Consider the following 72089-nt stretch of genomic DNA (forward strand, 5'->3'; position numbering starts at 1 on the left):
TTGGTCTAACAACTCGCGTTGAGGCTCACTCGTGTAATGTTTATTAAGCGCATATGTAAAATTTAGATAAAATGATTTCTTTTTCTCTCATTCTTCTTTGTAGTATAGATGTTGTTCTGCTTATTGTTGATGTGGTTTGTGATGATGAAATCACATTTTTTAAAAGTTTAAGTTGGTTATATTTCTAATATATTTTTTTATGCAAAATTATTTTTAGGTTTTTATAAATTTTTACATAATTTTTTTTGTTTTTAGTTTATGCTTTTTAAGGTTTAATCAAGATTAAATTCTAAATTTCTTATTCATAAAATTTTTGATACTATATCATAAATTTAAAAAAAAAAAACTGAAGTTAATATAAAGAAGTATATAAATAATTATATATTTAATATGATTGTCATCGTTTAGTTTTCTTTACTAATAGCCCCACAAATTTTCATTTTGTTTTATTTTTGTAATCCTTTGCTGGCTCCCCCCCCCCCCGGTCCCTCCATTTTTTTTTTGTACGTGGTTTTCGTGTTATTTGTTTTTCTTTATAAGTAATTTTATTTAATCGGCTTTCATATTATAGAAATATTTAAATATATTTTTAAAGATGCATAATATGTCCTATATAATCTACAACTCCCTTGGTGCATAGCTCTTCTTTGTGTAGGTCTTCACTTGAAAAGTACTAAACAATATAATAATACGTAAACTACTAAAATAAACCTCACTTTTGATAAGGATACAAATATTTTTAAAATATTATAAAATACGACAAAAATAATATTATTATTTTATAAGTGTTAAACCATTTTTAATTTTGACAAATTATTTATGTATTTGATATAAAATTTTGTAAAAATATTATTTAAAAAATACATAAAAAAATGGGAATAAAAATTCAACCTCTAGAATTTTTTATTTTTTAAAAAACTTTTGGTCATTAATAAAAAATCACAAAAAAATTAGTTAGCATAAACTCACCAAATTTTAAAAATAAAACGGTTTCACTTTTCTAATCAAGTTTGCAACTTTAAGAATATATATGTAACGTTGTATGCTTTATTATATTTTAAAATATTTTGCAAAAATTTTTATCGTTAATAAAAATGAAAGATATTTTTGTCAACATTTTAAAAAATTAAGACGATTTTGATAGTTTACCCATAATGGATAAAATAATTTTGGAAAGAAAAAGAAAAAAAAATAGTTCACAAATTGTTAGTTAATTTCTGATAAGTTAAGAACTAATCCATTGCGAAACTGAATTCTATTTAAGAGTCTGCCGTTATTGGCCAATGAGAGAGAGCAAGATAATGGAAGAAATAATAGAAAAAAAAAAAAAAAGATAAGTCAAGCTAAGTTAACATATTCTTTCAAACAATGCTAAATGCACCCTTAGGAACCAAAGACAAAAGAATGAGAAAAAATTCTATATTCTTCATTAGTCTAAAAATAACTCCTTAAAATTTGTCTCTTTCCAACACACTTTAAGCTTCATGTGTGCGATCTGCTTTGATTTTGAATTTTTTTCGATGACTAACAACTCACTAGTTCCTGAAAAGGAAGTGAGATACAACCGAATCAACAAAAATAACACACCCAAAAATAAGACAAACAACCCAAAATAAAAACACAAAAACTAAAACACGCACTACAATTACATCAACAATAAAAAATACATAACACCTGTCTCTACCAATCTACGTTCATCCCATTCCTTAAGCCACTTCTCTTTATAACGGTCAATCTAACTTTTCAATATCTCCACATTTAAGACATTTTTATTAAACACTGTCTCGTTTGTTATTGTCCACACACTCCATAGCATGGCAAAGAACAAGACTATCCACCTCACTTTTAATTTTTTTGGCACATAATATGTTGACCATAAATCAAATCAGTCCCTGTAATCTTCTGGTCACACCCAAGACAACCCTTCTACAATCACATATGACATTACTCTGAAAATAGCTCTTGACTCCTGAATAGGGGACAAGAGCGTAATTACTAATTAGCGTTAACCCCAAAAAAAATGGAGTGGATGTAGTAGCCCCGCAGAAAAAATAGCCTTGCAGGATGAGTCAAGTGAGGAAATCTCGGATAGGATTCTCGAGCGACAGAGAACAGATGTTCAAAAAACTACCCCAAGCTTTCCAAGATATTTTACAAGATGGAATTTGAATATTTAATTAAGTAAGTTAATTACTCAACCAAGCCAAGTGGATTTTCCTCAAATTGAATCTAATATAGCTTTTTCTACTAGCAGAAACCACGGGCAATTTTACAAATCCGAATGCAAGCAACCAAAAAACAAAGATCCAAACTTTACTTAATCATGAAAATGGGCTAATTATATATATGAGTCCATATATCACTTTTCAAGTTCCATTAGGCCTGATTTCCTAACCCAAATCCAAATCTATTGTTAATAAATATAACCACAAAGCAAGTGTCCGGGATTCGAATCCCGCCTTATGCATGTAGCAATTCATTGGTCAAACTCTTAAATGAAACTTAGATTCGTGACATATTAGTCCTTGACCTATCGGATTGAGGGATATCCTCCGCAACCAAATATATATATATATATATAACCAGAAAGGAAAATTGCATAAATAAAATGAAAGGGAAAGGTGGGTGGATCTAGGTCTAGGCACTACATGCTCACTTTTCAACTGAGTCCCATTAATGTTAGTATTATAGTGGCTGGCCACAAAAGGTATTGTGCCACTTTTCCACTAAAACGAAGCAAGAAGAAACAAGTTCTTGTTTTTCTTTAGTAGCTGTTTACCGAAAAAAGAAGCAAGAAGAAACAAAAATGTGCGTAAAGGTTCTTCTACATGTGTAGGTGATTAAGGAAAGAATACAACCACTTGTCCATAATTTTATATCATCTATGATTGATTCTCAGCCCTATACCATTATATTAATTTCACTGCATTTTGGTTGCATCAGTCCTACCACTTTTACACAAAACGCAATCAGATCTCTATTATTATTATTATTATTATTATTATTATTATTATTATTATTGGTGATTTATAATTTTTTTAATTATTATGCTACTGCAAAAATTTTGATTACATGTTTATCGTAGGTTTGAATATTCTATTATAGCAGGTTTGAATATTTTGGTGGCTGGTTATCTAATTAGAAATATATATGATTCAATATGCATAAATATATATAAATAAATAATAAATGATTTGATAATTGATTTTTAATGTTTATATAATATTTTTATATTTTATTTTACTTTTTTTTGTAACAATCATTTTCTGTTACGAAATTTTATGGATCAGTTTTATATTATTAAGTTGCACATATATTCTATCTCTGAAATAGAAATATAAAATTGTAAAAAATATAATTTATGAATACCAAAAATAGAAGAGGTTTTTTTTTTTTTTTTTTACCAAAGATAGAAGACTCGAACTCGCAACCTCTTAATTGAGTATGGAGAGACTATGCCATTTGAAAATTTTTTTTGGTTACCTACAATATTTCTAACCCAATAAGTTAAAATCTAATCTGCCTCTAATCTGAGCTCCGTTTAAGAGTGTATCTCTTCTAATCCAAATTAGTTACCTTTAAAAATATATTATATAGCTAAATTTAATACTCAAAATGACATTTGAAATATTACAATTTAGTCAATTTAATCTCAAAAGATTCAACGTCTAATACTTATTCGTGATGCTCTTTAGATGAAATCAAGTTGTCAAAGAGAAAAGATAACAAAAGAACTCATGTGAATTATATAAAGATCATATTAATTAAACTGTTTTTTCAAAAACTATATCAATCATTAATGCAATCTAGTTTGTTAAGCGCTCTTCATATTACAAAGTTACATTTTAATTTCACCCCTATAATATATACAAACTGAATCCTTACATTATTAAATAGTGAAAATTATAGAGATATATATCAAATTAAAAGATAATTAATTTTATTAACATTATTAAATACATTTAAAAAAGTAATTGATTAATTCCGAGTTCTGTTTATAGCTAGCAAGTGGATCTTTCAAGAGAAAGAAAATCTGAAAGAGACTTGGATCAGTTGGCATGTGCAACATGACATCATTCCAAAATTCAAATATGTATTATTAAGTGTTAGTTCACTTTCACATGAATTTCTCCAAAAATGTCCTCTATTCATGGGACATCACTTCTTAATCAAGATTAATATTCCAAAATGAAGAAGTGTTCAAATCTTCTATCATTTCCCAATTATCTTATTGGTTAGTAGCTTCTCCTTTAACACCATTTTTAAGGCAATAGGGTAACCAAGAAAATTATGACTTGAAGAGATGGGAGGTCTTTCTCCATAATGTTTGCCACTATTGGGAGATATCAATAAGGTGGCTGATATCTTTCAAAATAAACTTCAACGAGCTTAATAATTGATCAAATGAAATATTTCATTTATATTATTATTATTGTTATTGTTATTTGATCTGTTTGAAGCTTGACCCTTTATGGAAAGAAGTACACAGAGACACGACAACTCAACAAAGTATCCGTGCTTCATGAACACTTACACTATGTTAAGAAAAACAAGAGTTTGTACTATTGTAGTTTCAATCTAGTCCTTACTATCATCACCGGGATATTATACTAAGCAACCTCATTGTCCCTTTGACTTAAGCATGGGCCAAAAGAGAATTGATTATATAACACCATATACAGTTAATCACCAATCAATTACATCATCAGTTAATCACTACTATTTTCTTTATAATCTTTAAATTTCAATTGCCACTATTCAATCCAAATATACTTTCGTAGGTGTAAGTGTAAAATGAAATGACAGATATACGGTCAAAAAATCATTTAGAAAACAAACTTATTTACGAAAAACTTTAGGAAAATTTATGTACGAACTAATTTACCTGTATAATAATAGGAAAAAAAAGATAAATTCTTTTGATATCCGCAAAAACTTGATGTGAAAGAGAAATCCACTCGTACAAATCTGAAAAATACCTTTTTTTTGGGAGATTTGTTCTCCAAATCAAACTTTTAGAAGATAATTTTTTGTTCTTTTATAGATAATTCCATCCGGATATAATCTATTTTTATGGGTATATTTGTCATTTCACACTCTAAGATGAACCAAAAAGATACAATAGGATCGATCATAAGACACTAGCACCAAGTACAAAGTCACTTCAGTGGTGCCAAAGGTTGTTATCTGCTGAAGTTCAATGATTAATGTTGCCTTTCCTAAGAAATTTCTTCAACCAGAACTAGACCTGTAACTATAGTTATTTCGGAATAAATTTATACTTTTTATATTGAAATAATTTATACTTGACTTGAGACAAGATGATATCTCTGATGGCTAAATATGAAAGGTAGGGAACCACTTAATCCTTGCAATTTCAACAAGTATAAAATAAGATTAAAAGTATGGCCTAATCTTCACTCAACAGCCTAATTTGACTTGAATAGTCATCAAATAATTCTTTCATAAAAAATAAGATACCCAAAATTTTTTCATTTCTATGGATTCTAAGTTGCGGTTTTAAAAGATACAATTTACTAAAATAACAGAGACGGAACAATAACAACTGAATCACATCTCTTTTATCATGTTCTAAGTTCTAAACCGAACCACACATCATTCGAGTCTTTTTACCAATAATTTGACTAACTTGGCCTAACTAAGATTCCACGAAATGGTAGCTATCCATAAACATTACCAAGAGTCAAAATCGAGGTTTCTAGTTCGGCCGAGACTCACATGAAATTATGCAGTTGTCTTCGTGTAAAATTGACGGCTGAGAACAATTAGATATAATTTAGTCAAACGGTATTCAACTATTAATTTCACACGAAAACAACTGTGCTTTAGTTTTCACTCTCTAGTTAAAGATTAGAGTATTTGCAAATAACTAATTTCAGGTTGGTTCAGAATCAAGTATATAGAAACAATAAATAGCTCAATCTTGGTGACCAACACAACAACTAGCTTCTAAGTTTTGGAATTAATGAATCAACAAGATCATATACCAAGATAATTAAGCATATTTAGCACTTAATACATTTCAGTAACATTGTCAAAGTTTCCAACTTTTCTAATTCTAATCTAGTTCCCTACTCTATACCTTCCCAAAAAGGGAAAAAAAAGAACAAAAGCGAGAGAGAGAGAGAGAGAGAGATTAAGTCACTTTACCAAATGAACACCAACCTTCCATGATTTTGGACAACCCCAATCTACGAATCTTCATGATCAAACCCCAAAAATCACCAAATTGGAAGCCCCAAAATATCAATCAACAGCAGCAGAGGGTTGTCCATCATAATTATTCCTCCTAACCAAAGCAAAATACCCCAAAACAGCACAAACAGCAGCAACAAGATTCCCTTCCTTCAAAAGAATCTTAACCACAAACCCAAAAATCTCCCTTGTAATCTTCCTACCTTCAACAACCAAAGTTCTTTTCGGCTTACCGAAGAAAGCAAGGAGCACCACTATGGTTATCCATGTCACAAGAATCGCAGGTACCATCACAACCAAAGCTGCAACCATTGAAAGGATCCCGAAAACTGTGCCAAGAATCACTGAGGTGTAGATTGCTGGCCACCCAGATGAGGAAGAAGAAGATGATGATGAAGATTGAGCTTGGAGATTGTACCAAGAGAGCATGGATTTGAGAAAGTTCCATGAAGATGTTAAGAGGGTGCCATAAACAAGCAAGAAGAGACATGCCCATGTTCTTCTTTTGCTCATGATGTTGAGGAGGAAGATGTACGAGGAAGGTGGCTCCATGGATGAAGAATTTGGGGGTTGTTGTTGTTGTTCATCTTCTACTTTTGCCATAGACAAAACTCAGAGAAAGAACAGAACCAAACAGACAACTTTTCTTTTTCTTTTTTCTTTTTTTTTTTTTAAATAAAAAACCCCTTTTCCTTTCGTTATTCTTCTGTGGTTCTTTTCTGTGTCGCAATCTGGTCACTGCGCATGTCTGAATCTCCGGTTACCTTATACGTGTGTACTAAGATATTTTTAAGATTTAAGATTATCTATATATACACACATAGAATAGAATACAATAATAATATATCGATCCACACAAGAGTAAGTTTTATTTTTTGTTTTTACTATATTGTACCTTCGGCTTTTTTACCCAAATAAATTACAAAAGAAACCAATTTTACATGATTTCTCTTAACAAAAATCAAATACAAAAAATCCTTTCATTATATATATCGTTCTAAGGTAACTTTGTATCAAAGAATAAATACTACAAGAAAAATATTGAGTACTATTTAATTTATCATCAAATTAATCAAATAAATTTACTAGTAATTAGTTTATTATTAGATTTATTGTCGTCCTAGAATTGACAGTATTATTAGTGCCGAAAACTATATACCGGTAGATTTTTCATCGATATTTTCAATGAATTTAATGAGACTGAGTTAATGATTAATTCAACGGTAACTTGGACACCATTTCACGTGTTTAGACGTCAAATTACCGTTGGATTAATCAGACGGTAAATTCGACGGTAGTATTTTTAAATATTTTTTTGGCACAGTTAAACCACAAATAGTAGTTGAATTAGAACTCTTGTTAACAAAATTATTTGCAGAAATCTATTAGTAGAAATCAACAAATTATTTTATTAAAAATAAATGGTCTGAATACAATAAAATGTTACAGAAATAGAATATAACGAAGTAGACAAACAAAAAAAAAATTAAAACCCTAACCGTTACAGATCCCGATAATCGTCGTCGTCGTCGTCGCCCTGCTGAGGCGGCAGTGAAGGTGTTGACATAGGAGCCCCAGCAACAGCGTTACCGCTGGAACTAGCAATGCCGCTGCCTCCAGAGTGCATTTGCTGGTTGTACTGCTCCATTTGCTCTCATAACCGATCGAGCTGCTCCAGCTTCTCATCAGGTCCAAATTGATGGCAACGGCTCCTTCCATGCGTGCAAGAAGGTCGTTGTACCTTTGCTCAGACTACTCCGCTTGCTAGTGAAGCTCTTGCGTCAGCTTCTGCACCTCCTCCCTTAAGTCGACAACTTTATGGGGATCGGCAGGGCTGGTGGAAGAGGCAGAGGCAGAGAAAGCCACCAATGCGGAGGAGCGGAGGCCATTGGCGAAGAACGATCCCAACCCGAAGTGGTGATTCTTATGGGTTTCAGCGGCAGTCTCACGCCAAACCCTATCAGGATCTACCACTGAGGTCTCGGAGTCAGCTTCGTCGTCCCAACTAGGCGGCTGATTGCTAGGTCGCGGCCTCCAACCTCTGAGTGTACTCCTCTTGTGTAACACACGTCGTGCTTAGGATAACAGTTAAATAAATGACTTAAAACCAAATAAATTTGAAACTTAGGATTAATTTAAACTCACATAATAGGCCGTTGACCGCTCGTCAGCAAATTCCTCCTTGTTGGCCTTCAAAGTATGGATATACTTGAAGGTCTCCGCTAGTGTCGTCTCACGGTCCAATGACTTAGACTACAAATTAATATATCAACCAATAAAATAAATGAACAAATTAAACAACTAATTCAAGTAACTACTAAAATATTAAACAATGACAAAAAATCTACGAGTCTGCTCTTCGTCTTCATGAAGGTCGCCAACTCACCCGTATACTTCGACGACCTGGGCGAAGCCCTATTAATGACGTTCTTTAGACGGCGATGCTTGAACCCCTCATAATTAGCAAAATAAGTCTCCAGTTCCTTCTTGATGGTTGAACGGATCCACGATGTTAGGTGGTCGCACCCCCGACGAACGTCGCTCATCATCTGTTGAAGTCGTTTGTTTGCCCAGTGGTCGTATATCTTCCGAATCATGAGATAATGCTCCGCATCCTATATGAATCATGTGACCCACTTGACCTACCTCCTCTACCTATCGTCATGTCTGCACAGCGAATATATTACTAACAGTAATCGGGATATATTATTATTAACACAAATTCAAATCAATCTCAATCCATAGCATCAGTCAATACACAATTAAACAATTGATTCAAAGTTCACTAAAAAACTTATAAAAATTTTGATAGAGTCTCCCATAAAATTCGGATTTCTCCATCCTTCAAGGGTTCCATCACAATCAAATATCTATTAACCTTTCTCAACCATACCCACCATAATCCATTGAAAAACGAATGAGAGTCCTTTACTAAGATGATGAGACCCACATAGGTAAATACTTTCACGTTCCAAATGATTGTCTATTATCACCAAACAAATAGAAAACAGGTAAGTAGACAACACATGTATCACACCACAAGAAAGCATAATAGCAGATTAATGGTATGAGAACTCTATTAACAATAATAAACTACAAACTAAGACACACTAATTCCAAAAACTCTGGCCCATCTTACACTCTTCTTTCAAATTAGCACACCTTTACAACAATCCAAATCATAGTCCCCTCAAGAGGAGTATGCTTCCATGTATCTAAAGCTAATTACATTGATAGAATTATAAAGCATACACTACAAGACCAATAGCATCAAGAGTAGACATAAAATGTCCAAGAAATCTTTGCACTTCATATATTCTATGATTCTTTTCCTTTAAGTTTTCCAAATTGGCATTGCACAGCAATTACTGCTATTGCATGAAACTGAAGATACAATGCAACAGATACACATTCAAAATAGCAATTTTGTGGCCAGATTCCACATGTCAACATACATTGGAAGCAAAAATCACTCACAAATGTGATGAAGATGGAAAATTGTATGCAAAATTAATACAAAATTGATGCACTCAATTAGGAATTAACAAGCGACAATTTCAAAACAAGGATTAATCAAGTTATGTCCAGTCACAACAAGTAACAACGAAGCATAATATAGACAAGTCCAACAGCAAATTTTCAGCAAAAACGACCTTAACGCAGTGAATGAACGCAATCAAAATTATCCAAATAATTCTAATATCAAAATTCAACAAAATCAACAGTAAAATAGCGACTCATCAATACAGTCAAGAAATTTCCAAACAATTCAGGATGGTGAATCATCAAATAGCTCAATAATTCAACACTTTCCAGCAATCTTAGAGCCTAATCTAACCTATCCTAACCACCTAAGTCCACTAAATCAAAAAATTAAACTAGCTAAACTCTACTAACTAATTAATTAACTTGAAGTAACAGAATTTGAAAGAAACACAGTTCAAACAAAAAACCTTGAATGCATACCAAGTGAAAAATAGAGAACAGAGGTGGAGTTGCAGTGGTGGCAGAAGCGGAAGCGGCAGGGGTTTGCAGCAGCAGCGGCAGTGGCGTTTGTAGGAACGGCGGTGGCGGAGGTTGGCAGAGATGAGATATGAGAAGTGATGCGGAATTGCTTGATCCACAAACTAACAGACAAGTGCACTGGGTTGTACTAAGTAATACCTCAGGTGAGTGAGGGTCGATTCCGCGAGGATTGATGGACTGAGCAACAATAGTTGAATGATTCACTTAGTCAGGCAAGCAGAAAGTTGTATTTGAGAGTTATAAATCGCATTAAACAATGATTCAGAGAATAAAAAAACAAACAGTGGATTTGGTGTAGAATATATTAGAGAAGGCAGTTATGGTTTCAGAGTTATTTACTTTTCCGAATTAAGTTTTCTTACCAACTATTTTAATCATACAAGATTTATTTAATGGCAAATAGTCAGTGACTAAACCCTAATGTCTTAATGATTTAGTCTCCTCTAACCCAGTTAATCGCCAATGTCTTGGTCACTTAATTTCAATTAGAGGGTTAGGTTCAATTCTAGTTTATTGGCCACAAAAACCCTAATTACCCAGATATAAGATGATTATATGTCACATATCCCCTTAAGTCTCAGTAATTAGCAATTTAGGAGGAATTTACTTTCAAGCTAGTGCTCAAGCGAGATAACTCTGTCACGAATCACAAGAACGCATATAGAATAAGGGTTATTCTTTCGATCTACCCAGATTTATAAGACGAAGAACGAAAGTAATCCTTGAAACTTAATCAATACATTAATTAAAATAGAATAATAATAGTCTTAATCCATGAAAATAAATAGAGCTCCTAACCTTAATCAAGGATGTTTAGTGGCTCATGCTTTCGAGAGAAAACTAGGGTTCAGAAAATGTGAAAGTGTAGAAGAGAGAAGATCCCCCGATGGAGGAATCTTTTCTCTTTTATATGTAACCTAATTTGATTTCAAACTAAAATAAAATAATAAATTCTAAACCTAAAAGATTTTATTTGTAATTAAAAATAACTAAAATAAAATAAAATAGAACAATTAAAAGTTAAATCCAATTAAAGATGATCCATTAGTGAGAATGTGATCCGGATTGCTGGCGCTAAACGCCAGTTGCAGCGTTTAATGCCCTTGTGGGCAGGAAGCTCCCTTTCAATTCTGAGTTCCTAGAGCTAAATGCGGACAGCTTCCAATTCTTTTCTTTTCTTGCTCACAAACTCTGCGAAATTGATCCGAACTTCACCTGAAATAATTAAAACACCAAAACAACTCAAAGTAGCATCCAAAGAGGATTTTAACACTAAAATAGAATTAAACTCCATAAATTCTAACTTACAATAAACAGAAAATTGGGGAAAGATGCTCACGCATCACAACACCAAACTTGAACTATTGCTTGTCCTCAAGCAACTAAAAATAGTATAGGACTGAGAAGAGAAAATGCTTATGACTTGAGTGTTCATTTAAGCTCTTGTCCAATTACTGAGTGGGGTTGATGGCACTGTGATTCTGAATAGGTTTGGCATCTCACTATCCTTTGAAGCTCAGAAATATTGATATCCTTCAGAACTAGAACTCGGATGATATTATGGATTCTTTTCTTTCTTAAGCTCTAATTGATCCTTGAACACAGCTTTTTCTTTCTTTTCTTTTGGTGCTTTGCACCTTGAGCCTAGCCGTGACTCTAAGTATTTTTGTTTCAAGCTTAGCTTGAGACAAAAAATCACAAGCGCTTAACTAGAGAGCTCTTTGAAGTCTAATTTTTCTTTTAATTTCTTCCAGTCAGTGGTGCTCAGAGCCTTTGGCATACTCTATAATTGCACTTGGTCTCGACTCTTAGTGCTCTATCTTAAGAGTTACTTGACACATTCACACCACAAGCATATAGTTAGAAAAACAGCTCTTTGAGCTTTTAATCATGTTTGACTTTCCTAACCATTGATGTTCAGAGCCTTGGACCTTGCTTTTTATTTTTCTTTTTGCTGTTTGTTTTGCTTCAAGGACCAATGTCTTACTCAAGTTAGTGAATCCATAATACTTCTCTAACTTCCTGTACCTCAGGAATCAATATTTTTTTAACTTCAATATCAAATATGCACTGTTCAGTTCATACATTCAGAATCATAGATAATACCACCACATTAAGGTAACCAGAATAATTCATAATATATAACTCAAGTCTCATACATTTTACTACTTCTTTTCTTTTTTCTTTTAATTTTTCAAGTTCAGTGAGCAATACATGAGACATTTTTCAAAATAAACATAAAATATCAAAATAAATCACTAAACTAGAAAGCAATAAAATACTACTAATGATCATGCAAAAGCTTTAAAGAGAAAAACAGAAAATAAATAAAATAGCAGAAAATAAAACTCAACCACCTCAGTCCTGGTGGGTGCTACTCCCTCCTGGGAATCCTCTCCAGTGCTTCAGCTCATCCAAGTCTCTCTCCTGACTCTTCTACTCCTCCACTAGCTGAGTGGTCTTGATGCTCCAGCCTCAACTGATCAACAGAAGATATCAGCTCCCCAATAGATGTAGTCAGTTGATCCCAGCAATCACGAGGAGGAAAATAAAATTCCTGAGGCATATTAGGCTGCTTCTGCTGAGGAGGGAGAACTTGCTCTTGAAGTGGTGCTCACCCAAGGTCCTTGGTGTACTCCATACCCGTCTTAGTAATCGGTCAATCAACATCAATAGGGGTATATCCATCAATGCGGACTTGGGCGACCTCACACAGGCAGAAGATGAGGTGGGGGAAGGCCAATCTAGCAGAGGTGGAGGCCTTCGTTGCTATGCTGTATAACTCTTGAGGGATCACCCGATGCACCTCCACCTCATTACTGAGCATGATGCAGTGAATCATCACGACTCATTCAAGAATAACCTCGGACCAGTTACTCGTAGGAATGATGGAGCGCTGAATGAACTCCAACCATCCTCGAGCAACTGGCCTCAGATCGTGCCTGTCTAGCTGGTATGGCTAACCTCTAGCGTCCCTCCTCCATTGTGCTCCGGAGAGGCATATGTCAGTGAGAACCTGGTCTAGTCTCTGGTCAGTATTGACCCTCTGAGTGTAAAAGTGAGAGTCATCTCCGGATGGTGGTAGCTGTAGTATCTCTCTCACCCTCTCTGGACCAAACTCCATAATCTTTTCTCAGATCATAGTGTGCCAGTTCTTCGGGTCTGGGTTCACACCCTTGACATGCTTGTAAGTCACCTAAGCATTGGTGTAGAATTCTCTGACCATAAGCACACTCACATCAGTCACGGGGTTGCATAGAACTTGCCAACCCCTCCTTAGAATCTGTTCCCGGATCTCCGGGTATTCATCCGGCTGCAGATCAAAGCAGTCCTCCGGGATCACTTTCTTTTTTATCACAATTTCATTGAAGTGATCCTCGTGGGGCTTGGAAAAAAAACCGGATAAAATCTTATGGACCGGATGCAGGAGCCTTTTCCTTTTTCTTCCTTGAAGAGGATTTACCGATTTTGGGTGCCATGTATAGGATGATAGAAATCAAGAAACGGAGTGCCCCAACACTAAACTTAAATTTTTGCTTGTCTACGAGCAAAGTGAAATAGAAATAATGGAGCGAAAGAAGTAGTGGAAATGTAGAATGAAAGCAGATGTATGAAGGGAAAAGAAAGAGGAAGAGAGAAAGGGAGGGGGTTCGGTTTAAGAAGGGAGGCTTCGGTTTGAGGTAAAATAAGAAATTTATATAAGAAGAGAGGGGTGTAGCTTCGGTTAAGAAAGGGACTAGAAGAAAGGGGGAAGTTGAATATGTTGTGGTGAAAATGGAAGGAGGAAGGAAGTAAGTGAAAATGGTATGTGTGTGGTGAGGTAAAAGGATGAAAGAGTGGGGTTTATAAAGATGGGAATGGGGAGGGTCTATGATCACAATGGGTAAATAAGGAAGAGTTAGTGAATTGAAATTAAATAGGGGAGTGGGGAAGAGTGATTGACTGTTGGGGAATGGAAGGAGCGAGAGAGATAATGGGATTGATGGGATATGATAGGATGATGGGAGGTGTGGTTGGTGAATGTGGGATGGAATGGGGATGAAAATGTGGGTAGCAGGAGAGAGGGAGTGGGGGAGTGTGAATGGAACGATCAAATAGGGTGGGACCTATTGATTTTACCGTTCTCCACGTTTAACTCTATTTCTTCAAATTCAGCACTACATTGCTGGTGCTAAACGCCAGCTCCAGCGTTTAGTGCCCCAACGCTTGAATGCTCATGCCATTTTGGGCATTAAACGCCACCTCTGGTATTTAACGCTAGAATTGGCTTCTCTTCTTTTTTTTTTATCTTGAGGATGAGCCTTGGCGCTAAATGTCCAGTTGGAATTTAGCGCCTTATGAGGCATAGGTTGCCTTGAGAATTGTGCCCTCGTGGGTGTTAAACGCTCTCTCTGACATTTAACGCCAGCCTCTTCTTGCCAACCCAGAAGCTAAATGCCTAGCCTGGCGTTTAGTGCCCCAAACGACGCCAAACTCCCTTGTTTTGCGTGCTCCTCAGCGCTAAATACCTAGCCTGGCATTTAGCGCCAGAGCACCTGAATGGAAATCCCCTCTAGGGTGTTCTATTCTTCTTCCAGATTCTCTTGTTCCTATTCTAAACACTTTGCATGACCACAAACATCATAAAACCCAGGAAAAATATGAATAAAAATCATAAATAAATAAATAAAAATCAAGCTAAAATAAAAACCAAAGGATACTCAAGGTTGGGTTGCCTCCCAACAAGCGCTTCTTTACCGTCACTAGCTTGACAGTCAGCTCTGCTAAAGAGAGGGATGGTCATAGAGACTTAGCTCTTCACCTCTCATTGTGAATCGTTTTTCTGTGCTCTCATGGATTAACTTTATATGCTCAAGAAAGAGGATCATGTTCACTGTATGAGGCAAAATTGGACTTTTAGTGAATACCACCTTCATTCCTGGTGAGAAATCATCAATGGAGATCTTCTTGTTCTTCCAATCGTTGGGTACATTCTTCTTGGGACCTCTTCCCTCCTTGGTGGATGATACACACCCAATACCAAACTTAGGTTTGATGTCAGGGGGAATTGTATTGGTTCTCACCAAAGAAAGTTTGAGATGTGAACTCTGCTTTGCTTCAATCAAGGACCCTTGGAGACTTGGATTACTGGGCTCACTCCTCATGCAAGTACTTCTTTCACTAAAGTGATGTAAAGGTTTAAAAACCTTGAACACCAAGTAATCTTCATGCATCCTTAGAACCAATTCACCTTTTTTTACATCAATCAAAGCTCTCCCAGTGGCCAGGAATGGTCTTCCTACGATTATAGAGTCACTTTCATCCTCTCTCATGTCAAGGATCAAAAAATCTAAAAGGAGAAAAAGTTCTTCAACCTTGACCAAGACATTCTCCACTATTTCATGTGTCTGTTTCAGAGACTTGTCTGCCATTTGTAAGGCTATCCTTGTTGGTTGTGCCTCTTGAATTTGCAATTTCTTCATCACAGATAAGGGCATTAAATTAATGCTTGCACTAAGATCACATAGGGCTTTATCAAAGGTGATACTTCCGATAGTGCATAGAATCTGAAAGTTCTCTGGATCCGGCATTTTTCTTGGCAAATTTTTTGAATTATTACACTGCATTCCTTAGTCAGGACCACTGTTTTATCTCCCCTTAAGGTTCTCTTCTTAGAAAGTAAGCTTTTCATGAACTTAACACAGGGAGGCATTTGCTCCAGAACCTTAACAAAAGGAATACTGATTTGCAACTTTTTAAAAACTTTTAAGAACTGTGAGAATTGCTCGTCCTTGGTCTCCTTTTGGAGCTTCTGGACGTGTACTTTGGTACCCTCAGTCTTTTCTGGTTTCTCTGACCCTTCAGCAACCTGTACTTCCTCCTCTACCACTGGTTCACTTACTATTGTGATGGCCTTGTACTCTTCTCTTGGATTAGGCACTGTGTCAGTAGGAAGAGTGTTAGGGGGTCTCTCAGGTATTTGCTTACTCAACTGGCCTACTTGTATCTCCAAGTTTCGAAGTGAAGCTCTGGTCTCCTACATAAAATTGTGAGTATTCTTGGAGAGTTCTGCAACTGTAGAGGCTAAGTTAGGAGTGCTCTAAGATTGAGTGGGAACTTGTTGTGGCTGAGAGGCTTGAAATTGGCGATTATTGAAATTCTTCTGATTAAAACCGTTCTGAGAGTTATTGAAGTTTGATTACCTCTGAGATTGGTCTCTCCATCCAAAGTTAGGATGATTCTTCCATCCCTGATTAAATGTCTTCGAATAGGGATCATTATTAGGATTTCTGGAGGAGTTGCTGATGAAATTAACCTGTTTAGGAGTAAATTGGCCATAGTCATAAGTCTCACCTTGAGGGAAGCCACCACTCATATCATAAGAAGCATCTTGAGTACTGACGGCTGAGACTTGCATTCCACTCAAGTGTTGTGTAATAGCATTGATTTGCTGAGACATAGCATCCAATGTATCCAACTCCATGACTCCCTTCTTATCAGAGGTCCTCTCAGAAGAATATAAATACTGGTTGTTAGCAACCATTTCAATCAGTTCCATGGCCTCATCAGGAGTCTTTTTCATGTGGAGTGACCCTCCTGCAAAATTATCTAGAGACATCTTGGAAATCTTAGAGACTCCATCATAGAATATCTGCACTTGAATCTAGTTTGAGAACATATCAGGAGGACACGTCCTGGCATCTGCTTATACCTTTCCCAAGCTTCATAGAGAAACTCTCCCTCTTTCTGCCGGAAGGTCTGAACATCTGTCCTCAGCTTAATCAGCTTCTGAGGAGGAAAAAAACTTGGTCAGAAACCTGTTGACCACTTTATCCCAAGTGTCCAAGCTCTCCTTGCGCTGAGTGTCAATCCACTGTTTGCTCTATCCTTTACAACAAATGGGAAGAGAAGTAGCTTGTAGACATCAGGATTCACCCTATTAGTCTTCACAGTATCACAGATTTGCAGAAAATTAGAAATAAACAGCTTAATCATCTTCTACAGTTTTTATTACTCCTATACAGTACCAAATAGACCTAAGCCGGTACTGTCGACTAATCTATTGGTATGCATTTTTACACAATTTTTCGCAGGAAATTATATTTTTCCACTCAGAAAAATCTACTGAACTTAAATCTCACCACTAAATTTAAAAAAATATTTCTATATTTTCGAACCTATTCTGGACAATTAAATTATTATTATATTCTAACTAAGCATTTTACTTAAAAATCCGGTTCTTACAGGTTCATCTAAATAAATAAGTTATTTTTTTACAATACCCAAAATATAATATTTTTAAGAATATAATTTTAAACGAATACCTACTAATTATTTATAATTTAGAACTAAATATTTTTAAAAAATCATTTTGACTTTCTAAAATAATAATTTTAGGATAACCATTAATTTTTTTGTTATTTATTGAAATTCAAAATTTTTATTAAACCAATAATCTATTATCTTGATTATTTTCATGAAAGTTTATTGTTAGACATTTATTAGTTAATTAACTATTAATTTGTTAAAAAAAGGAACAATATAAACGATTTGCTAGTTAGTCAAAAAGATTAAATGCAATTAAAAATGCGTTTAATGTGACCCTTACATTATATTTATCTTCCCAACAAAATTTGGTGACCTGCTTTGAAGTTTGAACTTTGAACATAGACTCAACATCAATCGTTCTTTGTTAGAACGAAAACATTGTAGATGAAGTCATCACTCTCACTCATTTACTCAGACCAAAGCACCACTCATTCTAGAGAGAAAAAAGTGCTTTCTTTTGATTGAGTATAGACATAGCTGATAAAAGTCATATAAGGTTGTTGTTTTATGCTTCATCATCAAATTCTTTTTCTCTTTTCTCTCTTTATTATTTTAATTTTTTCAAATACAAATTTTTCAACTTTAATTCACACCTATTATTTATGCTTCTGATACCAATACTGATACTGATACCATCCTTAAACCACATCTTAATCCTAATTCTAAGTTCCTACCATCCAAGGTATCTTTTTTATTCATTAATTGGTTTTCAATTTTTGATTTTCTAATTTGATGGCCAATTTTTTTTGGGTGTTGTCGTTGCTATCTAATATTTTTTTTCTTTATTAAATTTTACTTTTTTCTTTATGAAAAGTATTATCCTTTATGGTAATTAACTATTACTGGCGTGGTGTGTGAGTTTTGAATTATATGTTTGATTTAATTGAGTCAAATTAAAATCTTCAATTAGACTCCAAAATTGTAGGATTTTTGGATTTGTGATTTATGGTATGTGTTGTGATGGAAAAAGTGTTTGTATACCCATAAGAAAAAAGTTCTAACTTTGATTTTATCTAGAATAAAATTAAAATATTAATTTATTTAATTTGTGACTTCATATTTTTTGGTTTGCAGTTGGAAAATGATGGAGTATTAGTTGGTGGATGTTAATCCTAGTTATTATTTTATCAATTTTATATATAGACTTTGTTATTGTAACATGGGTTGTACATGTTCAAAGAGTTCGACCATAGAAGACTGTAGGGAATGGATCACAAACAAATTATCATGTTGCACCAGAACATTAGACCTAAATATTTCACATTTGAATTCCTCGAAGAGGGTTGGGGGTGTTCGGGTTACAGATAAGTCACTGGATGATTATGATGTGAAAGTTTCATCAATTGATAAGGAAGACAATAATTCAATTCAGCCATATGATGATCAAACTGGGAAGAAGATAGAGAAACCTGAATTAATTATTATTGAACATCCTGCTATTGGAAGGATTCCAAAGGCTGGAGAGGCAGAGCAAGTTTCAGCAGGATGGCCGGATTGGCTTTCTTCTGTTGCTGGTGAAGCTATTAAAGGATGGATTCCAAGGAGCGCAAATACTTTTGAAAGGTTACATAAAGTAAGATGCTAATTCCCTTTTTTTTTTGCTTTTTCCGTCTATGTTGGCATTATGATTCAACTATTAAGTAATTCTTAATGCTATTTTATGAAGGTTCTTACAAAGCATTTTTTAATTCTACCATGATAAAGAGACCCTTCTTTTTCTATTATGGTTAAAATGTTATTGGTTTTGTAAATTGTATACTTTGAATCTTACGAAATAAATTATACATTAATGCTTTTATCATTGATGATATTAGTCTATGGCACTGAATGAATCTTTTAATGACATTCTATTATGCAGATTGGGCAAGGAACTTATAGTACTGTTTATAAGGCACGTGATGTAACTAATCAAAAGATTGTTGCACTGAAGAAGGTATATTTTGACAGTTTTAACCATGAGAGCATTAAGTTTATGGCAAGGAAAATCCTTATTCTGCGTAGGCTCAACCATCGAAACATAATAAAGTTGGACAGCTTGATAACATCACAAACATCCCACAGCTTATACCTTGTTTTTGAGTATATGGAATATGATCTTAAAGGACTTGCATCAAATCCAGCCATTAAATTCTCTGAATCACAGGTAGTCATGTTTTTTTTTTTTCGTTCTGTCTTCTATTTTACTTAAAATTGAGATCCTTATGTATACGTGTATTGAATAACATAGGAAGGAACATAGGAAGTATTATCCTTTTTCAAAGCTTTGATTATTGACTATATTTCTATATCACTTTTGATAGAAAAACTTCTAACAATACTTTTTTGTGTCAGCTAAAATGCTACATGCAATAACTTTTTAGTGGATTGGATCATTGCCATAGTCATGGTGTCCTCCATCGTGATATAAAAGGATCAAATATTCTCATTGACAATAATAATGTCTTAAAGATTGCAGATTTTGGTTTGACAAGTTTTTTTGACCCCCATCATAGTGTTTCATTGACAAGCCGTGTTGTAACTCTTTGGTATAGACCACCAGAACTTTTACTTGGAGAAAATCATTATGGGGTTGCTGTGGATTTGTGGAGCACTGGTTGTATATTAGAACTATATAGTGGCAAACCTATATTGCCAGGAAAAATAGAGGTGTAATGTTCTAGTGTCCATCATTTGGTTATTATGATTGTTCCATTAGCACATTTATCTTTGTTAATAGTTAATACGATATCTTTATATTTTGTGGCATGCCTACCAATTTCAGAAACTAATATCTATTAAAATTGCATATACATACAGTTTTAAAATGACCAATAGAACTACCAAGAAAAAGCATTTTCCTAGTGTTGTTACATTATGAAATCGATCTTATTTAATTAAAATGAATTACTTTAACCCTCTTTGAAATATTAGTGAACTCTACTTTCTTACGTACAACCCTAGCTTTTAAATTCATATTTACTATTGTTGGCTGTGAGTCCTAATTTTAAGTACAACGTTATTGACTTATTGATGGTATATAAGAGGTAACTAAAGGTTAGTACTTCTTTCATGTAGGTTGAGCAGATACATCGGATTTTTAAACTTTGTGGTTCCCCATCTGATGATTATTGGCTAAAATTGTCGTTGCCACTTTCAATGGTATTCAAGTCTCCACACCATTATAGGAGATGTATTGCAAACACATTTAAGGATTATGTGCTGCTGTGAAGCTCATAGAGACTCTACTATCTATTGATCCAACACATCGAGGGACAGTTGCCGCTGCTCTCAGAAGTGAGGTATGAGGGTTTCTCTTTTTAGCAAGTAATTTATCTAATATAATTTATCTAGCTTCATCATTCTCTTCTCTAATCTAAGTGGTATTTAGAGGATCATTTACTTAATCTTTATAACATGCATGATGAGAAATTCATGGTGTTTCCTGTCATCATCTTATTCATATCACAAAACTTTACTATAACTAGTAAGCCAATGAATTTTGTAAAAAATGTATTCAATCACTCAATGCTATTGTGTTGTTTGATAAATAATTTAACTTAAGGTTCTCCAGTATACATAGAGAAATTGGTGTTTTTTATGCTCATTTAACTCATAAATGCTTGTTTTTAGAATTTTCAACAGCTGTGCAAGAACATTTGCCCTGGCATAAAAGAATTTCTTGATAATAAAAATATCCAAATGACATTCATTTGATGAGATATTTGACGGATATGTAGAGACATCTTCATAATTCTACATGTAGTTTCTGCCATAATTTCTTGTTAAACAATAAATACAATGAAAATTAGTTAATGAAAAATTTCAATTGAATTTTAATTTGAGTGTTCTTTATATGTGTTTTATGTCATCCTATCCGTTGTGGATCATGCATGCTACACCTAGAAGAGTAATGATAACTTTGTCATCCTTTAAACAATGTACTATTCTCAATTTGTTTTTATAAGGTATCTTTTATTTTTTTTTTAAATTTTTTATGTGTTTAAATAGCACTTTTTTGTTATGGTGTACAAGAAGCGATACCCACAGTAGCCAGTACTTACCGAGGCTTAATTTGTACAAATAAACATAACCTATATATATATATATATATATATATATATATATATATATATATATATATATATATATATATATATATATTATGAATAATTATTATTTTTTCATTTAGTACTTCACAAAATAATAATAGTTGAAAGTACTAAATGAGAAAATAATAATTGGTATTCACACTTTTGAGTTATATGTAATATTGTTTGAACCTTTTTGTATTAGAGGTATGTGATTCTTTGTTTTAAAAAATTTTCTATTTACTGACAGTTCTTTATATTAGAACCTCTGCCTTGTGATCTATCAAGCTTATCAAAATATCCTCCCAACAAAGAAATCAACGCCAAATTGCAAGATGAAGCAAACAAAAGGTACTTGAATAGTTGATTTTCTCAAAATTGAGACAAAAACGGTGAATTTTTGTTATCCTTTTATTTTATTAGTGTTTTATATTATTAGCTATATTTCACCCCCTAATAAAGTTCTTGGATTATAATAACTATTAGTAGTAATTCTTTTATTCCAGCACTATGTATACTCTCTTCTTTTTTTTTTTTTTTTACATTTTATAATACATGGTAGATTTTTTCTTTTGCTTTCTCTATAACTACTAGTATGAAATTTCACCTCTTAACATAAACAATTATTTGTTAATTAAGTTGATCTCTTATTTATTGTTAACTTGAATGTTAAACCTCTTCTATGAACAAAAGAATTATTGATAGGATTTTGCATGTACTTGTAGCAAAAATGATAATCCCTCCTTCTTTCCTAGTCTTGCTGCTCACTGATATAAGAATTTAAACTTTGTAGTTATTTAATTTTTGAATTAATCTCATGAATAGACTTTCTCCAATGCTTAAACTATTAGGAGAAGATTAATAAATGACTTTGGTGGCTTCTTAAATATATTATTTTATATCGTAGCTAGTTAACCTAAATAATTTTACAAATGCAACCACAATTGTATACTTCGAATTAGGGGTGTTCAAAAAATAACCAAAATGTGGTTAACCGATTAAAAAATCATAACCACGTTTTGGTTAACCAGTTTAATAAAACAATTTAAAAACCATATCCATATTTTTTAAAATTGGTTAACCAAAACCAAAACCAAATTAAAACTAAAACCTAAATCAAAACCTAATTTCAAATTCACTCTTCGTCTTCGATACTTCGACAAAACCCAATTCTCCAGTCCGCCGCCGTCAACAGTTCTCCTCCTCCACCTCTCGCCGGAGCTCGCTGGTGGCTCGTCGGACCTCTACCTCTTCGAGTCTTCACTTTGATTCGCGACTCTATCTCTCTGCCTCGACCTCCCATTCGCAACTCTGTCTTCACTTTGATTCGCCTGAGTAACTCTCTTTTTCGGTTCTCTTCTTCTTTCGTCGGTGGCTCGCCGGAGCTCATCAATTGAGGTAAACCCCCTCCTTGCCCTTGGTTCTGAGTTCTGAGTTGGATTTGTTATCTGGGTTTTTTCTATTTTATTGATTTGTTCTGTTTTGTTTCTTCATTAGTATACTTCTGACTTCTTCATTCTAATGGATTGAAAATGTGCAGATTTTAAATCTCTCACTATTGAACTCTTCATTTCAATGGATCCTACTGTAAGTTTCTTCTTCATTGTGGTTCACTTTTTGATTTGTTAAAACTTAATTAATTTGTATGAATTGAATGGAGAATTGTTGTTCTAATTATCTGTCTCATTGAATGGAGAATTGTTGTTCTGGCTGCTGCATTATGCTGTGTTTCTGCACCATTAAACTATAAATTGAATGGAGAATTATTGTTCTAATTATCTGTCTCATCATGCATTATTCACTCTATTGCAACTTTACAGCTGCAAATTTTTTCACTGGGCAACAATTTTTATTCTAATCTTAGAAGCATAATAACTAAACTTTTAGCATTCATTTCACAGAACTTGGAATATAATGGTCTTTTCTAATAACAGAGAAAATATTGTATAGAAAGTAGAACTAATGAACTCAAGTTCTTTCAGATATACTAATTTCTTAATCTAAAGTTAATTAGCTCAAAATTCCAACAAATTTTCCATCAGCTTGTATAAAAAATAATTTGTGATCAGGTTAAGATTTTCATTACTAAATTTTCATCATTTTAGTTTGGTGGGAGACTTTGACACCTTTTGCTAATGGTCTAGTATTCTAGAAAGTTGAATTCCTGCTGGGTATGATAAGCTACACTTCTATTCATGGGGAAAACACTTGATATGCTTTCATTTTTTATCCATTCCTTTTAATATGCTTTCATTTTTAAATATAAATAGGTATTAATCCTTATTGATTAGGTCAGCTATTAGAACATGATTAGGTCAGCTATTAGATTTTAATCCTTATAGGAACAATACATGTTACTTCTGTTTTGCTTAATAATGATATACTTTGGATGTGCTTCTAGCAATTGTTTTAGGAATAAGGATCAGTATTTGTATGCTTAAATCAGTTACTTTGTTGTAATTAAAAGTTCTAATACAAAGTGAAGATAAAACAATTTCCTATTCTTTTATCTTTTTTTATGCGATCATTCTCAATAATTAGTTATATATAAAATCTATCGAAAGCAAAAGCAAGTAATTTTGGTTCCAGACCTCTGTTTTGACTGTTGTTAAACTCTATAGTTATATTTAATTGTGTTGGTTCTGTTTTATCTATGGAAAAAAGGCAACAGAGAATGCATTTTTATTCATTTTTCAAATTATTTTATTTGGAGAGATACTTCATTGTATTTTGGTGTGATTTATGACTAATATTTAATTTGTTTAGAGAACAAAAAGTGTCTGATTGTGATTTATGACTAATATTCTTGTCTTCATTCACTTTATAATTTATATCAAGGTGCAGAAGAAGGAAACCAAGATGATACCCTCTCCCAACCGAGTGCAAGTGATAAAGCCAAAGACATTTATGATATGGGGTTATATCACCGATCAACCGATCGCAAATCCAATCTTAAATCTGAGCTTGATCGTTATTTGAATGAAGACTGTGAGCCAGATGATAAGCCTTTGGATATTCTAGGATGGTGGAAGGTTAACTCGAATCGGTTTTCCATCCTAGCAAATATGGCACGGGACATATTGGCTATACCAGTTTCAACAGTGGCTTCTGAGTCTGCTTTTAGTATGGGGGGAAGAATCATTGATCAATATCGTAGCTCATTGACTCCTAAGATGGTAGAAGCTCTTGTATGTACCGAAGATTAGCTTAAAGGAGACTTTTTCTCTTGTCTTGCACCTGAGAATTTCGAAGAGCTTGAAAAGGTCGAGCAAGGTAAATTGAATATTAAATGTTTCTTAAATATATCATATGATTTACTTAGAAAATGTTTTAGTTTAACTTATAATTATAATTTTTTAAAATTTATAATTATAGTTTTTTGTGTGTGCAGATTTGATTTTATCAGAGGACATTACTTGTTCAGTGGGTCCAGGTTCAATTGCGCTTGAGGATGACTAGAAAGTCTTGATTGTTTGTTTTATAAGTGGTGAAGAGATTAGACTTACTAAGTTAATTGTTGATGGCGGTAGCTTTTCCTAGATGAGAATTTTGGGTTCTTTTCTTTGATGCTCATTCTTTGCTACTTCTTTTAGTCTTGCAATGTATGATAAACTTGTCAAAAATTTATGTCCACTAATCTATGATGTTATACACCTTGTCTTGTCCACATTTCCAGCTGTAATTCCTGAATTTAGGTATTGTTCGCATTTTCTTTTGTGTATGCACTTTGTGCAAGTTGACCCAGAAATGATTTTCATCATTAATCATGATAGATTAAACAGAAAATGCTCTTGGGACCATTTTTTTTCTTTTATCACCCTATTAGCCTGCTTTACCAACTATTTTTCTACCCAATATTTAATCTTCACTTCCATTATCTTTAGTAGGTGTATGTGATAAGTATTGCCACCAAAAGTTTAGAAAAGTAATTATAATTTATAATGGAAGAAATTTTATTATTTACAAATGTTACTTGTATTATTTAGAAAGAAAAAAAAAATTAATTTTTAGATTAAAAAAACAATTTAAAAGAAAAAAGGTAAAAAATTTGGGTTTTTATATGTAAAAAAAATTAATTTTGTATAAAAATTGGTTTTTGGGTGTAAAAACCAATTTTTTGGTATAAAAACCAATTTTTTTTATATAAAAACCGGTTTTCAGTGTTCAAACCAATTTTTTGATAGAAAAATCGGTTTTTCTATATAAAAACCGGTTAATTTTTCAAAACTGGTTTTTACTGAATTTTACTAACCGGTTAATAACCGGTTTTATCATATGAAACCAATTTGATTAATTCACCAATACTATATTTTTGGTTAACCAAAAAACTAGTTTGGTTTTTGGATTAACCAAACCATGAACACCCCTACTTCGAATAATTCAATTGCTAGTCATACTTTTTGAGTCACTTGATCAATTCATTTTTAAAAAGGGATGCCTTGTTACATAAGTCTATTATTGATAATATAACTAATACATATCCATTTTTTAATATCTTTTCAGACAGTGTTATGTTGAAGGTAGGGAGAAAAAAATGACTCAAAAGTTAGACAAGTATCAAGGATACATGTCACATCAAAAGATAAAGTTGGTTCAAGAATATCAATACAGGTAATTCAAAAAAAGATTCAATTTTTATTGTAATACTGTTTATTAGATACCTTTTGAATCATAAAAATATTGTATAGTGTAGTAATTAAGAAATTAGGAAAAAGAAGAGGTTATCATTCTTTGGACTTTTTATTGATTCAGTTAGCAAATTTGTAGATAGGAAATAAATCATTGTGAAATATAAAGAAATTTATTTGTTTGATATTCAATTATTTACTTGATATTATTATTAAAGTCAACGAAATTATTTACCTTATACTTTTTCTCCTGAGATATTTGTAACACATGCTAATTGTGTTATGATTGCAATTAACTTTTTAGTCATATGGCACCTATTCTTATTTAATTTTGAGATGTAAAAAAGAGATAATATATGAGCACAAAAAAGGATGTAGATTTGTATGACTATTGTTGGTTGCTTATTTCATATATAACATTTTATTAACCCATTGATATGATTTGCAACAATAATTTTTGTTACACTACTTTTGTAGTTATTTTTTCGTTGTCTCTTTTTTGTCTCTCAGTTGATTATATTATTTGATGCAGCAAGTACAATGATATTCATTTACAAAGAACCGAAGTGAAGTCTCCAACTCTCATAGAGAATATGTGTCTAAACAACTAGTTTACCCACCCAAACATTCAAAAGATGCCAAAGAAACATGAAACAATCTTTTTGGGCATATCTATTGGAGGCCTTTGCATATAAGTCCATTGGTTCCTATCAATTCTGGTTGGGTAACAGATGGAAATAACATTAATGATGAGCTTCTTATTTCACATAAAATAGACCATATGAAACTATCTAGACTAATAGCATCTAAGACTCAAATCTAAAGTTTGGGAAGGAAAACTAGTTCGCTCACAAAAACGTACTACAGATCTCAACCACATCTAAAATAGAAAGGGCATACTAAAAAGTCAACACTAGTTAATTTCTTTTTTTAGTTGTTATTTTTTTCCTTCTTTATTTCTTGTTTTTTCTCTGTGTTATTAATTCTAAGTATTTGGAAATGACTTTTTAAAGGGTCTCATTTTATAATTTGTAACCAATTAATGATTACTATTTAAGCACAACCACATATGATATGGTATGTCAATGTTAGAATATAATTAGGATCAATTAGTATTATTTAGTATATCTGAATATTTATTATAGGAGATTACGTCTTTATTATTACGATTCTCTTAGTATCTATAAATACCCTTTCATATTGTATCATTCCAAACAACTTGAATAGACAACTTAAATACACTCAATAATACACAAATCCTTCCTCCAGTTTAGTCTCTTGTTTCTAACATGGTATCAGAGCCATGGTATCCTCCTTGAAGATGATAGGTTGTTTTCCTTGTGGTGAAATCACCGTAGTTTTTGTATTTTTTTTCTATGCCATTCTTCTTTCCCTTTTGTCACTCCTTTGATGCTTTTTCACATCACCGACTAGCCTATTTTCTCTGTTTTGTGTTTTTTTGAGTCAAATGATCAAACACCATTGTCATATGCTGCTTACCTATTCTCATGAAGAAATCATATAGTTTTTGCTCTCTTTCGGCAGTTCCGTCTGTGTTCTCTCGTGGCAGTTCCGTTTGCATTCTCTCGTGGCAGTTCCGTCTGTGTTCTCTCGTGGCAGTTCCGTCTGCGTTCTCTCGTAGCAGTTCCGTCTGTGTTCTCTCGTGGCAGTTCCGTCTGCATTTTTTCGTGGCAGTTCTGTCTGCGTTTCGTCTGTATTTCCTTGTGGTAGTTCCTTTTGCGTTTCTTTCTGGCAGTTTCGTCTGCGTTTCTTTCTAGCAGTTCCGTCTGCATCCGTTTTATCAGTTTATACAGTTTTTTTTCTCTTTATTTCGTTGTTTTAAATAAGTTTCAAACTCAAGTTGTCACTTGAGTTTGAGGGGGGATGTTAGAATATAATTAGGATCAATTAGTATTATTTAGTATATCTGAATATTTATTATAGGAGATTACGTCTTTATTATTACGATTCTCTTAGTACCTATAAATACCCTTTCATATTGTATCATTCCAAACAACTTGAATAGACAACTTAAATACACTCAATAATACACAAATTCTTCCTCCAGTTTAGTCTCTTGTTTCTAACAGTCAACCCACACCTAATTCACAAAGTTATAAAAAATTGTGACAAACTAGGAAAACAGATAAATTAATTTGAAATTATTGATGAATGATATGTTGAACTGATGCAGGCTAGATACCGGTTTAGAATTTCACAAGTTTAAAAACTCAAATTTGTTGTAAACATAGTCCTAAACTGACAAATAGCACTATCAAAGTTTAGAAAATTGTCACAATTCAAATCAAATAATCGAGAATTTTAAATTCTGGGTCTTTCTCCCACAGAATTGTAACCGGGTGTGCGTATCATTGGCTATGAGGGATCCGGGTTTTGGATTACAATAAACAAGAAATTAAATAGAAAGAAACTAAAGAAGCATGCAAGAAATTAAACAAAAAGCAATTACGACAAAAGAAAGGAAACTCAAGTGCTAAAAGGATTTTGGCAAGGGTTAAGAGTCAAGGATCACTATCCTTATCATTGACCACAAACATAGCAATTATGAAGAGTTAATCGTACTTAGTGAACCCTTAAACATCGGGGGAATGTCAAGTAGGCATAATTGATCTTAATCCACAAATTCTAACCAACTCACTAATTAGGTTTAGTGAAAGGATAGCGGTAGTGGAAACAAAATCAACTAACAATCCTAAATCAGCAATCAATATTGGACATTAATGACTCAAGATCACTTAAGTCCTCAATCTCAAGCCAAGAGTGCAAAATTCTACTCTAAAACTAAGGAAGGCATTTTATCAAACACTTGGAAGGTATAAAAGTAAAACATAATAAATTACAAGAATAATAAAATCTATAACTACCAAATACAAAAAAACAATAATAACAACTCAAGTAAGCATCAGTTAAGCATAGAAACATCAAATTGCATTAAATAAAAATGAGAATTCAACAATTATTCATAAACTAAAAATAGCAAAAGTAACTAACAATAAAAACTTAAGTAAACTAAGATGGTAGAACAAGAGAATATAAAGAAACTAAAATAAAACATGATCAAAACCTAAAACTAGAAAGAAATTAAACTAATAAACCCTAAAATCCCTAAAATTCTAGAGAAAAGTTGAAGCTTCTCTCTCTAGAATCACCTAAACCATAATACTACACTACTCTACCCTACTTCTACACTACTTGGTTGATCCCCCTTGATCCATGCTTCAAATTCTTCATAAATGAGTTGGATTGGGCCGAAATTGGGCTAGAAATCGCAAGCTACGTGTTCTTTTAAGTGAGTCACGTGCTGCGAGTCGTGCATATGCACGAACCATGCGTATGCATGAATCAGAGGAGATACGTATACACGACTCATGCGTACGTACAACTATCAGATTTTCAAAACTCGTTTTCTTTATGAATTTTCTACTTTTGCATGCTTTCTCTCCACTTCTTTGAGCTATTCTTACCTCCTAAACCTTAAATCACATAATAAACATATCAAGGTATCGAATGGGATAACAGTGAATTAAATTTGACAATTTAAGGTATACAAAGCATGCTTTTAACAATTAAGCTCAATTAGGAAGGAATTCACAAAGGGAGTGGATCCTCTCCAGTGAAAAAAAACTGAATGATGTCCAGTGTTTAATCTCACCCTTTATTGCTCTCTCTCTCTCTCTCTCTCTCCTATTTATTTTTAGTCCCACTTATAGAATTAAAGGTGAGAGATCACACTTTATTCTCTCAAGTGTTAAAAAAACTGGAGATGATCTATTTCCATTCACAAAAGCATGTATTTTAAATGAATAAGTGAAAGTTAAATTGATAATTTTCACTCATTTCAAGCCAAAAATTATCGTAAAATATGAATTTATTATGAACCATAGCAAAATCACAGTTATATAAAATGTGACAAATTAAGGACAAATATAAATCACTTTGGATGTCAGAATTATTGGTGTCTACCAAGAGGGATTTGTGTGACACCCATATACGGTTGTGGTGCCCAAAGTGAGCTCTTAATCATTTATTAGTTGATGTTTTCATAAGAAATGTATAAATTTATTCAACATAACTAGCTGATAGGAAAATGTTGGAAACCTTACCCTATGCAATTCTAAACTAAGAAAACAATATTGTATCAAAATTGTCTCTTGTGTACAATGGACTCTGATCCATTCTTATAAATCGGGTATATTTGCTATAACTCGGCCATGTGTTGAAAATTCAAGTAAGATCGTTGTGTGTAATCAATCCTCAAGACCTCTTCAAAACAAACCACTTACCCACTTCATGCGAGATTTCTGTACTCATTTCATACCTCGAATTTTGAATAGTGAAAGTGGGCCAACATCAAGTCAGGTATGATTTTATATAAGGTTGTTAGGTAAACAAAGTAAGCATAAAAAAATTCTAGGCTGGATATTAGCTTACTCTTTTGTTATCTTCACGAAAAAAGAATACCTTTCTGACTTGTGCGTCTAAGTGTCTTTGCAGGAACTCACTCCCTTCGGTGGCCGACGTGTACCTCATCTCCAACACTCGCAAAGAAGAATATTCAACTCGTCGACAACATACCTCGGCCTTGATTACCATACAGGAATATTTGGTGCTCACTGTGGGCCCGAAAAAATTTGATTAGACCCTACATATTTCTTTCTTGCTTGCCTTTCTTCGTTTTTTTTTGTAGGGTCAAAATAAATGGCAGAGTCACGAGATTTCCCTACCCTTCCTCCCACTCTATCATTGTTGTTAGCCACCAACGAGGCTCTCCAAGCCAAAGTCCAAAGAGTGACCGAGCAGCTGAATGAAAAGCAAAATGGCAGAAGTGAAGAGGAGGACCCTAAGAATGCTGATGAAGACGACAATGAGGATAATCATGCCGCCGAGATTAAGAATGTGACTACCTCAAGGATAATCAAAAGAATGAATCCTTCTCAAAAGAAAAAATGCAATTCCAGATGCCCCAAAACATCACTCTACCGACGACATTGAAGCCCTACGATGGAATTGGAGACCCCAACATCCATGTCACAAAGTTTTATTCAATGATGTTTATGAATGGTGCATCCAATCCCGTACTTTGTTGTACATTTTCTATTTTTTAGATGGTGCTGCCTTGATCTGATTTTCTGGTTTACTTGTAGGTTCTATATGAAATTTTGACGAGTTCACAGACCTATTCGTTAACAACTTTGTAGCATCTAAGATTTATGTGCACAACTCATGCTATCTTAGCACCATCAAACAAGGCCAACATAAGAGCCTCAAAGATTATATGACTAGGTTCAACATGGCAGCCATGAAAAACAACCAAACATAGCCAAATACCAAACATTCTTAAAACAACCGAACATAGCCAAATACCAAACATATTAATGATAATCTAAAAACATAATCTCGTGATTTTTTTCTATACAAATTCCATTATAAATTTATAATACATAATCAAAGAAGAAAAAATCAACTAGTTTTCGATACAGAGCGCTAGTAAGGACCATGATTCTCTGCGACAAATAAGAAGATGAAAATCAGAACAAACTGGAAATTAGAACAAACTGAAAATTAGAACAAAACTAAAAATTAGGATAAAATTTTTTATCTTACTACTTTCATCTTGTTGGAAGTAAACAAATCTTGAACATAATTACATTCCTTTAGACTGATACCACCATGATACCACTCACTGCAACGAGAAAAGAGATGACTGATTCCCAACAAGAAAAGCATCATAACATCTGCAATAAGGAAAACAAACTTATGTAATTAACTATCTTCTATTTGAACAATTAGGAACAGCAAGCAATACTACACATTTTCAATACTGTATAGAAGAAGGAATAATTTATAACGGACAAATGGGTTCAAGACATTCATAATATCTTGGACTTGAAAGTTGGAATAAAGCAATACGTATACACACCTGAAATTTGCAACGGCGAAGACTAATCTCCTTCTGGACGGAGATAAAGAGCGACAAAGACGACAACATTGACATGACGAAGACGGCGACCATGATGCGACAAAGGCAACAACGCTGACGCGACGAAGACGGCGAGGGGAATGGAACGCCAAAGGGAGAGAAGGGTGGCGGATGGCGGGTGGCAGTAAGAGAAGAGGTGGACTACTGGAGAGAATTATTGCCTTAGGTTTCATCAGATGAAACTAGGAAGAACTGAAAATGAGAGGGAGTGACGGCTAGGGTTAGGTGAATCACATGTATGTATACGAAGGGCCAATTTTACCGGCAGATTTACCGTAGAAAAATTTACCAGTAACGTACAGTCTGTGACCAAAACGGCGCGTTTCATTTAATTACCTTACCATCGAATTTTTTTTTACCCTAAATCCGATGGTAATGATCGCGCCAATTTTTTCCTCCAATTATTACCGGCGAATTTACCATAAGAAAATTAAATCCGTTAGTAATTTTTTTACCCGATAAATTTATTGTCAAATTCGTCAGTAAATTCACTGGTAAATCTGTCGCTAATTTCTGACGCTAAATTCGACAATATTCAATATTTTTTTATAGTGAAAAATAATAACCTAACTGTACAACTTATTCAAGCAACTGATTCTTTATGGAGATTAAATCTCTTATGAAATGTTTGTAAGTTGAAATTTTAGAAAAAAGAGTAGAGATTATTTATAGAATTTAATTTTGATGCACTGATAGTATAAAATATTTTATACACTCGTATAATCACAATTGTTTTTTTAGATGACCATTCATTCGGTCAATATAAAAAATAATTTTTTTTCTAATATAACGTTATGCGATTAGATATATATTTAAAATGATTTTACATTGACAATGCATCATAATTAAATCCATCATTTATAATGCAAAAGTTCATAAACAAATTTTGTTTTTTCTTTCTTCCTACAAACGTTCAACTTAAAAATAATTGAATATTCATTGAAAATCACTTACAAAAATTATTTTTATTACACAATTGAACTTATACTTTTGTGGAATATAGAAACTTTTTTTTTTCACAATTGTTCCGACTTTTTTTAACCAAAAATGTATAAAAGTTGCCATAAATTTATAAAAGTTGCAATAAATTTAACACCACAAAAATTTATAGGATAATACCATGATGCATTGTACCTTTCAATAAAAAAAAAATAAAAATTGATTATTTAATATGGGAAAAACCCTTAAAATATATCATGCTCACATATTCTCATAAATTTAGTAAAAAATTTCGGGGTTACTTTAAAAAAAATAAATAGACAAAAATATAAATAAAAAAATTTAGAGTAGACAAAGTACACATTTAAATTAATAAATATCAAAGTTTATTCTAAAAATTATTTTTAATGGACAAAAATATACCATAAGTCTTACAAATTTATTAACGGTATAACATTTTTGTCTATAAAATTGTATTTGGTTCTGAGAACATAATAAGATAAGAATCTAAAAATAAAATATAAAAGATAAAAGTACAAAAATTAATATTTTTGTATTTTATTTGATGATAAACTAAATATAAAAAAGAATAAATTATAAAAGTTTAATATCTCTTTTTTTTTCATACAAAAAAATTAAGAAGAAAAATATAATTATGAAAAATTGTTAGAAATAATAAAAAGGAAAAATGAAAAAATAAATTGTATCTCTTATTAGTATTTTTATGTCTTTCCTGTTAAGAATAACATAAAATATACTAATTTAGTGTCTTATGACACAATATCTATGTTCATGTCTCATTTGCCAAATATAATTTTGTGTCTTTATGTCTTTGTTTCATTGTCCGGTGTTTACAAACAAATATAGCCTAAAAAATAATCTTTCATGTGTACTTTAATATTTACAAATTTTTTTGTGTCTTTTTGTCCACTCTAAACTCTTTTATATGTACTTTTTGTCTATTTACTTTAAAAATAATTGCAAATTTATAAAAACATATCATAATTTTGAAGACTCAATTTTATCTCACAAATTTTCAGTTTGTATCATATATTTTTGGTAGCTATTTTTTCAAGAAATTTAAAATTAATTCAACAATAATCTCACAAAAATAACTTTTAATACAAATAAATTAGACACAAAATTTTATCATTGGTTTTTAGTTGTCAAACATTATTGTTTAACTAGACTTAAATTTTTTAAAAATTTAGTTATTAATAAAATTTTTTTATGATAAAATTAAAATAAAATAAAATTTATATATATTTTTTAAATTTTTAATAAATTTAAAATATATATTTTATCTCTCAACTGAAATTGCAATTATATATATCAAATATAAATACAAGAATAATGTCAAACATATAAAGAATTCAATTATCCTCAAACATTTCAACAAATGCATATCAAAGGACTGAAAGAAGTACTAACTTATACCCCGAAAGATAAATCATGTTATGAACCGGTTATTGTTTGTCGATGTGTTAATCACATTACTTTTCCCGACAATTAACAATGCTTTCTTCATTCACAAAATCTACTTAATATACTAAAATTGAGTTTTTCCTTAACTAATGAAAGTGAGGTGTCATCTTCTCGTGAACCCATTTTTCCTCCAAAATAAATGCATTTAATGAATAATGCATAATTATACTAATTTTAAAAAATATCTTTATTATAATTATATAAAATTAATATTTAATGCATTATTAAACTACTATCAATTATTAATCAGAAATATTTTTAATTATTTTAATAAATAATACATAATTATACTAATTTAAAAAAATATTTTTATTATAATTATATAAAATCAATATTTAATACATTATTAAACTAATTATCAATCAAAAATATTTTTAAACATTTTAATTATATTCATTTTAATTATATTGATATCCTTCTAATTCTTATTCATTATCCAATGATTTTATTAGTAGCAAGTTGTTAACCCATTTATATTGATAATAATAATAATTTTATTAGGATAAATATCAAATTCTATTCCTAATATAAAAATATAAAATTTAATTCCTTCCATTTTTATTTTAGACTATAAAAGACCATGTATGCTAGAAGAAAATATCATTCGTTTACCAATTACTCTTTCATTTGATAGCTTTTACAACAATTCTTTTTCTTCCTATGAGGCGTCGTTGCAAGAAGGCAACTATCGTGGACACAAACTACCACACTCTCTAACTTTCGTGCTCATCATTCGGAGCTATATAAGATATGTTATCTATGAAGTATTTATAGACCATGGTGTTATCATGTATGCATAAATAAAAAATATTTCGTATTTAAATTTAAGTTATTTACCTGTTTGTGGTATATTGTAGTGTGAAATTACTTTCAATATGTGTTGTGTAATGATATTATGTTCTAATTTAAGCTTTTACTTTAGAACTGTATTATGATTTTATCTCATCATTTTTTCTTAGATATCAAGTTGACGTATTTTTATTTATTTATTATTATTGAAACGGATGTGATATGAAATGTAAAAAAAAAAACTCTCACATTCAATTTATTTTATTGTAGTCTTCTATCTATTTTATTTATTTTTATTTTCTTTTTATTCATTTTATTTTCTTTTTAAATGTTATATAATTTATTATAATTTATATCAATCTATCTACTTAATCTACTAAAACTGAGTTTTCCCCTAACTTATGATGGTGATGTGTCATTTTCTCGTGAATCCATTTTTCCTCCAAAATGATCGCACTATTTCTCTCTTTTAAATTTATTTTTAAAAATTATCTTTAATTGATATAATTATATTATAATTAATATTTAATGAATGATACATAATTATACTAATTTAAGATAATCTCTTTATTATAATTATACTAATCTCTTTTAAATTTATTTTAGAAAATTATCTTAATTATAATTATATAACAATATTATACTTAGCATTTAATGAATAATTTATAATTATACTAATTTAAAAAATATCTCTATTATAATTATATAAAATCAATAACTAATGCATTAGTAACCTAATTATCAATCAGAAATATTTTTAACTATTTTAATTATATTGATTTTAATTATATTGATATAATTCTATTTTTTATTTATTATCCTAAAATTTTATTAGTGACAAATTATTATCTTAATGGTGACCTATATAATAATAATAATAATAATAATAATAATAATAATAATAATAATAATAATAATAATAATAAAAAAGATAGAAAATTATATTTTAGAAAAATATAAGTTGGTTATTAATAATTGGTTATTAATAATGATAATTATATGATTAATTTTTAGTAATCATTAAATATATTTAATATAAATAACCAAGTTTAATAATTAGTTAACAAATGAAAAGAAATATTATTGTATGATTGTAGAAGCAACAATAAATATATATAAATAACTAATTTAATATTAATGATAATTCAATATATATATATATATATATATATATATATATATATTAATAACCAATTTAATATTAATAACGATAATTATCGTTATTATTCAATAATAATAATAATAATAATAATTTTTTTTTATTAAAACACTCGTCTAATTGAATTAATATAAATATTTAATGAAAATAAAGGATGGATTTTTTGGTTTTTTTTTTGGTGACTTAAAAGAAAAATAAACAAAAACTAAGAAAGAAAAAAAACAAGAAACTGCTTAAGAAAGGCAGTCCCGCTGAATACTACTCTCAAACTCCTTCCAAGGGAATGGAAGCTCCACTTGGGGAGAAATAGTCCTCATTGCAGTCTTTGCCATGATGTCTACTACTGTATTTGCATCTCTCAATATCAACCGAAGATCAGCACGCCATTTCCAAGACATGATATCTCGGATTTTTAACACCAAAGGATCAGTAAACCCAGAGCAATCTTGTAAATTATTGACAATAGTAAAAGCCTCCACACAGTCTGTCTCACATATAATGTCTCTTTGTCCCGAGTCCCATGCTAAAAGAAAGCCTCTCCAAATAGCAAACAACTCTCCTTGCAAAATGCTACGACTCTCAATTGTTCCCAGACAGCCTCGTTGCCACCTTCCCTTCCAATCTCTGCTAACACAAGCAAAACCAACTCGAGCACCACTGCCAGGATAGCTAGCATCACAATTAATCTTAAAGGTACCCACTGAGGGGGGAATCCAAGAGCCACTAATGGTTGAGGGGATAGATAGTCGTTGCAACTCAAAAATATTTCGGAGCTCCTTTTCTAAGGACAAAGCCATACCAATCACCTTGTCTGTGGTCCAATGCTCGTGAGGATGAAAGGATGGATTTTTTGGTTTGAAGGATTCTTGAAGATTTTAAAGCTGTGAGTATATATTCTTCCTATATTAATATACGCATGCAGGTTATTATCTCATTCTTTTCATAAATAGAAAATAATATTTACCCATAAAATTTGTTAGTTGCTTAATCGATTCATCTTATTTATTGTGATTGAGATTGATATATTATCATAAATATTTTTTTTCCTCTATTAATTTTAGTAAAGAAATCCATAACGTAAAATAAAATAAAATAAAGTCAGTATCTACTTTTTTCTCAATATTTTTTATATTTACGGTAAATATTAAATGTAAAAAATAAAAATAAATTAATTATTATCACTTTTATTTATTTACATTCATAATTAAATTTAATATAATTATAGTAAGTCTCTATAATTATAACAATTTATATTTGTTATATATATAGCAATTATATTATATATAATTATATATCTCCTCTTTTATGTATACTTAGCAAGTATTTCTATTTATATAATAATCTACTTAATATATTAAAATTGGGTTTTTTCTCAACTAATGAGAGTGAGGTGTGAATTCTTCATTAATTTATTTTCCCTCCAAAATGAATGCATTTAATGAATAATGCATAATTATACTAATTTAGAAAAATATCTTCATTATAATTATATAAAATCCATATTTAATACATTATTAAACTACTTATCAATTATCAATCGAAAATATTTTTAATTATTTTAGTAATAATAATAATAATAATAATAATAATAATAATAATAATAATAATAATAATAATAATAATATACTTCTACTTAATATACTAAAATTGTATTTTTTTCTAATTAATTGAAGTGAGGTGTCAATTTTTCATAAATTCATTTTTTTTTTCTAAAATAAAAGCACTATTCTCTTTTCTAAATTTATTTTAGAAAAATATCTTTATTATATTTATATTACAATTAACATTTAATGAATAATACATGATTATACTAATTTAGGAAAAAATATATTTATTATAATTATTATATAAAATTAATATTTAATGCATTATCAACTATAACATATATAAGAATGTATATTTTTATTATATAAAAATTGAAAATTTTGCACTTAGCGTGGCATACTTCTTAGCGTGTTTCTTAATTTATTTTTTATAACTCATTGAATACAATTTATTATAGTAAATTAATTATATCAACTAATTGATTTGATTAGGTATTTAAATATCACACAATTTATTATAATTTATATCAATCAAATAATTGTAATTTATTATATCAATTATTTTAATTCTTTAATTTATAAGGTAATAATAACATAGATGATTTGTTACTTATACTGATTAAATACAATAAATACAATAAATATATATTAATTTAGTTAAAAAAATCATTCTCTCCTATGTTTTCCTATTTTTTTTAATTCATTAAATCCAATCAATTATAATAAATTAATTATATCAACTAATTAATTTAATCAATTATTTTCTAATTTATTTTTTGAATTCAATAAATCAAATAAAATTAATTATACTAATTATTTGTATTAACTAATTGATTTGATTAATTTTTAAAAATATTTTTTATTTAATTTATTTTATTTATTTAAATATAACTAATTAGTTATTTAATTTTATTAGGATAAATATCAAATTCTATTTCTAATATAAAAATACAAAATTTTATTCCTTCCATTTTTATTTTACCATTATAAAAGACCATATATGCTAGAAGAAAAATATCGTTCATTTACCAATTACTCTTTCATTGGGTAGCTTTTACAACAATTCTTTTTCTTCCTATGAGGCGTCGTCACAAGAAGGCAACTATCATGGACACAAATCAACACACACTCTTCAACTCCCGTGCTCATCATTCAGAGCAATATATGATATGTTATCCATTAAGCATTTATAGACCATGGTTTTATCATGTATGTATAAATAAAAAAAAATCCGCAATTAAGCTTAAGTCATTTACCTATTTGTGTGGTATATTATAGTGTGATATTACTTTCAATTTGTGTTGTGCAATGATATTATGGTTTAATTTAAGCTTTTATTTTAGAATTGTGTTATGATTTTATCTCATCATTTTCTCTTAGATATTAAGTTGATGTATTTTTATTTATTATTATTAAAGCGGATGTGATATACATGATAAAATAGATCATTTGTTACTTATACGTTTATTTTTCTAAAATCTAAATCTAAATAATTATATTTTCATTTTTTGTTATGAAAAAATATTATTAATAATGAATAATAATTAACCACTAATACTTTTAATCAAAGTGTTTGGATGATTTTTTATATTTATTAATATTAATTATTGATTATTTTTTCATAAATAAATTATATTATAATTTTATGTTAGTTCATAATTGATTAATGATTAATGTTCATGAAGCTATGTTACTCTAAATTTTATATTTTATAAATATTTTATTTAAATATAATTTTTAACATAAAAATGTATTATTTTTAATAATATCATAATTTTATATTTTTTAATGATTCTAAATAAATATTTTATTAAATACTAATTAAAGTCATTCTTCCATTTTCTTTTACTAATCTATTATCTAACTATTATATAAAATTAAAATCATATTAATGAATTTAATATTAAAGTTAATTTAGCTTTTTATTATTTAGAGTGTTTTTCAAAGGTAGTGAAATTCTATTGATACTGAAATAAAATTACAAAAGAGAATAAGTAAAATAATGTGATATCCACATTGCAACATCCAAATGAAACAACTTAGGATCTAAAATGTTTATCTTTCTCTTCCTCACTGTCTATTATATTATCTATTCTATCTATTCCATTGTATAAAAATCGAATTTTTACCTTTAATGATAGAATCAACGTAGCATGCTTCTGCTTTATTTTGTTTAACTCATTAAAGACAATTCATTATGATGAATTAATTATATCAACTAATTGATTTGAATAGATATTTAAGTATCACACAATTTAAAATTATGTATATTAATTATTTGATTTAATTTTTATGATATATAAATTTAAAAAATAAATTAAAATAAGATAATTTATTACTTATTTAAATTGAATACAACAACTATAAATTAATTTAATTAAAAATTTACTATTTTTTAATCTTTTATACATAAAAATGACAAAATAAAATTATAAAAATAATCTTTTTATCACTTTTGCTATTTTAATTTTATTTTCTTTGCTTTTTTATGTATAATTTTATTTTATATTAACTTTGTTTATTTAATAATAAAATATACTCATATTAATTCTATCATATAATAATATAATTTTCTCCTATATTAATCGGATAATTTCAATAGTTATCAACTACATCTAATAGAATGACTAAAAAGTGAGAACTACGAGAAGTTAAACCTAGGTTCAAAATGCTAAAATAAAGAAAAGAAAACAGTGGATATATGATTAGAGAAAAATGTATAATAATGGCAAAATATACTAAAACTGGATTTTTTCTCCAACTAATAAAAGTGAGGTGTTAATTCCTCATGAATTCATTTTAAAAAAATATATTTATTATAATTATATTACAATTAACATTTAACGAATAATGCATGATTATACTAATTTAGAGAAATATTTTTATTATAATTATATAAAATCAATATTTAATACATTATCAACTTATAAAAATGAGGTGTCAATTCCTCATGAATTTATTTTTCCTCCAAAATGAAAGCACTATTCTCTCTTCTAAATTTATTTTAGAAGAATATCTTTATTATAATTATATTACAATATTACAATTAGCATTTAATGAATAATGCAGAATTATAATAATTTAGAAAAATAAAATAAAGTCCAATAATTTATCTTCCGACTGCACACGTGTGTAGAATAACTTTTAAGAAAGAGTCATGTATAGTAAATACGGTTGATAATTGTAAAACTGTATACTAACATTGATATAATATTATTTCAGGTATATGTTTTGCAAGCATCAAATAAAAGTGTTGAGTTGTTTTTTAATAGATTTAAATTATTTATTGTTTATTAAAAAATTTTGTGCATTAGAATTCTCTAATAATTTATTATTTATTTTGAGCTAATTTTGATATATTCTTACTTGACAGTAAAACAACATATAAAAATTTGTTGATGAGTCTAAGTATTATTAAATTATTTATGGTCATATTGAGTATATATGTTTGATTTATTGAAGAAAATAGATTACTAAAACCAATTAATAACTATTTTAGAGTTAATATATTTAACAATAGATTAAGAAAAAACACATAATACATAACATAATATATTTTTATTAATCAAATTATTATAATTTAAATTAATTTTAATAAAATAATTTAAAATTATAATTTCAATCTTATCACGTACATGGCACGGGTTAATACACTTATTATACACTAATTTTGGGTAAAGTATTTTATAACAATACTTTCTTCATTCGCAAAATTATACGCGTATAATATTCGGTGATAATTTTAATACAAATAAAAAATGTTATGAATAAAATTGAATCAAATTAAGTGTTAGAAATATTTTTAAAAAAATCATAAAGGTTAAAAACAATAAACATATTTTACTGATTTAACCTCTCTTATAAACTTTACATTTATCTCTCTTGTTAGACTGATGTAAAGTAAACATAATAAATCAAAATATGTCTTATGATATCACCGAATTTCAAAAAAGATCAAAGTAATATACACTTACAATTAGTGAAATGATCCTCAAGAAAACTCATCTGCCCTCACATTGAGTTGTGAAAGAACATTGAGATATATCTTCAATGGTGGGGTGAACCCCACTATATCCATCAGCAGCGGAATTTATTTTATCAACTAAGCTTATTTCCAAACTCTCACCCTCCAAAACCTTCACAACTTGCCTCATACTTGGCCTAACTTGAGGATCATAATGTGTGCACAACAAACCAAGATGAAGAACTCTCTCAACTTCATCAATGCTATAATCTTCATCACCCCTCATTTTCAATCTTTCATCAAGAGCACAACACAACTCTCCTCTCTCCATTAGCCTCCACACCCAACCAACCAATGCTGGCTTATTCTCTTCTATAGGCCTTCTCCCACACACAACCTCTAGAACCAACACGCCGAAGCTGAACACATCAGTTTGCGTCGAGGCTCTCCCGGTTCTTAGCAGTTCCGGTGCCATGTAGCCAACCGTTCCGATCACTCGAGAGGTGTTAGGTATCTGCTCATGATGATGCATCCGGGCGAGTCCAAAATCCCCCAACCTTGCATTCATATCCTTGTCAAGTAACACATTGCTTGCTTTTATGTCCCTATGCAACACCTTAACTTCCCAACTCTCATGCAAATACAATATCCCCATAGCCACATCCTTCAGCACCTTCATTCTGTTTTTCCAATGGAAAATTGAGTTCTCATCAGAATCAAATATTATCTTGTCCAAACTTCCATTATCCATATAATCATAAATTAGGATCAAGCTTCCTCTCTCTTTCTTACACCAACCCCTCAATGGAACCACATTCCTATGCTTCAATCTTCCTAAGCTTGAAATCTCAGATAAAAACTCCCTCATACCATATTCACTGTCATAAGGGATTCTTTTCACTGCTACTTCTACTCCTTGTAGAATCCCTTTATAAACTTTTCCATTCCCTCCAAACCCAATTATATTCTGTTCTGAAAATGCTTTAGTTGCAGCATAAATGTCTTCATAACTAATACGGTGTGGCCAATACTCTAATTCCCAGTCTTCAATATCTCCCTCTTCCTCCATTCTTTTGCTTCTTTTTCTTTTGAGCAAAACAACAAACACCATAGCTGCACTACCAATAACAAAGATAAAAATCCCAAAACTGATACCTGAAACAAAACCTCTTGACTTCAAAACTGGGTCTTTTGGAAGCACAAATGAAGGCAAATTCGTAGTCACCAAAGCATCGCCGATCGAAAAATTTGAGTTGCTAAAGCTCCATGCCAAAATCTTGTGACTCTCAACAAGTTGCCCTGTTGCTCCACAAAATCCCACAAACATTTCATCCAAAAAGACATCAGAAAGATTCACAAGTTCACTAATCAAAGGCCTATTAGGCCTTCTTTTCCCTGCAATAGCCATTGCTACATTAACTCTAGAATCTGAATACTCAATCCACACTTGATAGTTCTCACCATTGTTAAGCTTCAATTCCTTAAACTTTTCATCATGTTTTCCACTGACCCAAAATCCAGCATCGTGTGAGGCCAAAGAAGTAAGAGAATTCACATCCAAACCCACATGGTTATCATTGATGTCATTGAATTCTTGGTTCTTGAACACATCAAACTCAATCCCAAAAACATGGTTTTTGGGGTTACCATTGTTGGTCAAGTTGAAGAGGCCAAGGTGCTGAGCTGAGCTAACCCCGTTTGCTCCTTCAAAAGGTGAGAACAAGAACACAAAACCATGGCCAGGGAGAAGGTGCTTGAATGGTGCAATGGAGAAGATAAAGGAGGTTGAGAACGGTAAAGGGTTGGAAGAAAAGGAAGATTTTGTTGGGATCTTGGAAGGGTAGAAAGCACGGCCAATAGAGAAAGAGGCATGGTTGGTAAGGGTGAGAATTGAAGAGTGAGAGTGATCATCAATAGTGGCGTTTGCATAGAGATTTATGTTGGTGGAGTTGAAGTTGGTGTTGTAGACAAATTCTGTTGACGAAGAAACTAAGGTTATTCTCAGAAGGAAGAGATATATGAGAAGGGAAGACATTATTGTTGTTATTGTTGCAAAAGAGATCATTGAAGAAGATGTTGATTATTGATATGGTGATCAAAAGGTGTGTGCTGCGTCAAAGATTCATAATTCAATCCAAGTTGAAAATCTTTATATTTTTTGTTTTGTTTTATTTTGTTTATCTACGAGAAGGATCAAGATTCAAGACAAGGATGATGAATGATGTATATGTCTGTCTGAGGTTGTAGAAATGTAGGGTGGCGTGGTGGGACATGGTGGTGGTGATCAAAAGGTGTGTGCTACTGTGCTGTGTCAAAGCCTCATAATTCAACTCAAGTTGAACATCTGTATGATATTTTTTGTTTTGTTTCGTTTACCTCCGAGAAGGATCAATACAAGGACGATGAAATAAAATTATCTGAATCACTGTACATACATATCGTCTATTGAATGGCACGCTGTGAAAGTACATACACATTAAAAACCCAAAGTCAGGATACTCATTTGAATGTTTGATAGATGATTCTGGGGGCACCTACTTTATTTTATTTGTTTAATATGTTAAATAAATTCTATAAGCGGGGATAGCTCAGTTGGGAGAGCGTCAGACTGAAGATTTGAAAGTCGCGTGTTCGATCCACGCTCACCGCATTAATCAACTTCCAAAACGTGCTATATATTATTTGTAATCTGCATAATTAGCAAGTTCACAATACGTTTTGTTTTTAACTCATTCAAAGCTTAGGGATGATGCAGGTTGCACGGTTTTCATGCTGTTTGTATTCTTAATAGTAGCTCAAATTGCTAGTCTAGCCTTTCTTCTGCACTCTGATTTGGAATACATGTAATTCATGTTATATGGATGTCCTTGAAAAAATTCTTTATACCGTTATGATTCAATTATTTCAAATATATAACACTGATGTACAATTAAGTCCCTTTGCAATCATGCTTTGCAGATACCATGAATTTATCAAACCTAATTATAAAATATATTTTTAATTCAGCCTTATGTTTAAGAACACCAAAATAATAACAAACCACTCTAAGCAAAACCATGACAGCCTTACTTAAAAACATTTTCAACTACACAACTTCCAAATATAACAATGGTATTGTTTAAGCAAAATTAACTTCGTCTTCACCTCATCATATCTCAACTGAACAAAATTTAACATTGGCATCGTTTATCAAACAATTCACTTTGGTACACAACAATATCATCTCCCCTGAACAAAATTTAACAATGGTATCATTTATCCGCGGATTCATGCATCTTTTAGTGATTCTCATATGTACCTTATATTATCTCAAATTTGTTAGTTTACACCTTATATTATCTGATCAAAGTCATGGTAACTATGCCCATGGGAGTGCACCAGGAAAAGGTGCTGGTCCACAATATCTGAACAAAGCTTCAATTTCAGGGCACCCATTGGGATAAGGAATGGACCGGTGAAAAGGATCGCGCTTTAGTTTCTTATGATAAAGTGAACCCTTACATCCATATGGATCTCTGAGGAATTGAGTCCTCACCAGCTCCTCTCCTTTTAGAGCAGTTGCCATTGAATTTGATGTAGCAGGGGTGCCAGCATAGAAGAACCTCGAGTCCGGAAAGCCGATTGCAGATCGATGTATATGTGCGAATCTCTCTTCCTTGAAATCATAACCTACAACCTGATTCCCAAATCACTAAATCAGATTGAAACTCATAATGCAGATCACAATGGAAGGAAAAGCATGAAGTAATATCCAAAATTTCACATGTTAGTGATGAATCTCTGTTCAGACTTTGTTTATTTGTTTATGTATTTATATGAAGTATGAAACTTAGAAAGATAGTTGTATTGAATGCTGACATGCAGTGCTCTACACTCCTCTTTGATAACAATGCACACCTCATAGGCAACCAACAGCGTGATGAATAAGGAACACAATTAAATGAACAATGAAAGCTCATTATTTTTTGGCACAGAAATCACAACTGCATAACATATGATGCAACACATGGATACCATGTAGGGAAAATTGTCAAGTAGCTAGAACAAAATTAACTTTACACCATATTACGAAAAGCAAAAAATGTATGATACAGAACTCTTCTTTCTATATTTGAAATTAATAACTCCAACTTGCTTTTCAGCAATTTTTGAATCGGTAATATTTTGTACAAGCACCAATTTCGGTTATAAGGCAGGACCATCGAAGGTGAATCCAATACTCAACTTAGAACTTATAAAGAATGCTAAGTTGATGGATTTCACATTGCATGCAACATATACACATACAGATTACAATATTTCACTAATAAATTCTGACTCTTCTCAGCAGCCAACAAAATATCACAAAGTGTCATTCAAATGTCCACACAAATGGCTAGACTTTTAAAGAATCCTTTTCATTTACGTTCATCATTCCACATACAATACTAACATTCCATTTATTTAAACAAAATGGAACAGAATGCTTCATAATGCACATGGGTAATGCTTACTTACAGTTATATTTTGGGGATAGGTGCCTGTAAGCTCTCGGAACCGACACACACTGAATAGAAGATTTTCAAAGCTGTCCCGTGCATGTTCCTCTGTAAGTGCTCTTGATTTCACACTTTCTTCTTTACCTTCACACACAACCAAAAAGAATAAGATAAAAATTCTGATAAAAGGATTTTCATAGGTGAGTATCAGCAAATACACAAAAGGGAGAAACCTTCATGCCACCATCATTAACAGCAACAGCCTAATTCCCTGAGGGAACACATAAATGATGCAAAGGAAATCCATCAAACTAAGGTTACGAAGTTATAGGAAACAATTGAGCAGCAAACAGAGCAGAATTCATAGAACACATCAAGTTTAAAAATCATAATTCAGAAAACAAAACAATTATAAGCAATTTATTAGAATCATTAAATATGAAAGCAGCTCAATAAAGATGACAAGATTACTATTATTACAGGCCTCTGTAATGGTACAGTGAATCTAATCATTGTTAACTTACGAAACTAAGGTCCATGTATCTCTTCCTTACTTTCGCTATTTTAAAGGAACATGCTCCAATTTAGATTAGTTGAAAATAACCAATATTGGACTCAAACAGAAACAACTGATTTAAGATAATGGATTAAAATCGAAGTTAGAAATTGAGATTAATTCCTCTCAACTCAACAACTTATAGAGTTTGCATGCTTCATATATGCACTAATCCTATTTATGCATGCATTGGTGATTTGTATTATACCAAAATTGTTTTATATTGTGAAATATGAAACTTGAAAATCTGCTAAAAGAATATAAATGATATCCCAATTACAAAATTAGAAATTTGCATAAGACAAGGAAAACCACAATTCAATATCTGATCGGCAATTCTCAGATGAGTTGCAGTAGTGCAACTATATAACAGCTCAATTCGCTAGCTAATCTACCACGTTTTCGGTATAGTAAACTCCACATTTGATAGATATTTAAAGCTTCTTTGTGAAGCATAAGAGGGAAAAAAAAATAGCATAACCACTCAATCTCATGCCTAGTTCCTTTGGCCATGTGCATGGGTATGTAATATCTTTCCAAATCAGAAATGTCATTTGAACATTAAAGGCTATACATCTTACAGTTCGATAATCACAAGACATCTCTTATTCTCTCTCCCGCTTACCTGTTTGGTAACTATCAAAACTTACAAACTACAAAGACACATTGACAATAAAATTATAGAAACGGAGAAAATACGTCCCCACTTAACACGGCTCAGGTTAGGCTCAATAGAATTGAGAACAAATGAGCCTAATCTTAAAGCTCATCTCACTAGTTAGGTAGATTTTGATGAACTGGCTAACCTTGAATATAGGTCAAGCTTCTTATTTATACGACAACAACCTATTCAAAAGATAACTTATAGTAGACTAATGTCATGCACATATATAGATTTGTATCCACAATGCCAATTTATTTCTATCACAAGACAATCTCCAAATGAAGCCTAAGATATCCAACTATCCTTATACAGATATAATATCTAAATTGAGCACACAACCAATTTCAACTCCTATGATGACAAAAACAGTTACCAGAAAAAACAAAAACTCACCAAACCATCCCTTGTAATCTGCTACGGCCCAGTAACTCTGCGCCTCGCTGCGAGGTCCCGCGTCTTTCCGTGTCTCTCCCCCACTGAACAAAAGCAGAGCATTCTCATCTCTGGCCGCAATCTCAATCCCTTCTTGAATATGCTTGACAAAAGTCGCAGCTTGACCAGGATTCTTCTGATACGACTCTAAGAACCAAGAATCTTCCTTCTCAATCTTCCCACAGTTACTACTGGTATAAACAGAGTGCCCAGCAACCATGACAAGGTTCTTCAGGTTCGGGAAAGGGTAATCTTCCGAAGCAGAGTCGAATTTAACATAATAGCCCCCATTCTGCGCCTTGTGCTGGGTTCCGTAGAAGGAGAGGAAGACGAGGACCATTACACCAAAGGAGAAAGCAATAAAAATAAGCATGAGAGGGTGGAGCTTGAAGAAGTGGTTGAAACGGTTATAAAATGATTTGATCATTCTGAGAGGGCGAAACGACGTGGAGTTCCTGGGTTTACGAGGTCGTTTTGGTGAGGTGGCGGTTCCGGATTCTAAGTCGAAGTCGATCCTTGTGAAAGGATGAAAGGACTTTGGGGCTTGGGATCCGAATTGGTAACTGTTCATTGTGGTGTGGAGTGAGGCAGCAACGGAATCATTGGATTGAAGTACTTGAGACAGAAGAGAGTTTGAATTACATGATCTTAATCACTCCGACAGGACAGAGGAGCACTGGAGCAGTGCAGCGAGGCGCATCGCAGGAGGAGTGAGAATGAGATGCAGGAGATCCAGATTCGAAGGATCTGTTTGTTCTTTTTCTATATTTTTCTTTTGGGACAGGGGTCTAGGCCCACAAAGAGGACCCGACCCAACCCCATCAGCTTCCCCTTCCCCAACCCGTTTCCCCATCCTCCACGCGGGTCTACTATCTTCGATTCCACCTCTATTGCCGCTGCTAATCCGAAGTTCTTCTTGGCAACACCGTTTCGCGCGATGGCATCTTCTTCATGTCGCTGTGACTTGGAAACGGCTGTGTCCTGTCTTCTTTCTGCAAGGTTCACTCGGTGCCGTCGCCGCTGTTCAAGACCGTGAGACACCTCCGCCATTCGAACTTCCGTCTTCCAACCCTATCAGCGGCAAGGAGCTTGGACGCTGAGCAGATGGAGCTCTTCCTAAGTCGCCGCCGCTGCGCCGAAGACCCTTCCGATCTCGTCTCGAAGGATGACCATTGAAACGTCCGCTCCCTTCCTGCGTTGGCAAAGACGACAACCTCCTGCCGAAGACTCCTCCTTTGTCTCTCTTCCGGTCTGCCTATCTTCGTCGGGGACAACCTCCTGCTCACCGGCAATTCCATTGAAGCACCCTCCGGTCTGCATGTGGGAGCCGAATTGATGGGTGATGAACCAGGTCCATTCAGACCTCCATAGCCAGCAACTCCAATGCCGTAATTGCTGCTGCTATGGTTAACTCCACCGGTGTTCGAAGCCACCGAACTCTTCTGCGTTCTTCGCATTGGTTGTAGTGATGTCAAAGCCGCTCCCCCTTTCTCACAGTGATGTATAGGATTCTGATTCTTCTGAATCCATTTTGGTCCTCAATTGTATAGCACTTTGTTCCTCTTTTATTAAAGCTTAATTCTTTGTTGAGGGATAGGATCGTTCTTGACTTCTTGTAAGGACCAAAGGATCTGTTTTTTTCCAGCGATACACGTCCCATAACCTCATTTTTGCGCAGCCAGTGCAAACCCGACCCGAACCAAGCCCCAATCCATCTTACCCGACCCGATCGACATCTTCTCTCTCTCTCTCTCTCTCTCTCTCTCTCTCTCTCTCTCTCTCAAGCCAAAAACTACGAGTTCACCTCTACCCACGAGCCTCTGGCTGACCACTGCCACTGCTCTGCCTCCTCCCTCCATCTCCGTCACTGCGTAGCTGCTCCGCCTCTGCCAAGTTTCTCGGTCACTGCTCTGCGCCTCGTGGTGCTTAGCAACTTGTGAGAACCCCAACTCATGCCATATTTCCACTGAACACTCTCTTTGCACACAGTAATTCCCTTTCTTATACATGCTTCATATTATTACATCACTGCCTTGCATTACAGGTGTTCGATGAATTGCCTGACCCACTTCATGTGTAAAATTATTAGCTCTAATTAATTTTCAATGGATATTGATTCAATACTAGTTACCAACTTGCCATTTAGTTACTTTTCAATTATAGAACCAAAATATTTGCCCTACAAAAAACTTTGTAGAATAAGGAGTGATCTTTAGTTAGAAGGCGTCAACATTGCTTTCCCAGCATAGCTAGATTGAAAGCTCTCAAGTTTTTGAGATCCTAGACTGCCCTTCTGACTTTGGCTTTCTAGTTGTGCACCAACTGAAACATGTCATTCTTTTCTCCTCGCCTCTTTGTCTCCACTAAAGTTGGTTCATCGTCTAATATACATGACTTTGAATAATTTTTTAATATTTATTTACTGTGCAAAAGTAACTATGAAACGTAAATTTAAATAGCATTGACTGAGAGAACTGAAGGATTGAAATTGAATAGAAGGTTGGTTTTTCTTGTTTAGGTTGCATTGTTATGTGGTAATAAATTAATACTGTTTATATAAATTGTTTTCTTATGATTATTTTGGGATCATTAAGACTTTAGAGAACTTGAACTAGCTATTGTGATATCTGACTATCTGTATTCGTATTTAGTTAAAGTATAATTGTTCTTGCTCTCTCTAAGGTTTGATCTTTGAGGTTAATGGTGGATTGGAAAAAAAATATTATACTCACAGATAACTTCCCTTCTTTTACTTGCTTTAAAATTTTAAATGTTATTTTGTTGTTTTATTTTGTGCTGAGTAATTCCAAATTCGTGTATTACTGCAACTCTGCAGGAATATTTGTCCCCTAAGAAGACCCACATTGTTGATTTATGCTTAAATTTGAATTTGTTGAATGTTATCTATTATTATTGCTATATTTAACTATATCCTAGTTCAGTTTGTGACTAAGATTTAAACAGATTAAATTCAACTGAACCATGGTTGGGAGTGACCTAGACACCAACAAAGTGGATGGTTGTGTGACTACTGATGTCCAACATAGCTGCTTACGGCATATGATTGGTGAGCCATGCACAACCACCTCCTCACACATACTGTAATTGATAGTGCCAACCTGAATTGAAATTTGAAATTTTACTCTGTAGCTTTCATTTTAGGCAGATTTATCTGTTGCGAATAAATTTAATTGGTGTTGCGGCCTCCTGAAAATGGTGACCGAATTGGTGTACTTTTTGTTACAGATTCCATTATGAGCGAAACATCATCATCTTTTGCAGCAACTTTCATACAAGGCTCACTCCAGGAAGGAGGAGAAAGGAGGAACACCGATCTGGAAATGAGCCTCGCTCATGAACCCATGGGTAATTGCGGATTTTGCGTTTAAATTGAATGATGAATTCTCCCCTTTTTTATCGGTAGTTTTGATTATATAAGTACTCTTGAGTGGTTAAAAAGGCAAGAAAATAAGTTTAATATTATAAAGATGAGAATGTTTTGTTGAATGAGTGGGCACATTAGATGAGGTAGGAAGAATGAATGCATTAGATAAAATGTTGGGTTAGAGCCTCTTGTACAGAAATGTGATAGAATACCACCTTTAGATGTTTTGGACATATATGGGGAAGAAGCCCCATTAAAGAGATTAGCATAGTGCTGGGTACTAGCATGTGAAAGTGTTGGTTAGCTAAAAGTCATTGAGCTCACTTTTCTTTTGCTGGTAGTATCAGGCACAAGAGAATCTGCTGTTCAAAATAGCTGTGCTGCTTCGGCCATGGAATGGAGCATCCAACTTGAGAAGGGACTCCGTTCTAGTAAGCCAGGTGATGTGGCACTTTCTTTTTTGTTTTCATTTATTGTACATCTTTTTTTCTTCTTTAGTTCTTTTACTAAATTGAATCCTTCATCAGGCGCACCGGCTCAAGCCATATTGCAGCTAGGTCGTCACCTTGAGCATTGGAGCAGAGAGCTTGAATCAGACGAATCTAGCATTGCTCCCAATGTTATATCTGGCGTAGTGCCAGGTGAAGTTAGGCTATTTGCCAATGCCATCCTCTTGCGCCTTGCTGGAGCCTTTAAGGGAGGTGACAAGGAAATCAAGGTTTCTGTTGTCAAGGCTTTTTCGAATGAACGAAGGCATCGAAATGGTCAGAAGCACAGGGAGTGTAAGGGATTGCTGTCAAAGGAAAGAGTAGCTAATCACTTGGAGTTGTTGAATCAAGTGAGATATGTTTTTCAGAATGGAGACTCAGAGTCCAAGGAACTTGCTTTAATTCTTTTGGGTTGCTGGGCTGAATTCGCCCATGACAATGCTCAAATACGATACTTGATACTTTCCAGCCTTGTGTCTCCTGATCCTCATGTGGTAAAGGAAACTTTGGCGTAGTTTATGTAATTATGTTTCATTTATCTGTTTATATCACTGTGCTACTTGAAAGACAATTTTAATGCTCAAAGACAATTTTCATGTTTTAATTGGTTTATAATCTGCATCAAAATATATATATGTGTGACATATCTGATATAATTTTAATTTATTATGTAACAGGCAAAAGCAGCATGTTTTGCTGCTGGATGCTTTTCTGAGATATCAGATGATTTTGCTTCAATTACACTGCACATAGTGTACAATATGATGAGTTTATCTACGGTGTCTCTGCCAGTGAAGTTGGCTGCAGCACAAGTTGTTCCAAAACTGAGGTCTACATTTGAAAATATATACAAAGCGTACCAGGTGTGTTAACTTTTTATACACTTCTATGTATTAAAAAAAATATGCATTTTCTTTCATTACATGAGCTTTATTTTGTCACACTTCATTTTATTTTCTCTGTTTTCTTTTTTCTTCCTGGGATTGAATTATCATATACTTAGGTTTCTTATGTTATGATTGATTTAATGCAGGCAGGTGTACGGTTCCTATCAAGTATTTTAGATGAAGATGTTTTGGTAGCTGTGCTATCCTCACTTACCGAACTGTCTTCCCTTTGTTCACCACTTGCTGAAATTCAGGTACGTATTATTGGACAGTAAATATGAGAGTGGAGAAACTGAGGACTTAGATTGTTATTGAAAATGATGTATCTGAGGAATTTACATGATCTATGTGAACTTGTATGCATATGCTGTCTTAAATGCATATTCAATTAACTGCTATTAACTAATTCAAAATTCTTAGCATTCGGTATTATTATAAGGTTACATATAAAAGAAAGTTTTATAGTTCTGTAAGAAATTTATTGGGTTATAATGTGCTGAATTCTGCCCTACAATTTACGGCTCCTAGCTGGTTAGGCAACATAGAAGTTCCCAGATTTCGCATTGACTCGAGCATGCCTATCTTTCCCTTTAACTGGCAAAACTTTCTAAAATAAACAAATAAATGAACAAAATGATGGTTAAAAGTATCCATCAATTAACTTTGATTTATTTATTTGTTATTATTTTTTTAACTAGTTGTCTTGTTGCTCGAGTTTTACTTGAAAAATGCCAGTAAGCAGGTTCATGCTTGATGCTTTGGATTAGATTACAATACCCCATATAGTTAGATTGTGCCTGTGTATCATAAATTACTGTACCTAATTCAGTATCCTATATCTGATTCGGTGATTTCTTGGTCTAACATTTTTTTTCAATGATTTGGTTTCAGGTGAACTTTCTTATTTCATTTCTGAAGCGGGAAACGACTTTACGTGTGCAAGAAGCGATCTTAAGATGCCTCCAATTTCTATTCCAGAAAGGACTGTGCCAATATCCAGCTGAACATTTATCTTCAATTACACAGCAGTATAACCATAACTTCACCTTCAACTAGCCAATTTGTTCTATAGTCATCCTTGCTGATAATTACAACTAATTCATACCATAGTGCAGCCCTGCAGCAAAACTCTAGTATATTTCTGCCAGGTTTATGCTTTCTAATTGTACAAGTGTGTAGTAATTTTAGTTAATACTAATCATAAGGGAAATCTTAGCATGTTTATATTGTTATGAAACCAGTTATTCTAAAAGTTTAAGCTGATGGATAAAGGTACATAAATACTTATATTTCTAATATGTATTTTCATGTAAGTCTCTTTTAAGCTTCTAAGAATGAATCTTGCATAGTTTTTTTTTTTTTTCTTTTTGTTTGTCTTATGTAAAAATTTTTTTTTTTTTTTGAGGATCAACAAAAGTCGGTTCTATATCTTTTGGTAATTAAAGTTTTAATACTATGTCATAATATATTTTGTTCCAAAAGTTCAAACTTATAGATAAAAATATAGGAATTGTCATGTCTATTTTTTTTTATGGAAATTTCATTGGTGAAGAGTAGAATTGGATAAAAGGTAAGATTTTCACTAAATTTATAAAAAAAACATATGTACTGTACATTTTTTTATATTATAAAAGGAACAATATTTATTATTTAGGTAAACTATGTGTTAACCTTTTATATGGGAATATTTATTATTCATTTTTAAAATTTTTTTTATTTAGATAACTAGGTGTTAGCTCTATATGAGAATATTCTTCCTTTATGGCTTACCTTCCTTTTTTGTCATTGATGAGTTTACGGTTTACAAAGGCCTACACTGATTTCAGGGGATGAGTTTACAATTTAAACCATATTGAATCCATTTTTTCCCCTCTTTTGGGCGCGTGTTTATAAGATTGGAAACATTTCAAGTGCACCGGAGAGTACCGGTGCACCAGTTGTTTTAACCGTTGATTTCAATTAATATATATTATATATATTTTTATAATTCAGATCAACGGTTAAAACAATTGGAGCACCGGTACTCTCGATGCACCTGAAATATTTCCTATAAGATTAGTCCGTTAATGTTGGTGGATCATCTAATATCTTTCCCAAATATCAACTGATTTGATATTGAGTTTACAACATTCACAATTTCAATGTTATTGAGTAGAACAACGAGCATGTTAAATCTTGCAAGAAAAATAGCGTCATTATAAATCGAAATATAGAAAGAGGGTAAATTATTAATAAATGTATAGCTAAATGTGTAACTCAATCTTGTAATTAAAGGATGATGGATTTTGGAATTAGACTTTTTGAGTATTGTGAGGAAGGTCAGAATGAACACAAATGCTTCAACTCCTTGGTTTGTGTTTGATTGTTTATTGTAAAATTTTCAGTTTTTCACTATGTTGAGGATATCATCTCAAATTATTCTCACATCGCATATATTTTTTTCTCTATTTACATTTGTTGTTTAGCTCCATCTCACTTAATTAGGAACAGTTTAACAACGAAGCAAAATGATTGTTGCCGTAATACAAATTGGCTAATTTATTTATTTTTTGGTGTCTGCTAATTTATTTTTATTTGTCGAGTCTAATTTTAGCAATCGAAGTTAAATTTTATATCAAAATGTTATTATAATAAAATAATATATTTAAATTTTAGACATATATACTGTTCATACCATGATCCATAATACTTAAGACATTACATAGGTGAGACATAGGTATTGTGACTACCATAGTTGTCAAAACCGGATCGGACCGGCCGGTTCAACTGAAAAATCGGTAAACCGGACCTTATATCGGTCCGGTCCAAGAGTAAGACTATTCAAGGTTGAGAACCGGAACGAACCGGTGGAACCCAAAACGAACCGGCCAAAACCGGTGAAAACCGGTCCGGACCGAACCGCTCGACCAACCGAAGGCGAAGCTACGACGCATCTGGGTTCTGCAAGTCCACCATGCTCTCCATTTGCTCCAGCCGTCCAGCGTGCCAAGTGTCAAAGCTTTGTGTTTTTTAGAAAATTTTTTCAAAATAGATGCAATGAGATTCAAACTTACACCAAGGTTGCAAGAAGGACACTCATGCCACCAAGCCACATTCATTCTTACTAACATATATCCCAATTATAATACATATAGTAACTTTTTATTATACTTATATTCAATTAATTTTAATTTTAAAGTCACTCAATTTTATTAATATATATATATATATTAAAAAGATAAACAAAAAAAATTATTAATCACAAATTATTTTTTCTTTTCATGATTATATGATATCTATTAATATTATTTTTTCAATAAATACTTGTAGTATATAATAATAGGTAAAGACTCACATGCAGTTGTCTTTATATGAAGTTGATAGTTGAAAATCATTAGATGATATTTAGTTAAATTTGTCAAATTATCTAACTATTTTTAAATATTAACTTCACATAAAAATTAACTAAGTTTTTATTTATAATAATATAATAATACAATAAATATAAATTTAATTAATAAAATATTAAAATTTGAAAATGATAATTATTTTTATAAAAATAAATAAAAGTACTTATAATAAATAAAAAATAATTAAATTTTACATAATTATTTAATTATACCGGGTTAACTGGTTCGATTAGTGATTCACCGGTTAAACTAATAACTCAGTGACCCAATAACCTCATCGGTTCAATCACCGGTTCGATTCTGATAACTATGGTGACTACTCCTGTTCAATTTGACTTGGACATTAATTAATAGCTTGAGCTCCTACTATCTCAGGTGTTGTCTTCTAATCTAACTATATCAACATGAGATATTTTTCCATGCAATAAAAAGAGCAACTACCGACTCACTTGGTGAATGATTTTAAAGAGTAATGTCCAAATCATTAATCCCTCTCCTATAAATATTCTAATAAATTCAATTATTTTTTAATTTTAATTTTCATAAATCTATTTAAATTTAAGCATTTTGAAAATGTTATACTTGAATAATTTTAGCCTTTATTTTATTTAGATGTGTAATTTATCTTTTATGCTGTTAGAATATTTGATTTCATTTCTTCTAATTTTAATTTAGTTTTATTTAGTTAATAAATAATATAATATAAAAATTTAAATACTTTTTAAATTATTATAAAGGTCAAAAGAATTTAAATTTTTGGTTTCATAATAAAATTATGATGTTAAAGAGTGAGCGAATTCATTTTTTAGTATATCAAAAAATTGAATAAAAATAGAACAATTTACTCTCACTTATCTTTTATTCTTATTAATCCTAAATCTTTATCGCATATTCTTTAGTTGAATAATTAAAGAAAGAAAATAAAAGGGTAAGTAATTATTTTTTACCATAAAAAATCTGGACGTTGAACTCGTAAAAAATAGAAATCAAAGTTATACCCACAAAGAGATAGATTTTTGCAGACAAAATTATTTAAACTCTATAAAATTAAATAAAATTCTCAAACTACCCTATAATATAATTTAACTCTAACCTTTAATTTTACTCCACATCATCAGTCTTCCAATCCTAAACCCTACCATAATTACTGCCGCTATCACCATTATCACTACCATCATCTCTTCTTCTTCTTCTTCTTCTTCTTCTTCTCTCTCTCTCTCTCTCTCTCTCTCTCTCTCTCTCTCTCTCTCTCTCTCTCTCTCTCTCTCTCTCTCTCTCTCTCTCTCTCTCTCTCTCTCTCTCTCTCTCTCTCTCTCTCTCTCTCTCTCTCTACTATTTTCTTCTTTTGCTTCTTAGATCTAACACAAAAGACAGACACAATATTCAATTATTAAGAAATTCATCTTCATCTTTCACCGTAAAACGACATCATTTCAATTGAATTTGAGAGTTTAATAAAATCGAAACCCTAGCCATAAAAAATGACATCGTTTCAATCGAATTCGAAAGCTTAATAAAATCAAAATCCTAGCCATGAAAAAAGCTGCGTACTCGTTTCCAGAAAAGGCGCCAGAGCACGTGTTCTCCTTCATCGTCGCCGATTAGGACAGAAGCTCGATCTTGCTAGTGTGCAAGTCATAGTACGAGATTGAACGATAGTGCCAGAGGAAGGTCTTCGTCGAAAACTACTATGCCGTTAGCCCTCCGATCTCGATTAAGAGGTTTCCGGAGCTGAGATTCGTTATACTGAAGAAAAAACCACACTTTGCAGGTTCAATCTTGCTCCAAAAGGTTGGGGAGGGTTTGCTTGTCCTTGGAACAGAGCCATGGCGGGTGCGTACCCTTGGCTTGAAGAGATCAAGCTCAAGAGAATGGTTGTTAGCAACAAAAGCCTCGAGATTATCGCCAAATCGTTTAAGAACTTCAAGCAACTACTTTGCGTCGTGCTATGCGGCAATTAGAGGTGGTAACAACGGTGGTGATGGTGGTGATAATGGCGACAATAATAGTAGTAGTTGAAGATAAAAGTAATAGTGGTAGAATTTAAGATTAAAAAAGTAATGGTTAAGATGACTATAGTATTTTAAAAAGTGTTACTAAAATTAAAATAACACTTTTTTTTTTTTTAATTTAGCAACGCTGTTTAAAAAGAATTGCTAAAAAGTTTTTATCAAAATATAAAAAAAAAATGTAACTTTAATTTTAACAAGTCTTACATAGTCATTATTGTCGCCATAAATATAGATATACTAGAATTCACACTCTCACGCACATATATATATTTCCATACCTTAATCATGAACATGTTGAAGCCACTGAACAAGCAGAGTAATTGAAAATTGTATTAATCATAATGTGCTTGTCCTAATGTATGTCCTAATGTATTTATTAAAGGTATTGGTGTAATAATAATTCATTTTAGAACTACCTCACTTCATTATTGACTTGCAATGCAATTAGTGTACATAAACATAACAAACATAGTAATAAACTACTACTATATAATAATTAACACTGATTAAATACGTTTTAATAATCCATTGTCCAAGCCTAAGCCACACTGACACTACACGATATTTTAACAGCAATTTCTAATATAATATGTTTATCAAGATTGAAAAAATATCTTAAACACAACCTAATCAAAATTGTTCTTGGTATGTTTCCACTGTGGTACAGTGCTGTATGTTAGTTTGATTTGTTGGGTAAATGGTGATCCGTAGTAGGTAAATATCAACTTAATTATATAGCCAATATAACAAGTTCAATCCCACTACCTTAGTGTTAAAATTAAATATAAGTTAAATAGGATTCATTGACGTGTGATTTTTTTTTCAGACGTGTGCTTTAATTTTGGACATATAAATAAGAAAATAAAACAAACGAAGATTAGAAAATAAAAATCCAAAACAGTTTAATAAGATATTTACTAGCTAGCTAATAATAACAAATGTTATATAATATTCTAAACATGTTTTTTATGAGATATTAATTACCGTGCACTGTTAATAAAAAATAATTTATATAGTCAAGTAGTCAACCTCTCAGAATATATAAAACAAAGTAGTTTAGTAAAAAAAAAAAAAGGCAAAAAATTACTAGAGAAATGTTCGGTAGAACTCTAAAAATAAAAATGTTAGTAAAATAAAAAAATAAAAAGAGTCTTAAATCATTATTAAATCACTATAATAAAACACACATATAATATAAATTATCATAAACTCGATGATAATTAAATCTTTATTATTTTTTCATTATATTATTTTTTTTTTCACTTAAAATTTTTTTTTGCGTAAACAATCAATCCGATTTCTATTCATTTTCTTGAAGGACAAGATGATCTCTATAAAAAAAATATTTTAATTCTTAACAAAATTATTTTAGGATAATGTGATCCTTTGTTAAGATATCATTAAGTAGTAATAAAAATTAGTATTGTGAGACTTTTATTTATAATTTGTGGAGATTTTAAACTCTCACAAAATTTTTTTCCACAATACAACCAACTATCATCATCATTATCATTACTTTTCTTATCATCATAGTTATAATTTCTACTTCTACTATTTTAATTATGCAATCATATCTTGTCATTATAATTATCTCCTCTACCACTATCAACACCGACAGCAACATCATCAATATATATCATCATTCTCTTCTCTTATTTTTTTTGCGACATTATTTTTTTTTTAATTTTTCGTATTGTAATTACTTTTTTTCTTATGACATCACTTCCGGCAATTGTCCTTCTCTACTTAATCACTACTAGTAAAAAAATTTTAAAAAAATTATTAATAGTTTGTGAGAGTTTAAACTCCCCACAAATTATAAATAAGACCCTCTAAAATTAATTTGTGTTACTATTAACAGATTTTTTAACAGATATTATCCTAAAATAATTTTGTTAAGGGTCACAGTGTTTCTTTTTTTTAAACAAAAATCATCTTATCCTTCAAAAAATAAACAAAGACTGAATTAAGTGTTTACTCGAATTTTTTCAAAAAGATTAGGTGTAGAAATATTTCAACTAATTCTTTAATCAAGTTATTCATTTCCTCTTCTTCTTCCTTTTACACAAAAAATTAAACAATATAAACTTCATTCTTCTAAGATAACACAAAAATATTTTTAGAACAGCATATAAATTTTGACAAAGAAATTTGCACAAAACAACACAAAAATTCTACATTTCCTTCTTTCTTTTAATTCTTTCTCAAACAAAATTCATTCCCTCTTTTTTTCAAATCTTCTTCCAAAATTCTTCATCTCAACCTCTTTCTTTTTGATCCATACCATTAAATACTCAATTCAAATTCAATAAAAGTGTCAAAAACTTTAAATGTCTAATTTGTTGTTTTGCATGCCAAATTCAAATTAAAAAGAATAACAACAAGAAAAAATCACAGAAAAAAATATAATAAATAAACAATGCTGCTGAAAGTATACAATAATTGAACTCATATTTTATATACAATAGTTGAACTCTTTATTAATAAACAACCATAGAAAAAATATATATATTAAATAATGAGTATTAGGGGTGTCCGCGGATCAGATCGGATCGGATATGGCCAAAATTTCGATCCGATCTGCACTAAAATTATCGGATCGGATCGGATCCAATATCCGCAGTTTTTAAGGTTGGATCCGATTGCGGATCGGATCGGATCGGATATCGGATATATCCGCAAAACACAAAAATATTTTTAAAAGCTTATTTTTATTAAAAAAATATCAATAAAATTTATTTTTCTATTCTTTTAAATATGTTTACTCTTAAAATAATATTAAACATACTTTTCTTGAATAATAAATTAAAATAATTTAACATATATGATAATTATTAGTTAAAATAAAACATAAAAAGAATATTTTACTTATTTATTTCTTTTTTTTTGCGGATACGCGGATATGCGGATCGGATATGCGGATACCAACACAAAATCCGCAATCCGATCCGATTAGTGTGTGGATCCGATCTGATCCGATCCGAAAGTCTTGCGGATCGGATCCATATCCGCAATTTTCGGATCGGATTCGGATAAATATCGCGGATATGCGGATCGGATTCGATCCATAGACACCCCTAATGAGTATCATCTTTTGCTTGAAGTAGTTGACTAGTAAAAAAATTAAATTAGTATCGTCTTCTCATTATTTTAGGAATTTCCCTCACCTAAATTAAAGTGATGAGGTTGATAAAAAAAATTAGGATTTTAATCATCCTTAAAACAAACTAGTATGACTTAGAAATTAGAATAGACACGGTAAAAGCTATTATTAAGCTAATATTTTCTAATCTTTCCCACTTTAGAGAATTTTTTCTATTTCTTTAAAGGGTCTAGCTTCAATACAAATATCCTAATACATTCTTGAGTGATGATGCAAACTTTTACAGCAGAATATTTAAAACTATCTTATGTTTTTAGTCTTTTAAAAAAACTAAATTATTATTTTTGAATGAAAATGTTTCACTTTTTTATCTTTAATTAAAGAATGCACTACTTAGTACACTCCACGGTAAAACTTTTTTTTTATTGTATTTCTTTTAGAACAAATGCTATTCTTTTACATGTTCAAAATATTTTGAAATAAAAAATATTCTAACAAAAAAGTTACCGTCACATAAAGATTTGAATATTTTAATTTTTTTCATGGTATTCCTCGATATAATAGGTTAAAGATTAATTTATCGCAAATCGGAACTTCATTTTAGGTTTTGTCATTAGTCAATAAATTGCTGTATGCACAAAACTAATCCAACTTGGTTTGAGCATTTTAATTTGGTGAAGTAATTAAGAAATCGAAAAATAAAATGGGCCAAAATAAAAATCTAACAATCTAGCTTCTAATAATATATTTAGATAGTTAATTAATGAGAGATAAAAAAGAAAGAACTTATCTTATTTAGTATTTATTAATTATCAGAATAATTAATAATAAACATTAAATAAGGCAAGTTATGACTATTTTTTACTAATTTTTTTTAATTATCAAACAGTCATAACTTGACAAGTTCGGTTGTTTTTTGCTGATATTTTTTTGTTATTAAATATTTTTAAAGTTGTTTATCGTGTTGATATTTTTCTGGAACTGTGACAATACTCTTACAATAAATGTAACTATTTTAATGTTATTAATTAATTAAACTCGTGAATTTGATGTCAAGTTCAAAGGTAACAAGAGATCGTATCATAATTAATTATTAAGTTAAAAAGAAAACTTCAAGCGAATTAGCTAAATTAGTTATAGGAACAAGCTGGGAAGGTTCGATAATCCAGCAAGCTCATCGATGCTTCCCTGTTTACCAGCCTAACCTTTATTTTCCAAAAGCGAAAAAGAGTTTTAAAAATTGTATTATATGATGCTGAGTTTGAATATATGCATGTGCTTAATATATACTTGCTTATCCAGTAATGTTGTTATCCTCCAACTTTATTAACTACTTAAAAGTTAATTAAAAGTAGGTTACTTAAAGCTATGCTTGCTTTGTGTAGAAAATTAGACACTCGAGATGTAAATATAGGGAGACGAGTTTAATTTTGATATATTAATAGAATAAAAGATTTTATATTATTATTTAATTATATTTAGATATTTTTTTAAATAGTGAATATTAAATTTATTTAGTTTTTAATGTAACAATATGTAATTAAATATACATGGAACTTTTTTATATCATCGGTGTACGAAAATTAAATTATAATAAAATATAGATATTTTAACCTGTTTGATAATTAAGAATAATTTATATTAGAACATAAAAATTATATTATGATTAAAATATTAATATTATTCTTATCATAAACCTTCTCACCACTACCACTATCAGGAGTGTTTGCGGTGCAGTTTAGTTCGATTTTAAGGGAAAAAGTCATCCGATCCGAACGCTTAATTTATGTGCGGTGCGGTTTGGATTGGATGAACTTTTTTTGAAAATCCGATCCAATTCGATCCGATTACAAGCGGTTTGGATCGGTTTGGATTTACAATTTTTTAAATTAAAAAAATTAAATACATATAACAAGTCTTAATATCAAATTTTAAATAATCAACAATTACATAACAAGTCTTAACATATCTTAAAAAACTAACGATAACATAACAATAGAAATAAAATTATAGGTTAGTTAAAATAAATAAATAAATATATAATATTTTAAACATAAAATATTTATTAAATAATAATAATACATGAATAATAGAAAAATGTATAACAAATTGAACATGTTATAAATATAATTGTAAATATAATAATAAAATAATAATATTATAGCATATTATGCGGTTTGGATTGGATTGGATCGGTTATGAAAAGTAGATCCGAAATCCGATCCAATCCAGCGGTTTGCAAAAAATAGAATCCAATCAAATCCGAATTAGTGCGATTTTAATCGGTTTTCGATTTGGATTGGATTGAATGAGCGGTTTAATTTAAATCGGTTTGGATTTGATATGTTTCTACCACAACAACTTTAAAACTAGTAAATAAAATTTGAATCCAACAATTTGTGTTATATATTTACCACTAGAGATTTATGTCTTAATTACCAAAATAGAGAAACACAAAATATATATCTCTAATGTGTAAGTGTATGCAATCGTATTCTACTCACAAAACAAAGGCCAAACATGTGTCGCTTGTCCATATTTCCAGTGGACATAATCAACAAATAAACATTCCCTAATTAACCTAAAAAAGTTATAAACACAATTTCAAGGAAAGGAGGAGGAATAATCCACGATGAAGTTACAGAGAAAGCAATGCAACAGTAATTTAAATTAGTGAGATTGAATGCTTTGCTACCTTTAATATCTTTTCTAAAAGTAAAATATCTTTTAATTTATACATTCTGAGCGGTTCACATCTAATCATGAATCTAGTAATAATAGGTCAACTTTTATATTCGTTTAGATATTGTTTAAATATATATATGGCTATGAGCTACAAAATTTTGCATAAATGATATTTAATTATATAAATTTTGATGTACTTTTAGGATAAAATAATTTTTACACGTACATTTAATTACGTAATGTCACATCAGTAAAAATAATTATTTTTTATATTGACTGCGTGAATAATTATCTAAACAAACAGATATAATTATATAACTGTATTTTACACTGTTAATATATTAAAATTAAACTCATAATATTATACATTATTGTTGGTAGACGTATTTTTTTAAAGATAAAGGTCAACACATAAGATAGAATAGAATAGGACAACAATAAAAATCAAAACATACAAAAGAAAGACAAACAAAGTAAAAGAACACTAATATATATTTTCTTGTCATCTCTGATATAGTCATCAACAACTAAAGAGATTCACACCTAACCACTCTTTGTAGCTCATAAATGACATGTTGATAATTTCCTCAACCCCTATTCCTTTATTCTGAAAAATCCTCATATTTCTTTCCAATCATATGTTCTAAATAATCGCAAAAATACACCATCCAATTCTTGCGCTCCTCTTTCGTATTTGATATCTCAGTCCAACTTTAAAAATATTCTTTTAATATACCTGAACAAAACCATTGTCTTTCAATAAGTGATATTCATGCACACCATACCTGCTAAAAAAAATTACAGCAAAAAAATAAGTGGTGATCATATTTAACACCTTCATTACATAACACACATACAATATCTTCCTGGTTAATAACCCCAAACCGACTCAACCTCTCTTTCTATTGACCCTGCCAGTCAAGACAAACCAGAAAAATAACTCTACTTTTGGTAGAACTAGTCCTTTCCAATGAGTCTTTGTAAAGCTATAGTTTGTTACATCCTTCGGGATCATTTCTGCCTGTAGCATCTGTACAAATGAGTTAGTAAAAAATACATCATGTTTATCAAATTTTCACACAACTCTATCCTCTCTGTCATATGCAAGTTTAACCAGCCTTAACGTATTGTGTAACTGGTTCACTGGATCCAACTCTAATTAGAATAGCTCTCGCCTCCATTGAAAGTTCCATATCCGTTCTACACCATCCCAAAATCCACAATCTCGTATAACGGATTCTCTTTGGTTTGAAACTGAGAAGAGTCTTGAAAATTGATCTTTCAAAGAATCACCGCGAAGCCATATATCCTCCCAGAATCAAGTCTCTCTCCCATCACTAATCTTCATAAACAACTTAGTAATCATCTTCTGTCTTACCTGTAGATCTTTGAATTGTATCTGACAAATATCATTCCACGGTCCCTCCCAAGTAGGTAATTCTTGGGAGGATAGTAACTCACTCGGATTCAGGTTATTACATGAACAAACTACTTTGTTTCACAACTGACATTCCTCCTTAAAAAAACACCACCACCACTTAAATAAAAGAGCTGTGTTACGCACCATTTTATCTTCGACTTCTAACCTGTCTAACTTTTTAGGAGTCTGCACTATTTTCCACCTAACCGTAGCCATATTAGTCCTCCTATCATCTTTATTCTATAAAAATTTTTTGTGAAAAAAAATTAATTTGTCTACAACAGTCTTTGACATCTTATATAAATTCAAATAATATATCAGAAGACTATTTAACACAAATTTAATGAACACCAACTTACTTATTGATTATATTGAGAATTTTAATTTTTTAAAAATTAAGTTTTTTTTCCATTTTGCCAATTATTAACTTTCATATTTTAACCAATCTCAAATTTGCTTCTAATAAAATTTCCAAATATTTAACTAAAAGAGTAACTTCTCGGATATTATTGGTAGAAGTATTTTACTTTATCTTTTTCTTTTCAAAGGGTAGTTATATATATATATATATAATCAGCCTAACAAACACAAAACAAATAGAGAAATGAGATTAAATGAGATTACCTCTAATAATGTGATTGCTACAAAAGGATAAAGAAATAGTAATATAAAATTTAATTTTAATACATTAAAAATATAAAAAATCATATAATTATTTAATTAAATTTATATATTAAATAATTTTTAAAGTAATGGATAAATTTAAAAATTAATTACCTTTTTTAATGCTACAATACATAATTAGATATCAATATAAAATTAAACTCTTTTATCTAATTAATCTATGAAAAATTAAATCTTACTAGTGTGTTTTACGATGCATTGCACGATATATATATGGGTGATGGATAACAACATAAAAATTTTAGTAGTATCTATAAAACCTCATAAATAAAAAAATGACAGGAAAATAAAATTAATACTATAACAAATTTAGAAATCAAATAACAATAAAATGCAAGGATATTCATATGTTTAATATTATTAATATTCCTGTTACGGCCTTGGATTTCCGCGGGTCAAACCGACCCGAGCTCCACCCGACCCGACTACGCGCCTCTCAATCGACTTGGACACGCGTCTCGTACAACTCTCCCGCAGCTATGGGACAGCGTCTTTGAGGATATGGGCCTGCCCTCCAGAGGGGCCCATTACTGACATGTATATAAGGGGAAGACTGGCTCTTTCCCCAAGGTACGTCATATCCCTACATCACCCTCATTCCGCCTGCACATATTCTGACAAGAGCGTCGGAGTGTCTTTGCAGGTGGCAGCCCCCCTTTTTCACACGAAGTGCTCGGGACCTCGCACCTCCCGGACTGGAAGACCGTGACCAGACGAGCCCCTTCCTTCACCCCGGATCCTGACCCGAACCGTCCGGTAACCGACCTACCGAACATTGGCGCCGTCTGTGGGGACTCGTCCATGGACTTCGTGCTAGTCCAAACTGGGACGGGCTGCGAGGCCGCGCCCCCTATGCTTGGAGGAGGCGCCGTTCCGACGGAAACTCGACAACAACAGAGGTCGCCTCCAAGGGACACGACGCAAACTCACGAAAGACGCCCCTTCGGAGGGACCGGCGACAACCACGCCAAGATAATGCAAGAGTTACGCCATAGGATGCAAGACTTGGAACGCAGGCTAGCGGAAAGAGAACACGACCAGCGCACCCCGGAGTAGAGCCCCACCCGCTCCCGTTCAAGGAGCCGCTCGAGGCGCACACCCAGCCCCCAATACGAGTCGGAGAGCACGGGAGGGTGGAGGCGGGCTAGAAGAAAAAGTCGGGACCCCATCATCTACACCCGACACGCCAGGCGTCGTGCGTCGAACAGGGGCGAAGAGGACGCCCGTCGGGAGAGCGACGAACCGAGAAGAACTACCCGGGTACCCGTCATAATAGGAGCGACCCCCTTCCACCGTTCCGTACTCGAGGTCCGGCTGCCGAAACACTTTGACAAGCCAACGGACATGAAGTACGATGGAACCCAAGATCCCCTGGAACACTTAACGGCTTTCGAGGCCAGGATGAACCTAGAAGGGGTGGGAGACAAGGTCAGATGTCGGGCCTTTCCGGTCACCTTGGCGGGCCCGGCGATACGGTGGTTCAACAACCTCCCACAGGGCTCGGTGACCCAATTCTCCGACATCAGCCACGCCTTCTTGGCTCAATTCACTATCAAGATTGTCAAAGCCAAACATCCAATCAATTTGCTAGGAGTGACACAAAGACCCGGGGAGCCGACCAGGAAGTACCTGGACCGTTTCAATGACGAGTGCTTGGAAATTGACGGTCTGACGGACTCGGTGGCAAGTCTGTGCTTGACGAACGGGCTCTCAAATGAGGACTTCAGGAAGCACCTCACCACAAAGCCCGTTTGGACAATGCAAGAAATCCAGTGCGTGGCCAAAGAGTACATCAATGACGAAGAAGTCAGTCGGGTCGTGGCCGCCAATAAACGACAGCCCGCTTACAACCAAGGCCGGCACTATGAAGGCAGAGAAAGACCCAAGGAACACGCCAGGGACGGCGGTTCGAGTAAAGCACCCAAACTGTTCCCCCGAGTTGGGAAGTTCACCAACTATACCCCCCTCACGGCATCAATCACCGAAGTTTATCAACAGATAGCGGAAAAGGGGATACTGTCAAAGCCCCGACCTCTGAAGGACAGGACGGGAGGAAACAAGAACCTCTACTGCGAGTATCACAAAGGTTACGGGCACAAGACCCAAGACTGCTTTGACCTAAAAGACGCCCTGGAACAAGCTATCAGGGATGGGAAACTTGCCGACTTCTCCCACCTTATAAGGGAGCCAAGGAGACGCAACCGGGACCACGATAGCGAAGACAGATCCCGGTCAACAAGACGACGACAGGAACCAGAGGGTGACGACCACGGCCTCACGGTGGTAAACGTGGTAACGGCCAGGAACACCGCCCCAAGGTCAAGGTCGGCATGGAGAAAAGACACCAAGGTCCTAGCGGTCTCCACCTCGTCTGTTAGGAGTTTCCGAGGCCTCCCACCCATCTCCTTCGGACCAGAGAACCAATGGTTTGACGAGGCGCCAGAAAGTCCACCCATGGTCATCACGGCCAGGGTCGAAATGGGCCTCGTCAAGCGAATCCTGGTAGATACGGGGGCAGACTCGAACATCATGTTTCGAAACGTTTTCGATGCCCTGGGACTAAGAGACGCCGACCTGACGACCCACCAGCACGGTGTGGTAGGGTTGGGAGACAATTTCATTAAGCCGGATGGAATCATCTCACTCCCGACCTCCGTGGGACAGGGGCAGAAGCGACGAAAAGTCATGGCGGACTTTGTAATATTATGAGATTCCACGGCTTATAACATCATCCTGGGAAGAAAAACCATCAACGACCTGGGGGCGGCTATTAGTACAAAGCTACTGGTGATGAAGTTTATCACCGATGACGGATCCGTAGGATCCATCAAAGGCGACTTGGAAACGGCGGTCGCTTGCGACCACACCAGCCTTTCTCTCAGGAAAAAGTCCAAAGAAGCATCTGGGGTCTTCCTTGCCGACCTGGACGCCAGGATAGACGACAAACCCAGACCAGAGCCAGAAGGAGACTTGGAAAAGTTCAGGGTCGGCGAGGAGGACGATAAGTTCACATTCATAAACAGAAACCTCCCCCATGAGATGAAGGAACCTTTGATGAAAATGATCAGGGCTAATGCCGACCTCTTTGCCTGGACGCCTGCCGATATGCCCGGGATAGATCCCCAGCTCGTATCGCATCATCTGGCCGTCAAGGCGGGAACCAAGCTAGTGGCCCAGAGGAGGAGAAAGATGTCGCAGGAAAGGGCAGAAGAGGTAGCCAGGCAGACGGCCAGCCTCCTCGAAGCAGGGTTCATCCGGGAACTGGACTACTCGACTTGGTTGTCGAACGTGGTCCTGGTCAAAAAACACAATGGGAGATGGAGAATGTGCGTAGACTACTCTGACCTCAACAAGGCGTGCCCCAAGGACTGCTACCCCCTGCCCAACATTGACGCACTCGTCGACGCAGCGGCGGGGTACCGGTATCTGAGCTTCATGGATGCCTACTCAGGATACAATCAGATACCGATGCACCGACCCGACGAGGAGAAAACAGCGTTTATAACGCCAGGGGGAATCTATTGTTACAAGGTAATGCCTTTTGGTTTGAAAAACGCGGGGGCCACGTACCAAAGGCTGATGAATAAGATATTCAGTGAACTCATAGGCAAAACAGTAGAAGTCTACATGGATGACATACTCGCGAAGACCGCGCGACCCGACGACCTCCTGAGCGACCTTGATGGTGTTTTTTCGTCACTAAGGCAGCACGGCATGAGGCTTAATCCGCTCAAGTGCACGTTTGCCATGGAGGCCGGGAAGTTCCTGGGATTCATGATCACTCAAAGAGGAGTGGAAGCCAACCCCGAGAAGTGCCAAGCAGTTATCCAGATGAAGAGCCCGGGTTGTATCAAGGATGTCCAACGACTTGCCGGGAGGCTAACGGCTTTATCCCGATTCCTCGGAGCGTCGGCAGCAAGAGCCCTACCTTTCTTCAATCTAATGAGAAAGGGAATGACGTTCGAATGGACCCCAGCGTGCGAAGAGGCATTCAACCACTTCAAGGAGATCTTAGCGGCACCACCAGTTCTCGGGAAACCCCGGGCCGGAGAACTGCTCTATCTCTACCTATCAGTAACCGAGGAAGCGCTTGCCGCAGTGCTCGTTAGAGAAAAGGGGAAGACCCAACAACCCGTTTACTTCGTGAGCAGGGTCCTCCAAGGACCAGAGCTGAGATACAGCAAGCTGGAAAAACTGGCACTGGCGCTCCTAGTCTCCTCCCGAAGGTTAAGGCAATACTTCCAGAGCCATCGTATAATCGTGAGAACGGATCAGGCGATTCGCCAAGTACTGCAAAAACCTGACTTGGCTGGGAGGATGATGACCTGGGCCATCGAGCTCTCCCAATATGACCTACAGTATGAACCCCGGCATGCAATCAAAGCCCAGGCAATGGCAGACTTTCTGGTCGAGGTGATGGGGGACCCCACCGAGGAGACAGGCACACGGTGGAGGCTCCACGTAGACGGGGCCTCCAACCAAACGTTCGGGGGAGCAGGGGTCATCTTAGAAAGCCCAGCAGGGGTCATCTATGAGCAATCAACTAAGTTCGAGTTCCCAGTGTCGAACAACCAAGCAGAATATGAGGCTCTCTTGGGCGGATTAATGCTAGCTCGGGAAGTCGGGGCGACAAGGGTCGAAGTATGCAGCGACTCACAAGTTGTCACTTCGCAGGTAAACGAAAGCTACCAGGCCCGAGACTCCCTCCTGCAAAAATACTTGGAAAAGGTTAAAGAAATAACAAATCAGTTCCAGGAGGTCATCGTCCAACACGTCCCAAGAGAAAGGAACACACGGACGGACCTCCTGTCTAAGCTGGCGAGCACAAAGCCAGGATCGGGTAACCGGTCCCTCATCCAAGGCATGGTGAAGGAGCCAACGGTCGCTCTCCATTTGACGAAGTCAAGCCCCTCATGGCTAGACCCCATCACCAACTTCCTGGAACTCGGCAAGTTGCCTGAAGATGAGAAAGCGGCCAAAACTTTAAGAAGGGAGGCGGCCAGATACGCAATCATACAGGGACAACTATTCAAAAAGGGACTCAGCCAGCCCCTATTGAAGTGCTTGCACCCCGACCAAACGGACTACGTGCTTAGAGAAGTCCATGAGGGGTGTTGCGGGCACCACATCGGGGGCAAAGTCCTAGCAAGGAAGCTCATCCGAGCCGGGTACTATTGGCCAATAATGATGAAAGACTCAAGGGAATTTGTCAAAAGGTGCATAAAGTGTCAACAAAACGCCAACTTCCACAAGGCACCAGCCTCCGAGCTAAGCTCTTTGACGACTACTCGACCTTTCGCACAATGGGGAGTTGACCTCCTGGGGCCTTTCCCGATCGGCCCAGGACAAGTCAAATACCTCATTGTCGCCATCGACTACTACACCAAATGGGTGGAGGCTGAACCGCTGGCTACGATATCATCCTCCAACTGCCGGAAGTTCATGTGGAGGCAGTGATAACCCGTTTCGGTATCTCGGAGGTCGTTATCTCAGATAATGGGACCCAATTCACAGACAAGAAGTTCATGGAGTTCCTCTCAGGTCTAGGGATAAAACAGAGGTTCTCCTCGGTAGAACATCCCCAAACAAACGGGCAGGTAGAAGCTGCAAACAAAGTCATCCTTCTCGGTCTAAAGAAGCGCTTAGACAATAAGAAAGGAACATGGGCTGACGAACTCGCCTCCGTCCTATGGTCCTACCGTACAACCGAGCAAAGCGCCACGGGGAAAACTCCTTTTCGCCTAACGTACGGGGTCGATGCAGTGATACCCGTCGAAATC

At 33.0% G+C, this 72089-nt stretch overlaps 5 protein-coding genes, 1 long non-coding RNA gene, 1 other non-coding gene and 1 pseudogene across 14 annotated transcripts; 5 read left to right on the forward strand and 3 right to left on the reverse strand.

The window, feature by feature from the left end:
• Positions 1-6130: 6130 nt before the first annotated feature.
• On the reverse strand, positions 6131-6957 carry LOC107629856 (uncharacterized). Its single transcript, XM_016332792.3, has one exon. It carries the CDS (start codon positions 6817-6819, stop codon positions 6268-6270), a length of 552 nt encoding a protein of 183 aa, XP_016188278.1. The 5' UTR covers positions 6820-6957; the 3' UTR covers positions 6131-6267.
• A 10963-nt stretch (positions 6958-17920) lies between these two features.
• Positions 17921-27068, forward strand: LOC107632624 (putative serine/threonine-protein kinase At1g54610; annotated as a pseudogene). The gene is made up of 8 exons (XR_015906989.1): positions 17921-18046; positions 18625-19123; positions 19409-19693; positions 19882-20196; positions 20605-20828; positions 21868-21968; positions 26121-26228; positions 26778-27068. The product of XR_015906989.1 is annotated as a putative serine/threonine-protein kinase At1g54610 (transcript).
• LOC148570037 (uncharacterized) lies at positions 22654-25273 on the forward strand. The gene is made up of 4 exons (XR_015907374.1): positions 22654-23015; positions 23158-23204; positions 24456-24890; positions 25009-25273. It is a non-coding gene; the product is annotated as an uncharacterized LOC148570037 (long non-coding RNA).
• Positions 27069-42074: 15006 nt separating the features above from the next.
• LOC107629855 (putative L-type lectin-domain containing receptor kinase VII.2) lies at positions 42075-44523 on the reverse strand. The gene has a single exon (XM_016332791.3). It carries the CDS (start codon positions 44189-44191, stop codon positions 42164-42166), a length of 2028 nt encoding a protein of 675 aa, XP_016188277.1. The 5' UTR covers positions 44192-44523; the 3' UTR covers positions 42075-42163.
• A 180-nt stretch (positions 44524-44703) lies between these two features.
• TRNAF-GAA (transfer RNA phenylalanine (anticodon GAA)) lies at positions 44704-44776 on the forward strand. Its single transcript has one exon. It is a non-coding gene; the product is annotated as a tRNA-Phe (tRNA).
• Positions 44777-45414: 638 nt separating this feature from the next.
• LOC107629854 (uncharacterized protein C57A10.07) lies at positions 45415-48990 on the reverse strand. Its single transcript, XM_016332790.3, has 3 exons — positions 48218-48990; positions 46624-46748; positions 45415-45802 (listed from the first exon to the last, which is right to left on the reverse strand). The coding sequence occupies exons 1-3, from the start codon at positions 48825-48827 to the stop codon at positions 45485-45487; spliced, it is 1053 nt and encodes a 350-aa protein (XP_016188276.1). The 5' UTR covers positions 48828-48990; the 3' UTR covers positions 45415-45484.
• Positions 48991-49899: 909 nt separating this feature from the next.
• EMB1895 (ARM repeat superfamily protein) lies at positions 49900-54374 on the forward strand. 7 transcript variants are annotated; one of them, XM_088508753.1, is made up of 8 exons: positions 49900-50192; positions 50301-51323; positions 51503-51622; positions 51983-52081; positions 52169-52623; positions 52807-52992; positions 53163-53270; positions 53908-54374. In XM_088508753.1, exons 2-8 carry the CDS (start codon positions 51239-51241, stop codon positions 54070-54072), a joined length of 1218 nt encoding a protein of 405 aa, XP_088364879.1. In that variant the 5' UTR covers positions 49900-50192; positions 50301-51238; the 3' UTR covers positions 54073-54374. The 7 variants fall into 7 exon arrangements, with proteins under 7 accessions (XP_088364879.1, XP_088364882.1, XP_088364880.1 ...); XM_088508756.1 differs by having other exon boundaries at positions 50039-50192; positions 51989-52081; XM_088508754.1 differs by having other exon boundaries at positions 50055-50192; positions 51199-51323.
• A 13279-nt stretch (positions 54375-67653) lies between these two features.
• Positions 67654-69018, forward strand: LOC107632623 (uncharacterized). Its single transcript, XM_088506802.1, has 2 exons — positions 67654-68327; positions 68457-69018. Exons 1-2 carry the CDS (start codon positions 67654-67656, stop codon positions 69016-69018), a joined length of 1236 nt encoding a protein of 411 aa, XP_088362928.1.
• The last annotated feature ends 3071 nt before the right edge of the window (positions 69019-72089 follow it).

The sequence above is a fragment of the Arachis ipaensis genome, chromosome B3 (genome assembly GCF_059453495.1).
Source record: "Arachis ipaensis isolate K30076 ecotype BB chromosome B3, ASM5945349v1, whole genome shotgun sequence".
Lineage (NCBI taxonomy): Eukaryota > Viridiplantae > Streptophyta > Magnoliopsida > Fabales > Fabaceae > Arachis > Arachis ipaensis.

Excerpts from the sequence above, each read along its gene's own strand:
- LOC107629854 (XM_016332790.3), bottom strand. The coding sequence starts at position 48,827 with ATGAACAGTTACCAATTCGGATCCCAAGCCCCAAAGTCCTTTCATCCT. Across the intron at positions 46,749-48,217 it reads AGATTACAAGGGATGGTTTG|GTAAAGAAGAAAGTGTGAAA; the intron begins GTGAGTTTTTGT and ends TTGTGTGTGAAG. Across the intron at positions 45,803-46,623 it reads CCTATCCCCAAAATATAACT|GTTGTAGGTTATGATTTCAA; the intron begins GTAAGTAAGCAT and ends TTTGGGAATCAG.
- LOC107629855 (XM_016332791.3), bottom strand. The coding sequence starts at position 44,191 with ATGATCTCTTTTGCAACAATAACAACAATAATGTCTTCCCTTCTCATA.
- LOC107629856 (XM_016332792.3), bottom strand. The coding sequence starts at position 6,819 with ATGGCAAAAGTAGAAGATGAACAACAACAACAACCCCCAAATTCTTCA.
- EMB1895 (XM_088508753.1), top strand. The coding sequence starts at position 51,239 with ATGGTTGGGAGTGACCTAGACACCAACAAAGTGGATGGTTGTGTGACT. Across the intron at positions 52,082-52,168 it reads ACTCCGTTCTAGTAAGCCAG|GCGCACCGGCTCAAGCCATA; the intron begins GTGATGTGGCAC and ends ATCCTTCATCAG. Across the intron at positions 52,993-53,162 it reads ATATATACAAAGCGTACCAG|GCAGGTGTACGGTTCCTATC; the intron begins GTGTGTTAACTT and ends GATTTAATGCAG.
- LOC107632623 (XM_088506802.1), top strand. The coding sequence starts at position 67,654 with ATGAAGTACGATGGAACCCAAGATCCCCTGGAACACTTAACGGCTTTC. Across the intron at positions 68,328-68,456 it reads ATAGCGGAAAAGGGGATACT|GGATGGGAAACTTGCCGACT; the intron begins GTCAAAGCCCCG and ends ACAAGCTATCAG.